The 72,089-nt window shown below is 40.6% G+C and overlaps 1 protein-coding gene across 4 annotated transcripts; it reads right to left on the minus strand.

Moving 5' to 3' along the window:
* Positions 1-18,956: 18,956 nt before the first annotated feature.
* LOC138852356 (uncharacterized) lies at positions 18,957-54,469 on the minus strand. 4 transcript variants are annotated; one of them, XM_070082418.1, is made up of 6 exons: positions 54,311-54,469; positions 33,179-33,300; positions 24,920-25,719; positions 24,036-24,820; positions 23,356-23,410; positions 18,957-21,602 (listed from the first exon to the last, which is right to left on the minus strand). In XM_070082418.1, the coding sequence occupies exons 1-6, from the start codon at positions 54,338-54,340 to the stop codon at positions 20,428-20,430; spliced, it is 2,967 nt and encodes a 988-aa protein (XP_069938519.1). In that variant the 5' UTR covers positions 54,341-54,469; the 3' UTR covers positions 18,957-20,427. The 4 variants fall into 4 exon arrangements, with proteins under 4 accessions (XP_069938519.1, XP_069938520.1, XP_069938521.1 ...); XM_070082419.1 differs by lacking the exon at positions 33,179-33,300 and having other exon boundaries at positions 18,958-21,602; positions 24,920-25,730; XM_070082420.1 differs by lacking the exon at positions 33,179-33,300 and having other exon boundaries at positions 18,958-21,602; positions 54,311-54,468.
* Positions 54,470-72,089: the final 17,620 nt, after the last annotated feature.

Below are 72,089 nucleotides of genomic sequence, written 5' to 3' on the forward strand. Positions count from 1 at the left end.
GACAGGTTGTTTCATGGAACAATGCTCTTCTCCAGACTGAGGGACTGACCACCTCAAAACTTTAAGGGTGATGGACTGATTACATCGTCTTCAAGTATCTTCTGCTTCTATCAACTTTTCTGTACTTGACTGAAAAGCCTACTGTGTAGGCGAAACGTTTCACAATAAAGATACCTAACTGTTGCATATGTGTCTTACCTAACAACCTGTCGGTATTTTATACCATTTTAATGTTCAATCTGTCAGACACTGCAACACAAGGGTATCTTGGTACAGACCTGCAATCAACTTCGACAACTTCCACTAGTGAGAGGGGCTGCATTTGAGAGGGACCTGACTTCTCAACATCTGAGTTCTTACCTCTCCTAGTGGCCTACGTCTCACCTCTTGGCGCTATAAAAAGCTCCATCCTGTCACTTCTTCTCCATATTGTTTCATACTATGGAACAATGCTCTTCTCCAGACTGAGGGACTGACCACCTCAAAACTTTAAGGGTGATGGACTGATTACATCGTCTTCAAGTATCTTCTGCTTCTATCAACTTTTCTGTACTTGACTGAAGAAGCCTACTGTGTAGGCGAAACGTTTCACAATAAAGATACCTAACTGTTGCATATGTGTCTTACCTAACAACCTGTCGGTATTTTATACCATTTTAATGTTCAACAGTTAGGTATCTTTATTTCGAAACGTTTCGCCTACACAGTAGGCTTCTTCAGTCGAGTACAGAAAAGTTGATAGAAGCAGAAGATACTTGAAGACGATGTAATCAGTCCATCACCCTTAAAGTTTTTGATTGGGGTTATCTAGCTAATTGATTGGGGTTATCTAGCTAATTGATTGGGGTTATCTAGCTAATTGATTGGGGTTATCTAGCTAATTGATTGGGGTTATCTAGCTTGTGATTGGGGTTATCTAGCTAATGATTTTATTGACGATAATCATACTTATGAATATGAAGGGATCTGCTTTTATGATTGTTTTCTTAATAATGTACACAGCGCCCAGAGTATATACATTCCCCAGAGAGAAATTAGGTCTAATAATAACGATCCCAAATGGGTTAACAGGAGGTTAAAGCATCTATTAGGGGAGAAAAGGGGAATTTATAGGCGCATCAGAAGAGGAGAAGTTAACCTTACTGACCAATATGTTCAGCTTAAAAGTGAAGTAAAAAAGGCGATTAGAAAGGCTAAACGTGACTATGAAATTAGAGTCGCTAATGAATCAAAGACTAATCCAAAGGGGTTCTTTCAAGTGTATAGGACGAAGGTGAAGGAAAAAGTAGGACCTCTGAAATCTGGGAATGGACAGCTGACGGATAATGAACTGGAAATGTGTTCCTTATTTAATGACTATTTTTTGTCAGTTTTTACACAGGAAGATGTAAATGAGATTCCAGTAATTAACAATTATTTAGTTCCTGATGCATTTAAGTTAACTAATATTACTGTCACGAGGGACATGGTTATTAAACAGATAGACAAACAAACAAAATAAGTCCCCGGGACCCGATGAGTTGTTTTCAAGGGTACTTAAGGAATGCAAGATGGAGCTTAGTCAGCCATTAACGAGTGTATTCAATGCGTCCATCCTTACCAGTGTTGTGCCAGAGATGTGGAAGATGGCTAATGTGGTTCCTATATTCAAATCAGGGGATAGGTCCACTCCTTCAAATTACCGTCCAATAAGCCTGACATCTATAGTGGACAAGTTATTACATAAGAACATAAGAAAGGAGGAACACTGCAGCAGGCCTGTTGGCCCATACTAGGCAGGTCCTTTACAATTCATCCCACTAACAAACATTTGACCAACCCAATTTTCAATGCTACCCAAGAAATAAGCTCTGATGTGCAAGTCCCACTCAAATCCAACCCCTCCCACTCATGTACTTATCCAACCTAAATTTGAAACTACCCAAAGTCCTAGCCTCAATAACCCAACTAGGTAGACTGTTCCACTCATCAACTACCCTATTTCCAAACCAATACTTTCCTATGTCCTTTCTAAATCTAAACTTATCTAATTTAAATCCATTACTGCGGGTTCTCTCTTGGAGAGATATCCTCAAGACCTTGTTAATATCCCCTTTATTAATACCTATCTTCCATTTGTACACTTCGATCAGGTCTCCCCTCATTCTTCGTCTAACAAGTGAATGTAACTTAAGAGTCTTCAATCTTTCTTCATAAGGAAGATTTCTAATGCTATGTCCCCTCATGGAAGGTTCCTTGATGTTGGTGAGGGGCTCTTGATTTAGGGAATTGGATCTGTGCTCCAGTTCCCCGAATTAAGCCTGAATGCCTTCCACATCCCCCCCCCTCAGCACGAACGAACGAACGAAAGTTCAGGTAAGATCCCAAATGGGATGAGCGGGGAAGACGGGACAGACGAAGAATAGTGCTGGAGAGGAGTGTTCTTAGTCGTAGAAATAGAGCCAGGGCTTAACCCAGCAGCAAAGGCGATCGTGGGACAGATATTGAAAAGAGAAATTCCGGTTCTTCTGTTGGGACTCCGGTGGGGTGAGCTGGGAGTAAGGGACTTGCGACCTTTAGAGCTAGAGAGGAGTGCAGAACTGAGTCATGTCTTAACCCAAAAAAGCTAAGGCGAACGTGGGTCAGAGAATGGTACCTGTCTTAGAAGGTACCTGTCAGCGGATCCAAGGTTATTTGTAAGTAGGGTTAGGAGCAGGATCATGCAAGGAGTAGAAAAGGTTGTGTTGGTTTGTGGGTCTGCGAATGTCTTCGTCAAGGAGAGAGGTCCAGTAGTCATGTCGTGTCTCAAGTTTGTCTATCTGTCTGTCACTGAGCCTCTTCCAGTACAGATTCAGCGCAGGGACGTCTAACTGGGCATGGAGAGACTCGCTTGTGGCGAAGTCCTCCCATCTGACATCAAGCACCCAGCGCAGCGCCTTGTTCTGGACACGCTGCAGTTTAAGTAAGTTTGTTTTTGCTGCAAGAGAGAGGGCTAGAGGAGAGTAAGTTATCAGAGGACGTATTAGGGATTTGTAGAGGTGTAGTTTGGTGCGTTGAGAGGCATGTTTCAGCTTGTAGAGGCCCGCAAGGGCCTTACTAGCTATTGCATGCCTTGAGTGAATGTGTCCGTGTAAACGAAGAAGGTAGTCAAGATTAACGCCAAGGACAGTGACAGATTGTGTGATAGGGAAGTAAGTGCGGGTGTCAGCTGTTCTGAGTTCGACAGGTAATGGAGGATCACGTTTCCTGTAGTTAAAATACGTAATGCTGGATTTTGCTGCATTGGTTTTGATCCTCCATTTTTGTTCCCAGATGGCTATCCTGTCAACCTCATTTTGTGTTTTGTGTGTGAGTGTATCTATATTGGCATGAGTGATAAGTTGTGTAATGTCGTCTGCATAGGCTAGTGTGATGGAGTTGTGGTGTATAGGTGTTGGAATGTCGTTAGTGTATAAAATGTAGAGGGTAGGGGAAAGGACAGATCCCTGGGGTACTCCAGCATTTAGTGTGAAGTAGTCAGAGTAACAGCCTTGGAATTTGATTCTCATGGTACGGCCGTCTAGGAAGTTGCAGAGGAGTTTACGAGTATTGAGAGGCAGGTTGAAGTTAGTGCAGAGTTTGTACTTGAGCCCCTCGTGCCACACAGTGTCAAAAGCTTTTTCAACGTCTTTTGCAACCAGGGCTGTCCTGTTTCTTTGTTTTGTGTTTATGTGGATGTAGTTGAGAATGATGTTAATGGCATCCTGTGTGGATCTGTGTGTTCTGAAGCCAAACTGGCCATCTGAAAGTAGAGAATTATGTTCCAGGTATCTGCGAAGGCGATGATTAATGAGTTTTTCAAAGAGTTTTCCTAAAGTTTCGAGGAGGCTGATAGGGCGATAGTTTCTAGGGTCAGAGTGGTCTTTATTGGGTTTAGGAAGGAGGATAGCAGTAGCAGCTTTGAAGAGGGAAGGGAAGTATCCAGAGGCAAGGGAGGCATTGAGGAGGTTTGTGTAGGCAGTAATGATAGAGTCAGGAAGGTGTTTCAGGATAATATGGTTTAGGCCAGAGGCACCAGGAGCCTTTGGAGGAAGGTGTCTGAGGAGAGTTTTAATGTCTGTGTTGGTGAAAGGAGTGTCGAGTTCTTGGGAGGAGGTAAGAGTGTCTAGATGTATGTGGCTGTCTGGTGTTGTTTCTTGTGTGTGTGCAGTGTTCCAGTGTTCTATGTTCTGAATGTGTTGAATAACGTTAGGGTGAGGTGGGTGAGCGTGGAAGATGTTCTCCCAGATGTGTTTGAAGATGTTGGTAGCAGCCTGTGGGTCTGAGATGTGTGTGTTGTTGTGGGTGATGTGTTTGAATTTGTTGGTGGGAGTAGTGCCTCTGATTTTTTTGATAAAGTTCCAGAAGGCTTTAGTGTTTTTAACACGCTGCCTGTCCGCTTGTTGTATTAGTCGTGACCAGTGATTGTTGTGGTCTTGGTCTAGGCTGTGTAAAATGTTGTTTCTAAGGTAAGTGAGATCTAATCGGACTTGATTAAATCTATGTGTGTTGTAGAGGAAGCGGTTGTGGTAGCAGATAATTAGTCTTCTTGTTCTGAGTGACGGTTTGAAGGAATAACGAGTGGTGTGAGTTTTCTTTGGTATTGCGATGTTGGCTGCTTGTGTAATGGTGTCCTGGATGAGATCAAGTTGAGTATCGATGTCAGAGATAGGTTTGTTGTTGTAGTCATAGGTGAGGTTAATATTGTCTATGTGTTGTTTGAAAGCATCCCAGTCAGCATTCTTGTAGGAGAATGAAGGTGTGGTTGGAATGAGGATAGGGTTGGAGGAGATGTGTAAGATGACTGGGATGTGATCAGAGCCTGTAATAGGGCCAGGTGAGATGTAATGTTGAAATAGAGAGCTGGCTCGGTTTGCCAGAATGATGTCTGGTTTGCCTTGGCCCGTGTGGTTGAAGAAGGTATTGAAGTCTGGGCCAAGATGAATTAGGTGTTTATGGTTTGTGAAGTTGAGTAATTGGTGACCAAGTTGGTTGTTACTGGTGTGATGAAAGGCAGTGTGTTTGGCATTCATGTCAGCTAGTAGGTAAGTTGGTGTGTTGGTGTAGTTGAAGACTAAGGAGAGGTCGTGTATGTTGAGAGTAGTGTTTGGGCGAGCATAGGTGGTGAAAAAGATAAAGGGGCCAAGGTGGGTGTGTATTCTGACCGCAAGACAGTGTTGGTGAATAAAAGGGATTGGGAGAAATTCATGTTTTATGTTGGAATTGACAAGGATGGCAACCCCATCGTGGGGATCATAGGGGGACTGTAGTGCAGTATAACCATAATGGCGGATACATTGAGGGGCTTTGAGGCAGGTACTGTTTAGCAAAACAATATCTGGCCTCTCTGCTTCAAGGAGCTCGGCCAGTAGGTGTCTAATTGTAAAGTAAGAACGTACGTTGAACTGAATCGCCTTAAACGTGATTTAATGGTTTCGTCTTAGCAAAGTTAATGTCGGGGGAGGAGTTTGGATTAAAGCCCGTGATAGTGGTGCCATCAGTGGATGTGTGTTTGTAGGTGCTACGGACCCGTTTCCTGGAGGGGGAGGAAGAGATGGATCTGTTTTTATGTTCTTTGGTCTGTCCGTTAGAAGTTGGGGTAGGTTTAGGTTTGAGTGGATTTTGTCTGGAGGAGGTGGAGTTGGACCTGGATGAGGTTTTGGTTGTGGTGGAGTGGGCGAAGGTGGATGCAGAGGAAGTGGAAGTTTTGGTAAGCTGTGAGGAAGTGGAAGCTTTGGAAGGGGATGAAGTGGGTAAGGAAGTGGGGGGAGGGGTGGTCGTAGCAGTAGCAGTAGGGGTGTTGGTGGGAGGTGTAGAAGTAGTGAAGAGAGGTAGTGGAGGAGGAGAGCTGGTGGGAGTAGGAAGTGGGGGGGTGGGAGAGAGGAAGGAGGGAGAGGTTGTAGGAGGCTTGGAAGAGAAGCAGGAAGGAGGGATAATTAAAGAGGGAAGATTGTTAGCAGACAAGATTAGGTTAAGGACATGTGAGTAGTCTGATTGGTAAGCTTGTGAGATTACCATCGCAGAGTGGGCAGCAGTGGCAAGTTGACAGTTAGTTTTGTAGTCTAGTGTGGGTGTAGAAGGAGAAGTGCTTGTAGTCTGTGTGTTGGTGTTTGATGTGTGTAGAGTAGAAGAGGTAGACCAAGTGCGTGGGGAGGCCCAGGCATTGGGGGTAGGGGAGGGAGGTGTGGAAGGGGAGGGAGGTAAGGAAGGGGAGGGAGGAGCAGGGAAGGGGTTGGGTAGGGAGGGAGGTTGGTTTGCTCTGAGGGAGGAGAGAATGTGCTTTCTAGAAGGGCAGGAATTTGCAACTGCAGTGTGTGACCCGCCGCAGTTAGAACATTTAAGGGGGAGGTTGCAAGTATTCCAGAAGTGGCCAGTTGCTGAACATCTGGAGCAGACTTGTGTAGATGTGCATGTGTTTTTGTCGTGGCCGAATTTGTAGCATTTAAGACATTGTGTGATTGGGTGGAAGTTCGGAGTGAAGAGAGCGTTTGGAGGAATGCGGATGGTCTTGGCAAAGATTCCTTGACTGAAGAGTGTAGAGGCGTCAGCAGGAGTAGAACAGCGTATTTTGAGAATGGTAGAGTTTTCTGGTCTGTAAATATCGTCAACAGAGACTTTGTTCTTAGTACTGATATCTTTTATTAAGTCTTCTTTGTCTGTGTCATAGGCTGTCAGGAGAGAGTAGTCTACGTGTTTAGCAATGACTGTGCTTTTGGCACGGTGCTCAGGAGTCCAAATAATGGTGAAGCCTGCGTTGAGAAGTTTTTGTCTGGTATCGCTTGAGGTGTACGCTTCGTAGGAATGTTTGTCAAGAAGGAGTTTGAAGCCTGAGTTGGTTTTGAAGACTTTAAGTTGAGGTGCACCAGTGATCTGATATAATAAATTTTCCGGACAGATAGTGGCATCAGGATTAGAAAATTTAAGGTTTAGCGAGAAGGAATTGGATTTAGTAGAAGCAGAGGCAGGTGTGGGAGGTTGGGGGAGAGTGGAAGGGGGGTGGGAGGTGGAAGGCAACGAAGGCATCGTCTAATTACGAAAAGATGTAATTGGAGGTGACAATCGGCCAAAAAGTGAGAGTACTCAGCTAGGCAAGTACGTGTAAGTAGACACACGTACTTGCCTGGCGCAGGACACTGAGGAGGTGAACTGTAGCTTGATGGAGCACTGTATATCCTGAGTGGTGGCGAGACTGGCTGTATGGCGTGCAGTCAACAGGCGAAGAGAATTCAGGCAGCAAGAGGCTTCCTGCCCTTCGGTCGGCAACCACCGACGCACCAATCCTGATGGTGGAGAGGAAGACGAAGGTCCAGCAAGCACTACTCAAAGCACTACTCAACACGGGGTAATTTCGAGAGAGGCGAGATCGTCGATGTGTTAGGTAAGCACACGTCACCACTCGAGCTAAGTCGCTTGATCGCTTCTCACTGTCGAAGTGTTCTCCACGTTCCCCACTCGGATTTAACCCCATTTATGGACACTCTTTGCTTCCTGTCTGTGAGCCATGATTCGATCCACGAGAGCACCCTTCCCCCAATGCCATGAGCTGCTACTTTCTTCAACAGTCTTTGGTGCGGAACTCTATCAAATGCCTTACTAAAATCTAAGTAAATAATATCAAATTCTTTATCGTGGTCAACAGCCTCAAAAGCTTTACTGAAGAAAGTTAATAAATTAGTTAGACAAGACCGGCCTCTTGTGAATCCATGCTGAGTATCATTAATCAAGCTATGCTTATCGAGATGGCTTCTTATAATCTCAGCTATAATTGACTCTAGTAATTTGCCTACAATTGAGGTCAGGCTTATTGGGCGGTAATTTGACGGTAACGACTTGTCCCCTGTTTTAAAAATAGGAATTACATTAGCCATCTTCCACATATCAGACACTGCACCTGTTTGAAGAGATAAATTAAAAATATTAGTTAATGGTTCACAGACTTCCATTTTGCATTCCTTTAGAACCCTTGAAAAAACCTCATCAGGACCCGGTGACTTATTTTGCTTCAGTCTGTCTATCTGCTTCACAACCATTTCGCTAGTGACTGTGATGTTACATAATTTATCTTCTTCTGATCCACTATAAAAATTAATTACCGGAATATTATTAGTGTCTTCCTGTGTAAAAACCGAGAGAAAATAATTATTTAAAATCGAGCACATTTCATTCTCTTTGTCAGTAAGATGCCCATAGTTATTTTTAAGGGGACCTATCTTATCTCTGACTTTTGTTCTATAGACCTGGAAAAAACTTTTTGGGTTAGTTTTAGAATCCCTAGCAACTTTAATTTCATAGTCCCTTTGAAATTAAAGTTGCTAGGGATTCTAAAACTAACCCAAAAAGTTTTTTCCAGGTCTATAGAACAAAAGTCAGAGATAAGATAGGTCCCCTTAAAAATAACTATGGGCATCTTACTGACAAAGAAAATGAAATGTGCTCGATTTTAAATAATTATTTTCTCTCGGTTTTTACTCAGGAAGACACTAATAATATTCCGGTAATTAATTTTTATAGTGGATCAGAAGAAGATAAATTATGTAACATCACAGTCACTAGTGAAATGGTTGTGAAGCAGATAGACAGACTGAAGCAAAATAAGTCACCGGGTCCTGATGAGGTTTTTTCAAGGGTTCTAAAGGAACGCTGAATGTTTTCTAACGAATTTATGTCCATTCTGTAATATGGAGACCAGAATTGAGCTGCATAATCTAGGTGAGGCCTTACTAATGATGTATAAAGCTGCAGTATGACCTCTGGACTTCTGTTGCTTACACTTCTTGATATAAATCCCAGTAATCTATTTGCCTTATTACGTACGCTTAGGCATTGCTGTCTTGGTTTAAGGTTGCTGCTTACCATAACCCCCAAGTCCTTTTCGCAATCTGTATGGTTAAGTTCTACATTATTTAACTTATAAGTGCTAGGGTTATGGACACTCCCGAGCTTCAGAACCTTGCATTTATCTACATTGAACTGCATCTGCCACTTTTCTGACCAAGAGTAGAGTTTGTCTACATCCTCCTGAAGTTCCCTAACATCTACGTTTGAATCAATTATCCTATCTATCTTCGTGTCATCGGCGAATTTGCTCATATCACTAGTAATTCCTTCATCAAGATCATTGATATATATTATAAACAACAACGGGCCCAAGACTGATCCCTGTGGAACGCCACTTGTTACTGATCCCCACTCGGATTTAACCCCATTTATGGACACTGCTTCCTGTCTGTGAGCCATGATTCGATCCACGAGAGCACTCTTCCCCCAATGCCATGAGCTGCTACTTTCTTCAACAGTCTTTGGTGCGGAACTCTATCAAATGCCTTACTAAAATCTAAGTAAATAATATCAAATTCTTTATCGTGGTCAACAGCCTCAAAAGCTTTACTGAAAAAAGTTAATAAATTAGTTAGACAAGACCGGCCTCTCGTGAATCCATGCTGAGTATCATTAATCAAGCTATGCTTATCGAGATGGCTTCTTATAATTTGAGCTATAATTGACTCTAGTAATTTGCCTACAATTGAGGTCAGGCTTATTGGGCGGTAATTTGACGGTAACGACTTGTCCCCTGTTTTAAAAATAGGAATTACTTTAGCCATCTTTTACAGCTCTATACATCACTAGTGAGGCCTCATTTAGATTATGCTGCTCAGTTTTGGTCCCCTTACTACAGGATGGACATAGACTCATTAGAGAACATACAGAGAAGAATGACTAAAATGATTTACTGTGTAAGGAACCTCCCGTATGAAGATAGACTTAAAGCCTTAATTAATCTCCACTCTCTGGAGAGGCGTAGAATGAGGGGAGATATCATTGAAGTGTATAAGTGGATGACGGGCATAAACAAGGGAGACATTAATAAAGTACTGAGGGTGTCGAACCAGGTAAGAACCAGGAATAATGGATTTAAGTTGGATAAATTTAGATTTAGAAAGGACATAGGTAAGTACTGGTTTTCTAACAGAGTTGTAGATGCGTGGAACAGTCTTCCCAGTGGGGTGATAGAGGCTAGGACCTTGGGTAGATTTAAGAAGAGACTGGACAAATATATGAGTGGGAGGGGCTGGGTTTGATTGGTGTTGGGGGGTGCGGGAGTTGTTTCTTGAGTAGCTTTAGGTAGATGTCGTTTTGATAAGGACCTGCCACGTATGGGCCAGTAGGCCTTCTGCAGTGTTCCTACATTCTTATGTTCTTATGTTCTTAAAGTTTTGAGGTGGTCAGTCCCTCAGTCTGGAGAAGAGCATTGTTCCATAGTATGAAACAATATAGAGATGAAGTGACAGGATGGAGCCTTATATAGCGCCAAGAGGTGAGACGTAGGTCACTAGAAGAGGTAAGAACTCAGATGTTGGGAGGTCAGGTCCCTCTCAAATCCAGCCGTTCTCACTAGTGGAGGTTGTCGAAGTTGATTGCAGGTCTGTACCAAGATACCCTTGTGTTGCAGTGTCTGACAGATTGAACATTAAAATGGTATAAAATACCGACAGGTTGTTAGGTAAGACACATATGCAACAGTTAGGTATCTTTATTTCGAAACGTTTCGCCTACACAGTAGGCTTCTTCAGTCGAGTACAGAAAAGTTGATAGAAGCAGAAGATACTTGAAGACGATGTAATCAGTCCATCACCCTTAAAGTTTTGAGGTGGTCAGTCCCTCAGTCTGGAGAAGAGCATTGTTCCATAGTATGAAACAATATAGAGATGAAGTGACAGGATGGAGCCTTATATAGCGCCAAGAGGTGAGACGTAGGTCACTAGAAGAGGTAAGAACTCAGATGTTGGGAGGTCAGGTCCCTCTCAAATCCAGCCGTTCTCACTAGTGGAGGTTGTCGAAGTTGATTGCAGGTCTGTACCAAGATACCCTTGTGTTGCAGTGTCTGACAGATTGAACATTAAAATGGTATAAAATACCGACAGGTTGTTAGGTAAGACACATATGTAATAAAGTTGGTAGAATTACCGACAATATGTAAAGTAAAAGGACACAAGTGCAACTAATGTGACATTTATTGTGGCAACGTTTCGCTCTCCAGGAGCTTTATCAAGCCATTACAAACAATACATGGACACACAGGGTATATAAAGGCTCAGAGTGAGGTGAATACTAGTGAGGTACCATTTCGATGTTCACTAGTGGTAGTAGTAGTAGTGGTAGTGACAAAAGTAATACAATATGGTAGAGCAATTAATTCGTACATGAGTAAAAGGATATAAAAGCTATTACTTGGGTAACATAAAAATAGGTTGGACAAATATAAACTGGAATGAGGCAGCTTGTTTCAGTGTTCACTCTCTGTGCTTTGTGTAGTATAACAGGAGAGACTATGTGATGGCAGGGTTTACTGTTTTCAGGAGGATTCTTGCTAAGACTTCGGAGATGGTGAAGCTGCCGTTGTTTTGTTTAATTGTATTCGAAACAGCGATCAGTGCTGATTCAAGGCACTTGCGTGCCTTGAATGACTAAAATGATTTACTGTGTAAGGAACCTCCCGTATGAAGATAGACTTAAAGCCTTAAATCTCCACTCTCTGGAGAGGCGTAGAATGACGGGAGATATCATTGAAGTGTATAAGTGGATGACGGGCATAAACAAGGGAGATATTGTGATGAATGGTTTGAAAAACCGACAAGTTGAAGAATTGAGACACTTATGCAACACATGGGAATCTTTATTGAAGAAACGTTTCGCCACACAGTGGCTTCATCAGTCCAATACAAAGTATTGGAGGTATGAGGTAATCAGTCCCTCAACCTGGATTCGATGTGTTCAGTCCATCACTCTTGTAGTAAGTGCAGCATAGGGCCAGAGAGGTGGCTTATATACTGCGGTGAGATGAGTTGAAGCAGGAGGAGGCGGGATCTTAGTGGGACCTGCCACTAATGTAAGTAGGTCATCGTCCAAAGGTTTGGGCAAGCATTGAGGTCTTTGTACCAAGATTCCATGATGTTGCAGTGTCTGACAGATGTGATGAATGGTTTTGAAAACCGACAAGTTGAAGAATTGAGACACTTATGCAACACATGGGAATCTTTACTGAAGAAACGTTTCGCCACACAGTGGCTTCATCAGTCCAATACAAAGTAGAAATGGGTAAGGAGAGTAGAAGTATGAGGTAATCAGTCCCTCAACCTGGATTCGATGTGTTCAGTCCATCACTCTTGTAGTAAGTGCAGCATAGGGCCAGAGAGGTGGCTTATATACTGCGGTCCCACTAAGATCCCGCCTCCTCCTGCTTCAACTCATCTCACCGCAGTATATAAGCCACCTCTCTGGCCCTATGCTGCACTTACTACAAGAGTGATGGACTGAACACATCGAATCCAGGTTGAGGGACTGATTACCTCATACTTCTACTCTCCTTACCCATTTCTACTTTGTATTGGACTGATGAAGCCACTGTGTGGCGAAACGTTTCTTCAATAAAGATTCCCATGTGTTGCATAAGTGTCTCAATTCTTCAAGGGAGATATTAATAAAGTACTGAGAGTGTCGAACCAGGTAAGAACCAGAAATAATGGATTTAAGTTGGATAAATTTAGATTTAGAAAGGACATAGGTAAGTACTGGTTTTCTAACAGAGTTGTAGATGCGTCAGACAGTCTTCCCAGTGGGGTGATAGAGGCTAGGACCTTGGGTAGCTTTAAGAAGAGACTGGGTTTGAATTGTCATTGGGTACGAGAGTTATTTCTTGAGTAGCTTTAGGTAGATGTCGTTTTGATAAGGACCTGCCTCGCATGGGCCAGTAGGCCTTCTGCAGTGTTCCTACATTCTTATGTTCTTATCCAATTTTGCTAAATAATTAAAACCTCCCCAGGTTTGAAGAGTGTTTAACATGTGCCTTGAACATCCTGAGAGTACTTTTGCTGGGAAGATGCAAGTCCCTTATACGGTGGGTGGGTGCGGGGGGTGTGAGTCCCAACCACCTGCCTCCTGAAAAGGATCCTGTGACAAGGCTTCATTTGCCCGAAGTGCTCTTCATAACAAGGGGCTTTCTACATAGTAATGTATCATTGATGTCAGCTAGATCTGTATACCTTGTACATGTACTTGTAGAAATAAAGATATTATTATTATTATTATTATTTTTAACACATCGGCCGTCTCCCACCAAGGCAGGGTGTTCCGAAAAAGAAAAACTTTCACCATCATTCACTCCATCACTGTCTTGCCAGAAGCGCGCTTACACTACAGTTACAAAATTGCAACATTAACATCCCTCCTTATTATTATAAAATATGGCCTTTAAATAAAATTTTATACATTAAAATCCCTTAAATTCAGGGAGGTCCCTTGATGCAGGTAAGGAACTCTTGATCCAGGGAATTGGAACAGGTCTTGCCTTTGACAGAATCCGCATGACTTCCATTTCCTCTTGGTGTTGTATGATCCCAACGGGTTTAGCAGTGAAAAAGAAATACTGCACAGAGTTCTCAGAATTTGTGATCAGCAGCACCAACGTCAGCACCACAGGATAACATTGTGATCAGCAACATCAGTTTCAGCACCACAGGATAACATTGTGGTCAGCAACACCTAAGTTTAACACGTAGGATAACATTGTGGTCAGCAACACCTAAGTTTAACACGTAGGATAACATTGTGGTCAGCAACACCTAAGTTTAACACGTAGGATAACATTGTGATCAGCAACACCTAAGTTTAACACGTAGGATAACATTGTGATCAGCAACATCAGTTTCAGCACCACAGGATAACATTGTGGTCAGCAACACCTAAGTTTAACACGTAGGATAACATTGTGATCAGCAACACCTAAGTTTAACACGTAGGATAACATTGTGATCAGCAACATCAGTTTCAGCACCACAGGATAACATTGTGATCAGCAACATCAGTTTCAGCACCACAGGATAACATTGTGATCAGCAACATCAGTTTCAGCACCACAGGATAACATTGTGATCAGCAACATCAGTTTCAGCACCACAGGATAACATTGTAATCAGCAACATCAGTTTCAGCACCAAAGGATAACATTGTGATCAGCAACATCAGTTTCAGCACCACAGGATAACATTGTGGTCAGCAACACCTAAGTTTAACACGTAGGATAACATTGTGATCAGCAACATCAGTTTCAGCACCACAGGATAACATTGTGGTCAGCAACACCTAAGTTTAACACGTAGGATAACATTGTGATCAGCAACATCAGTTTCAGCACCACAGGATAACATTGTGATCAGCAACATCAGTTTCAGCACCACAGGATAACATTGTAATCAGCAACATCAGTTTCAGCACCAAAGGATAACATTGTGATCAGCAACATCAGTTTCAGCACCACAGGATAACATTGTGGTCAGCAACACCTAAGTTTAACACGTAGGATAACATTGTGGTCAGCAACACCTAAGTTCAACACGTAGGATAACATTGTGATCAGCAACATCAGTTTCAGCACCACAGGATAACATTGTGGTCAGCAACACCTAAGTTTAACACGTAGGATAACATTGTGATCAGCAACATCAGTTTCAGCACCACAGGATAACATTGTGGTCAGCAACACCTAAGTTTAACACGTAGGATAACATTGTGGTCAGCAACACCTAAGTTTAACACGTAGGATAACATTGTGGTCAGCAACACCTAAGTTCAACACGTAGGATAACATTGTGATCAGCAACATCAGTTTCAGCACCACAGGATAACATTGTGGTCAGCAACACCTAAGTTTAACACGTAGGATAACATTGTGATCAGCAACATCAGTTTCAGCACCACAGGATAACATTGTGGTCAGCAACACCTAAGTTCAACACGTAGGATAACATTGTGATCAGCAACATCAGTTTCAGAACCACAGGATAACATTGTGGTCAGCAACACCTAAGTTTAACACGTAGGATAACATTGTGGTCAGCAACATCAGTTTCAGCACCACAGGATAACATTGTGGTCAGCAACACCTAAGTTCAACACGTAGGATAACATTGTGATCAGCAACATCAGTTTCAGAACCACAGGATAACATTGTGGTCAGCAACACCTAAGTTTAACACGTAGGATAACATTGTGATCAGCAACATCAGTTTCAGCACCACAGGATAACATTGTGATCAGCAACACCTAAGTTCAACACGTAGGATAACATTGTGATCAGCAACATCAGTTTCAGCACCACAGGATAACATTGTGATCAACATCAGTTTCAGCACCACAGGATAACATTGTGATCAGCAACATCAGTTTCAGCACCACAGGATAACATTGTGATCAGCAACATCAGTTTCAGCACCACAGGATAACATTGTAATCAGCAACATCAGTTTCAGCACCAAAGGATAACATTGTGATCAGCAACATCAGTTTCAGCACCACAGGATAACATTGTGGTCAGCAACACCTAAGTTTAACACGTAGGATAACATTGTGATCAGCAACATCAGTTTCAGCACCACAGGATAACATTGTGGTCAGCAACACCTAAGTTTAACACGTAGGATAACATTGTGATCAGCAACATTAGTTTCAGCACCACAGGATAACATTGTGGTCAGCAACATCAGTTTCAGCACCACAGGATAACATTGTGGTCAGCAACACCTTAGTTTAACACGTAGGATAACATTGTGATCAGCAACACCTAAGTTCAACACGTAGGATAACATTGTGATCAGCAACATCAGTTTCAGCACCACAGGATAACATTGTGGTCAGCAACACCTTAGTTTAACACGTAGGATAACATTGTGGTCAGCAACACCTAAGTTCAACACGTAGGATAACATTGTGATCAGCAACATCAGTTTCAGCACCACAGGATAACATTGTGGTCAGCAACACCTAAGTTTAACACGTAGGATAACATTGTGATCAGCAACATCAGTTTCAGCACCACAGGATAACATTGTGGTCAGCAACACCTAAGTTTAACACACAGGATAACACTGGCCAGCAACATCAGTGTCAGCAGCCAAGTTTAACACACGTCTGCCCCAAGAAGTTTGTGTAGATTTCATTTAAAACTGTCAGCTACACGAGCAGCAAAAAAAAATAAATGGTTATCATAACCAAGATTTTTAAAGGGGTTGAGGATTAAGCCTGTGGAAGGCCTCGGTCAGATAACCAAAAGCTCCAGAGACAGGTCATCACATGACTAAAACCCGCGTCAGGAAACGCTTGCCCTGTTTAAAAACCATACCACGGGCGGGGATAGAACCCGCGATCTTAACTAACTTTACATGTTTCTCACATAAAAGAAACTTTTGTGGCAGGAAAAAATCTTTGTTATACGACGTTTCACCTTCACATATATAAAAGCCTAACTTTGGGCGAGACGTATAATAATTTATTCCCATTAAAGGTGTCTGATATAGTTTACACCAGTCTGCTTAACATTGCATCTCAGGAGTCAAGGATATTTTAGTCCCTAAGTTGGGGATTACATTATACTCAGTGTATATAACCTGAGAGATAACCTCTAATTATGTTAAATAATATGCGGTTAATGGCATATTGTGCTGTATAGCCCTTGTGGCTTAACGCTTCTTTTTGATTATATAATAATGGCATATTGTTGGGTAGATGTTTCGCTCACCAAAGACTTTCACTTCTCGGTGAGAATTGATGAAATACATGACGACTGAAACATTGTCTCAATAAATTGCCTCAAACTAAATATTGCTTGTTAAACACACATCTCTGTATATTCTAACTTAAGTGTATATACTTCTTGGTGTTTATTACCTTGTGTTCCGAAAGGTATATATGTCTTAGTGTATATAGAGTATATTTATTACTATCATAGAGGTTAAAGTACACTAGGTGGATGGTACGTTAATAAATCGTGCAGTCGAATAGGCTTTAACGAATTTGTCCCCTCAAGGGAGGTTCCTTGATGCTGGTGAGGGGTTCTAGATCTAGGGAACTGGATCTGTGCTCCAGTTCCCAGAATTAAGCCTGAGTACCTTCCATCCCCCTCCCTACAAGTTTAACGCTTCCCCATTGATTATAATAATTTAAGGAAGTTATACTGAAAGTGCTTTCGTATAAAAAAAAAACACGAGTTACTGTATGAAAATAATCAGATTATTTTAATTTCATAGAAAAAGGAAATGATTTAGATCTATAATTTACTAACAAATTTGTTGTGGTAAATGTACACATAATTTTAGGACTTAAAATAAGGAAAGTCTGCCTTTTTTTATTGACGAAAAATTGATCTCCAAAGTTTAGGATGGAAATTATATTACGTTTATTTACATACTTTATTTTTATATATAAAGATGCATGCAGATTATGCGGCGCAGTTCTGGTCTCCTTATTACATAGTGGATAAAAATGCATTAGAGGAAGATGAGGATGACAAAATTAATCCATGAAATAAGATTTTTTTTATATGAAGTTGAGTAAGAGTCTTGAATCTACATTCTCTTAGAAAACTTGTGAGTGGAGATCTAGGTGAAGTTTGGATACCAAAGGAGATACAGATAGGCTGCTGAGGATATCTAGATAGAAATAGGCTGCTGAGGATATCTAGACAGAAATAGGGTGCTGAGGATATCTAACCAAGAAATAACTCGAATCACTGGATTTTAAGTTAGATAAATTCAAACTTAGAATGGATATGTGAAAATACTGGTTGAGACGAGTGGAAGAGTCTGTCAAATAGTGCTCGATTCTAGACTGGTACTATTAGGCTGGTTAAATATATGAGAGTTGAGTTTGAAAATAACCAGCATAGTATGGAAATAAGTCACTGTCTGACTTTTTTGGGTTATCCCAGGTTCTCTACACATATGCTGCTATGTATGATAATCTATGCAACTATATTTGTGTATACCTGAATAAACTTGCCTACTTAGGCCGACTGCAGCCCTTCAATCTTGTAAGCACATTTACCTTTCACCTTGATAATAGTGAAGAGTTATTAATCTCTTCTTCTCGGATCAAACCTAATTGCCTACCATTGCCCAGGCTCTGTTACGACCCTTATGGGTTTGGCACTTGTCCATGAATATAATTCTTAATGTATTTAAACCGAATTTTAAACACCAAAAACCACTAAATATACAACTTAGGAAAACTAAAGTTCATACCTAAATAATAAACTACTAAAGTAACACTTACTGTTATACAGTGGTCCCTCGCTTTTCGTAGTTCTCGGCAATCGTAAATTTCGCCAATCATAGGGGTATTTTCATATAAACATGGACTCGCTTTTCATAGGTTGACTCGCGAATAGTAGTTCGTCCAGGACGCTTACGCACGGTGTGAGCCGGGGAGGCCTCCCTACCCAGCCAGTCTGGCATTGTTTACCAGTGAGTGAAGGTCCCCTCAAGTGCTCCTACGAAATATTTCATAATATTCCACTCATTTTAGTGCTTACAAGTACTAAATAAGCTACCATGGCTCCAAAGAAAGCTCCTAGTGCCAAGCCTGTGGTAAAGGTGAGAAATATGTACAGTGACAAAGTCTTGTACCATTTTAGGGAAGTGTTAAAGAGACGCCAGAAACAGAGCTCTCTCCACAGTTACTTTGCGAGACAGGACTAGAGTGACTCTCAAGGTGGTCCTAGTGGCATTAAGAAACAGAGAAGAGAAGCAACCCCAGAGAAGCAATTGGTACCTGAGGTGTTGCTGGAAGGGGATTCCCCTTCCAAACTGTAACCAATCCAATCTCTCTTCTCCTCCAGTCTCCCATACACTAAGAAGAATCTCCAATAAAGGTAAGTGTTATGCTGTTAATGTTTCATTCATCATTTCCCATTGTATTGTTTATGTACTACATGTATATTTCATGTAATTTTTTTTTGTTTTAATACTTCTGAGTGTCAGAAACGGATTAATTTTATTTACATTATTTCTTATGGGGAAAATTGATTCGCAAATCGTAAATTTCGTTTATAGTAGCTCCTCCAGGAACGGATTAATTACGAAAAACGAGGGACCACTGTATATATATATATATATATATATATATATATATACAGTATATATATATATATATATATATATATATACATATATTGTCGTTAATTCTACCAACTTCATTACAATCCACAATCATCTCTTTCTTATCATTTGCACAACATCCAAGTACATTCAGACTTTCCACTTTGATAATTTTCTTCCTATTCTTTTTAGTAATTATTACAGGAAAAGGGGTTACTAGCCCATTGTTCCCTGTATTTTAGTTGACTTTTACAACACGCATGGCTTACGGAGGAAAGATTCTTATTCCACTTCCCCATGGATATAAAAGGAAAAGTAATAAGACCAAGAACTATTAAGATAAAATCAAAGAAAACTCAGACGAGTGTGTATAAATAAACATGTACATGTATGTGTAGTGTGAATTAAGTGTAAGTAGAAGTAGCAAGACGTACCTGAAATCCTGCATGTCTGAGACAGAAAAGACACCACCAATCCTACCATCATGTAAAACAACTACAGGTTTCCGTTTTACACTCACTTGCCAGGACGGTAGTACCTCCCTGGGCGGTTGCTGTCTACCAACCTGATTATCAGCCATTCCCCTAGTGCTCTATAACCCGTGCTAGTTTCGCGCTTCCCCTAACTGTAATCTGTCTTCATGTTAGGTTACTTGTTCGTATTATCTCCGGCCACCAGCATGAAGGGATAGTATTAAGAGTGAAATTTTAATGTGTGCGACTGGAGTGTTTGATTGGCTGGTACATTTGCTCAGTGTGTATGATAGATGGGAAGGTACCGAAGGATGGGCAGAGGGCTCGTGACGTCACTTTAAATAAAGGTGAAAATTGTGGGGGAAAAAATATAGGGCTGAAGTGTATAACATATTTGAAAGAGATTGAGAGGAAAAAGTTTAATTTTACTATGTGGTCAAAGATAAAATATGCCGAGGAAGCCATAATGTTGACTTTTAAATCTAAGTAGAACTTTGCAAGTTAACTGAAAAGGCTATTTAGAGAGAGAACCTCATTGACTACCCATACGAGTTTAGCTCATCCACCCAAATATAATAATTTACTTGCTGGGGGAAATGTGCAAAGGAAGGTTTTGAATTGCATAGTAGTCGTTATCGTTATAGCTGTGTTTGTTTACGTCTGCAACGAGTGACTGTAGAAAGACACAGTTGGTTTAGAGAGAGAGGAGGCAGTGTTACCACCGCCGCACAAGAGTGAACGGCATTTAGGTGGCACGCCTGGCGATACTCATTGTAAAATGCTTAGAGAAATACAGGAATAACGTTATTTTATTGAACAATCATTGTGGCACATCCCATCCTATAAAATTTGTATATATATATAATGCGCGAGCCCAAATTCGTTTTTTCATCATAGTTTTCTGCTTAAATATAACATTTAAATTTATAATTTCTGACTTGTAAATTTTTTTTTTACTAAAGTTTTAATTGAGCATATGCATATTTTTGTATGGTAATACATTAAAAGTATCCCTTGGCTTAGATGCATACTTACTTTCTCAGTACCTTTTTGATTTTGAAATATTTTATGATATCTTCACTGTTAACGAATTTTGTTCTGGCAGTTTTGTGTTTCTTAGTATTGAGGTGGAAGGTGATGTTATCGTAAGGATTATCGCCAGGCAGCAAACTGATTTGCGTTTTGTCACAACGGCACGCTGCAAACTTCCTCTTCAGGACGAATTCATTTTTGTACGTTGCGTCAATCCATTTGAAAACAGCTTCCACTTGATTCCCCTTGTCCATCGTCCTTAAGTGTGACGTGTGGGATTCATCTAGCAGGTGGCAACGTAGATCTGTAAACTGTTGCTCGGTGCTTCCCGGTTGCACGGCTTCGTTGCAAACACTACACTGCACTGTCAGTGGATTTCTTGAGGTAACGGTAAAGTTCACATGTATCCCAGTTTCCTTGTAATGTTTCTGCTGCAAGTTTCTTAAGAGTTTCTCTTCGAGGACTAATGTCAACAAACTGGGCTGTACTGGAGTTCGTAGGTCTGCAGGTGAAGAGTCTTCGGTTGCAGCGTCTGCGGCTGTAGCATCGGTAGCTGCAGCATCGTTAGCTGCAGCATCGGTAGCTGCAGCATCGGTAGCTGCAGCATCGCTAGCTGCAGCATCGCTAGCTGCAGCATCGTCAGCTGCAGCGTCGGCAAAAGCAGTTACAACGCCTGGTGCTGCAGAACAGTTTGGTGTAGCAAAATTATTCGTGCCAACTTGATAGTTCTGTGAGTGTTGAACGACACTTTCACCGGATTTGTGTGTTTGTTGGTAATTTTGACTGGATTCTGATTGGGCGCAGCCAACACCGGCCCGTTGTATATAGGCACGAAATTGACTGTATTGTGATCTTTGGGTATCATCGTGACTGATCTGTGACATGTCATGAACAAACTGACTGTACTCTGAGCCTTGGGAATTATTTTGACCGTTCTTTGACGTGAGGTTTCGAACCGACTGACTGAATTGTGAGTTTTGGCTTTCAAACTGGACTTGCTGGTCTGCTTTGGCACGAAATTTAAAGTACTTAGATCTTTGTGTTTGATTTTGACTGCACTGTAACTTTCGTTCACAATTTCGAGCAGTATGCTCGCGTGGGGTGGCGCCGGCCTTCTGGACGAAGAGGCTTTCTGAGCTTGATGTGTTGCCGAGGTTAGGGAAAGCCGGGGTATCTGAAAGAGAGATTAAAGTAAAGATGTAACGCATTTCTATTTTGAACCTGCAAGATTAATCTAAGAAAATAGTAAATTGGTTATTTTATAAATAGGATTTTTATTTATTTTTACTGCATAAAAATGTAAATGCCTTGCACAGAATTGTTGTAATTGTTTATCTTCTTGGATACAAGAGCAAAGAACGAGACATTACAGCTACGTTTGGTTCACTAAGAGATTTATTTTTTTAAAGTCAGTGCAAAACACTACAAGAACAGAGGATACAGAAGGCAAGAGAAGTAAAGTTAGGGAGGCGTGGTGTTATCATGAAGCTATGCTTCCTTAATTACTAGGTGGAGTCATTCCATTTCGTCGAGTGGTTGGCGGTGGTCCGGTATTATATACATGGTATAGCTCAGATTGTCGCATCAGCATGTGTATGTCGCAAGGTGTCTAGCTATTTCCCAGATGCATACCTTGGCACATCCTCCGCAAGGGAAAATGTCAGACCCTCCGTTGATAGGCTCATGGTTTATCACATTGGTTCTGATGAGGTCTGCGACAGATGTGCTGGTTGCTATGGTGATTCTGTTGCTTTGTAGGGATTCTGTTAACTTGTGGTGATTATGATGCTTTGTGAGAGTGCTTTGAATATTATCAGGGCAAAACTGGTCTTGATGAATAAGACACGCGTAGCACTAGTGTATTTTTATTTTCGAAACGGTTTCACCTGAAGAGCAAGTTTCTTAGGTCATATAAAGCTAGTATATGCTCTTGAGACAAGTATTAGCTTTGATGTGATAAATCGCTCAAGCTTGGTAGGTGGTGGCGAGTAACTCGGAGCCTAGTAGAGCAGAAGCATGCTGCAAGATACTGTATAGAAGCAGAAGCGAGTAGCAGCTGGAGGTGGCATCACAGGTGAGCATGGTTCCCTACTGGAAGTAGGTCATGCTAAACTGTTGCACCACTTGGGTATCTTTATTGTCAATCGTTTCGCCTAAGCCACAGGCTTTTTCAGTTGAATTCTGGCAAATACAACACTGGGGAGATTACAAGTAATAGTTTTGAGGAGATCAGTCCCTCAACCTTAGTAACCGGTCGTCAGTCGCTCAACCCTGCTCTTAGGAATGGTAACTACGTTAAAGATGGTGTAAGTGTGTGGAGGGGTGATGTTAAGAGCCCGTTTTTGATACAGCAATGGAAAAAAGTGTGACTAGGTGAAGGTTTAGTGTGTGTAGAAGCAGTTCTCTGGTCTTAGTGTAGTGGACGGAGCAGAAGTGTCTGATTTAATATTTGTTCGTAGATAAAATTCGTGTAAATTTATTTTTCCTTGGGAAGGGGACGAATCCGTTCCTAATTTGCCATGATTGTCATCTGTACTTTGACGTCTCTGATCTGGCATCTTCCTACTGATCGTAGGTATCGCTTCAGACACGTTAGTTGAACACCCTGAGTCGTAGTACCTTGGCGGCAACAATTCACAATTAACCCTCGATTTGTTCAAGAAAGTTTAGAATACAGAGACCATCTTGGATCATTATCAAGACTTAACAACGATCCAGGACTGACTGAAACTTGACCTAAAGTTTTCTCTCTCCAAATTGTAAGTTAGATGTGAAACAACTGAGTAGCAGATGAGTAGCAGCGTGTATCAGCTGCCCATCATGTGTAGTAGATAGACTTTAAACCCCATTAACCAACCAATCAGCCTTAAGGAGTATTAGTATACATGGCACTAGCACTCGATGTGCCACACTTGGGTTATACTCACTGGTTAAATTAACATTGTGGTGACCCTCCACTACGCTGCCTGGCTGATGCCACGTCTGAAAATATCAAATCTTATTCTAATTGAATGCCAACTGTGCTCAATTGTTTTATTAATTATGTAGATTAAGTTGTAAGTAATTATGTAGTTACAGGACTTGAAGTTCCTCTTATAACTCCCACTTTTTCTCCCTCTCACATACATGTATACATAATGTCTGTTTATTTATATTTCAACACATTGACCGTCTCCCACCGAGGAGGCTGACCCGAAAAAGAAACACTTGTAAGCATAAGAAAGATTACCGTCTTCATGTTGGTAACCATACCAAAGAGGAAGTATCTACATGTTTCCCTGGAACATGACAACTTGTTGGAATAAAAACTATTAAGAAAAAATATTGAAGGTTACGTGTATACTGAATGTAAATAGAAAGGTTCTAAGATTTGCCAATCTTATTACATCTTTGGGGGAGGGGGGTAAAAGAACTCCTTAAGGGAGATTTATTGATGCTTGAACCAAGGAATTGAACTTGACCTACATTTCTTCAGATCAGACCTGATTAGCTCCCGCTCTTCGGGCACAATAAGCCCTTCACAGACACTTTACATTGAGTATAGTAATAATAATAATAATAATTAATAATAATAATAATAATAATAATGTATGGATAAATACTGTACCTTTAACATCTCGGATGACTGCGTCAACATAGCCGATGGTGCTGAAGAGTTGGGAGTTAATAAAGCCGGCGTTGTTTCTTCCAAGGCTACTTTACCAAGGGATATATCCAGCAGTAAAGCTGTTGATTTTTCATACCATGGCTCCCTGATGGCCCATTCTGCAGCCTTTTTCTGCTCTCCTACTGTTCCCATCAGGAGAAGTTTGAGGTTTGTGCCAAAGATATCCAGCTGTGTATCTTCTTTTGCTCCCGTCAGCCATCTTACCCACCCGATGCAGGTATTTATTATTTGGTGATTACCCAGAGTCTCAAGGAGGTACAAGAGACTTGATCTGGTGGCGTAACACGACACGTTCTTCAGAATCAAGTAATATTTGTATTTTTGAGTCGAACTATTCTCTGTGATACCAAGCGTTATCTTAGGATTCCAGTTTTTTAGGTATTCTTTGTTCAGATCGACGTGTCGACTCCACTGCGTGAGTTCCTGTGTCATCCTCTGTATGTCGTGTATATTCATCTGCATAATATACCACCTGCCGTGAATTTCAACTCCAGTTACACTTACGGGAATTAATTTTTGTGTTGATACTGCCCACATGGTAGTAGGTGCGGCCTCTTCCTCAACAGTTTGGACCTTTAATGTGGAATGTTTGGTATCGGCCTGGTTTAAGAGTGAGCCGGTTGGGCAATGGTCCACGGAACCACCTACAGGTACATAGATATCGTCGACAGCAGCTCTGATGTGGCTGGTGACAAGCATCGAGTCTGCTTGGCTGGAACATCCTTCTGTTGTAAAGTAAAAACTATTATAATTATATTTTCAATATTTTTAGTAAAAATGGACAATTATAATTCAGAAAGTAAAATATTAATGTGTTTACTCACGTGTGTCATACTGATAGGAGAGACTGGCAGGTGTGATCAAGGCCTCTCCGTATTCTTGATCAACTTCACTTGGTTTAGTTTTCACTGATTTAATGGTGGTCGTCGGCACATTTCCACTATACATCTGATCAGGACAGTGAACTGCTTTAATATGTGTAATACAGTTGTGCAGGGAAACAGGTGATTCTGGCGTCGATGACAGTAATTCTTCTTCCTTTGTTAAGACTAAAGGAATCTCCAAAAGCAGTTTCTCTGGGCTCTCTTCCCAGGGTATCTTAGTCGGCTTTGTCGAGACCTTCATTTGGTCACTGAATGTTCCTAGTAGTATTATTCCTAAACCTGTCCGCCGGATATCGAACTGCATATCTTCATTCTCACCCGTCAGCCACCTTACCCAGCCGAAGTTCATTTCGATCTTGCAGTCCCTCTCCAAATTTTGAAGGAGTTTGAACAAAAGCATTTTAGGAGTTTTGTGTGACACGTTCTTCAGGGTAAGGTAATAGTAGTTACCCTTGTTCATGCTTTGTATCGTACTTCCCAGCGTTAAATTTGGGTTCCAGTCCTTTAAAAGTTCTTGACTGAGGTCAACATTATCACACCACTGGGTGAATTTTCTCTTGATATCTTTCAGGCATTCACCGAACCTCATTTCTATCACATACCACCTTGCATGAGTCTTGCAGCCATTCTCACTCAGCGGAACTGGCCTCTCTGACCACAACGACCACATACTTGTGGGTGTGATGCTCTTTGAAGATCTGGGCGTCGTGTATCGCAGCGGAGCACTGTCAACTGCATCCCTTAAATGAAACTGTTTCAGATTTTGCTCATTAAAGGCTTGTTATACCTGGTAAAATTAATGACAATGATGCAAGGCATAGTGCTGCAATACGTGGCAGTTTTTAGACTGTGAAAATACCTGACTATTTTTCATAATGACTGTAGGGGTTTAAAAAAACTCTCACACACACACACACACACACACACACACACACACACACACACACACACATAGAAGTGTCCCTGTTTGCGGATTATGTAAAGTTAATGAGAATTAAATCGGATAATTATCAGACTACAAAGGGACCTGGACAGGCTGCAAACCTGGTCCAAATACAAAGTCGTGAAGGGCAAAGAAGACTGCAGGCAGAGTACAGGATAGGGGGGGGAAGGCCAAAAACTGGAAACCTCACTTAAGAAAAAGGATTCTGGGGTGAATATAGTACTAATCACATCTGAGGCGCACATCAACCAGATAACTGAAAATTAGACACATGTGCAACATCTTGGTATCTTTATTGTAGACGTTTCGTCATCCAGTGACTATCAATACAGATTCTAGGCATAACATGAAGACAGAACTTTATACAAAAGATGAGGTAATCAGTCCTTCAGCCTTGGAGTTGGTGTGAAGAGCACCGTAGTTGTAGAGATTCTGGAGCACAGGCAAGGAGGCTGGCGTGCTCCAGGATCTCGACAACTACGGTGCTCTTCACACCAACTCCAAGGCTGAGGGATTGATTACCTCATCTTTTGTATATAGTTCTACTGTCTTCATGTTATGTCCTAGAATCTGTATTGATAGTCACTGGATGACGAAACGTCTACAATAAAGATACCCAGATGTTGCACGTGTCTAATTTTCATCTTGTCGGTATTGTATACCATTCTTGTACAATCGGATAACTGCTGCAGCATATGGGCACCTGGCAAACCTAAGAATAACGTTCCGATACCTCAGTAAGGAAAATGTAAATCCTCTGTACACCGTGTACATCAGACCAGTACTGGAGTATGCAGCACCAGTTTGGAACCCATACCTTGTCAAGCACGTCAAGAAATTTAGAGAAAGTGCAAAGGTTTGCAACAAGACTAGTCCTGGAGCTAAGGGGAATGTCCTACGAGGAGCAGTTAAGGGAAATGGAAAATGGGCCTTACGACACTGGAGGACAGGAGGGTCAGGGGAGACATGATAACGACATATAAAATACTGCGAGGAATTGACAAGGTGGACAGAGACAGGATGTTCCAGAGATGGGACACAGAAGCAAGGGGTCACAATTGGAAGTTGAAGACTCCTATGAGCCAAAGGGATGTTAGGAAGTATTTCTTCAGTCATAGAGTTGTTAGGAAGTGGAATACCCTGGACAGTGACATAGTGGAGGCAGGAATCATACATAGTTTTAAGACGAGGTTTGATAAAGCTCATGGAGCAAGGAAAGAGAGGATCTAGTAGCGATCAATGAAGAGGCGGGGCCAGGAACTATGAAGAGACCACTGCAACCACAATTAGGTGAATACACACACACATACAGTGAAAAAAAATATCCAAGCACTTTCATGATTTCTCACATTATCAATGAACAGCAAAAATATTAAAACAGAAAACTTGTAAAATCCAAATGTGACCTCACACGTGACCTTACTCAGTGTGGGAGATGCATTTCCATTGTTCTGAAGATTTTAGTAGGGATAGTAAGAGGAGGCAGGTGTTTTCCTGGGACTGGAGGATATTGTTAGCCATCTGAAAATCATGAGAGATAATGGGAACAATCCTATTATGTCTCAGTGATGGAGGCAACGATGTTGGCAGATGTAGGAGTGAGGACCTGATTAACAAGAATAGGTCAGTGATAGATATAATTAGAAAGAAGGGGTAACCCTGTGATATGTGGCATTTTGCAGAGGAGAGGAGTTGGAAATGAATAGTTGTCCAGGCAATTGGCTGGACAAACACTAAGGAAAATGTAACATTCATTGACAACTGGGACCTCTTCTCTGGCAGAAGTGACATGTATACCAGGGATGGGGTTCACTTATCTAAGTCTACCCCTCATGGAAGGTTCCTTGATGTTGGTGAGGGGCTCTTGATTTAGGGAATTGGATCTGTGCTCCAGTTCCCCAAATTAAGCCTGAGTGCCTTCCACATCCCCCCCCGGGCGCTGTATAATCCTACGGGTTTAGCGCTTCCCCCTTGATTATAATAATTATCTAAGTCTAGGGTGGGGGAGCTGGCCAACGCAGTGGAGGGAGCTATTAGGGCTTTAAACTAGAAAAAGTTGTATGGGTTTTGGGAGGAAAACAAAATCCCAGTGTAGTAATATTGTGAGTTGTAGGGAAACTAGTAATAGGCAGAATGAAGTGGATATTAGAAAGCCAGTGGCACTCGGTGACAAGGACAGTAATAGGTATAATTGAAAAACAGAAATGAGCAGGAAGGGAAAAAGAGAAAGGAGGGTTTCTAAGTTTTTATTATACTAATAATCGTAGTACTGGGAATAAGATGGATGAGTTGAGATTAGTTGCGAGTGCGGGTAACATTGATGTATTTGCCAAAACTGAGACGTAGTTTAATACGACAAATCGGGACATGTTTGCTGAATGTCACATACAGGGTTTTAAATTGTTCCAAGTAGACCGAAGTTAACAGGAAGTGGGGTGGCGTGGCACTGTATGTCCGAGATAGCTTGAACTGTTGCGTAAAAACGAGTATTAAGTCTGAAATAACACACAATCTGGGTAGAATTTTCAGAGGGGGAATGAAAAATTAAATTAATTTTAGGCATGATATACCGTCTCCCAAACTTGGATAGGGACGAAGGGAGACTACTTTGGGAGGAAATTAAGGCCACAAGGCACGATAACGTCATTCTAGGGGACTTGAACTTTAGTTACATTGATTGGGATTCCTTGACTGGGAATTTAGTCTGACTTCTTAGAGGTAGCTCAGGATTGTATTTTAAAGCAGTTTGTTACAGAACCTATAAGGGGAAATAACCTGCTTGACTTGGTTCTGGCAAACAAAGAAACCCTTGTTAATATTTTAGAAATTACAAAGGAACTTGGCACAAGCGACCACAAATCAATTACATTCAGCAATGACTGGAAATACGATAGTAAGGATAACTGAGTAACGGTCCCAGATTTTTGCTTAGCAGATTACGATGGGCTTAGAGAACATCTATCTGTGGACTTACCTTACCTGGAGGTTACCTGGAGGTTATTCCGGGGATCAACGCCCCCGCGGCCCGGTCCATGACCAGGCCTCCCGATGGATCAGGGCCTGATCAACTAGGCTGTTACTGCTGGCCGCACGCAGTCCAACGTACGAGCCACAGCCCGGTTGATCCGGCACTGACTTTAGGTATCTGTCCAGCTCTCCTGAAGGCAGCCAGGGGTTTATTGACAATTCCCCTAATGCTTGATGGGAGGCTGTTGAACAGTTTTGGGCCCCAGACACTTATGGTGTTTTCCCTTAGTGTACCATGGCGCCCCTACTTTTTATTGGGGGCATTTTGCATCGCCTGCCGTCTTTTACTTTCGTAGGGAGTGATTTCTGTGTGCAGATTTGGGACCATTCCTATCGTAGGGGTTCTTAAATGGAGATATCGAGGGTTGAAGGTAGACACACTTGTTGGATGGTAACATATATATATTGTCAGACTGTGATGATGAATGTGGAGCCCAGCCTCTGCCTGTCTTCGCCTGTAGGTCTACACCGACTGAGGGGGAGGCAGAGGTACGAGCCTACACATGCGCATCCCGTGACGTCACACAAAGTCACAGGCCTACAAGGGATCTCGTATCTAAAGCACATGGACGATACTAATATGCTATGCTATATAACACAGGGATCAGCAACTATGCTGACAGCTCGGTCATGTTACGTATGTCATCTCGACATACACTACTATCTATAGGCTGAACAAGCAGGCGGTTCTGGGCTGATTCTATACAATAACAAATTCATATATAACTTAGAACTAATAGATGGTATCAAAATGGATGTTACAACATGAGTTTTACATAATGGGTGTTAACGTAATGAGTTTTAACGTAATGCATTACAAACTATAAGAACAAATCATTGTTCAATATGGATGGAATTGATCGATCGATCTGTATTCATGCACTCTACGGATTCTGAAGAAGAATAAATATATATATACAAGGTGAAATTAACAGCGAAGGCATCTGGTGCGCACTCAGATCATTACTGTCAAATTCTCAGAATATGGAGGGAACGTGAACATGAAAATTTCTGACAAACTGATCAGCTAATGACAAAACACACAGTTGATAATTTCATTCATCTCGGACATCTAATTATACAGACTATGTACATTTAAACCCAATTCTGCGAGGGTGAGGTTTACATATGCAGAATGGTTATCATCTCTGGGAGGATCGAATTCCTCTACAATGGCTAACACATGCCTTGACTGAGAGAGATCTGAAGGAGTATCTACAAAAGATACTTGTGGGTTTCTCATTACTTGTCGAGTACGCAAGGAGTAACGACATTCAGGTTGGTTATCTGACCGAGTATCTGAGGTAGAGGGTACAGAGTCAAGAGGATTTTCAGCATCTGTCATATTAGTCTGGGTAGCAATATCGTCAACATCGCATACTAATTTCATATGATCTAAATGCGATTCTTTGTATTTGCCAGTACTAATTTCTCTAACCTTATACTTATTACCAGAGATATGTTCTACAACTCGATAAGGTCCGACAAACTTTTGATCGAGCTTAGGCATTTCGGATGTTTTGTTGAAATTTGTCAGCATTACTCTTGAACCTACTTTGACTTTTGACGGCTTAGCACGGCTATTAGTTACTCTAGTAAATTCTGCTGTTGATTTATGAAGTGTTTCACGGATTCTTCTAAAAACACTCTGAGCCATGCTGGTACGAGTTGCTACGAAATCATCAGGGTTGTAATTAGGTTTTGGAGTGGAATATAACAACTCATAGGGTAAACGCTTGTCTACACCATACAATGCATAATGTGGAGTATCACCTATGGAAACATTGTAAGCAGAATTCATGGCACACTGGACATCTGGTATAACTTCATCCCAAGTTTCACTATTGGGGTTGATAGTGGCTCGCAGGACATCAAGTACTTTCTTATTTGTTCTTTCTGCTAACCCATTGCTGGCAGGATGATGAGGAACAATGGTGGATTTAGAGATCTTGTATAAAGTACACAAATTTTCAAGAATCTCATTACAGAATTCACCTCCATTATCTGTTACTAAGGACTTTGGAGTGGTATGCCTGCAGATAATGCGTTCTTTAAACGCTCTAGCTACTGTCTCTGCAGTCTTACCTGCAATAGGAACTAACTCACAATATCTGGTGAAATGGTCTACCATAACACACAGATGTTTGTTGCCTTGGAGGGAACATTTAAAATTGGTTAACAAATCAAGGGCAACTCTTTCCCACGGTTCGCTAGTGGTTGGGTACACTTGGATTGGATTAGGACCATTGACATTTCCTTTATGCTGCATACAGACACTACATTTCTTAACATACTCGGAAATGTCAGTTGCCATACGTGGCCAAAAGTATTTCATTTTGGCTTGTTTCACAGAACGATCCATACCAGGGTGTGCAACACCTGGTGCATCATGAACTAGCTGTAGAGCTACGTTCACTAGTGACTGTGGAATTACTAACTGGTAAACTCTTCTGCTTGGAGTACCCAACTCGATTATTCGATACAGTAATTCTTGGCTCATTACAAAGTCACTAATGGGTGCTGGTGGCTTCACAGTAAGAATAAGATCTTCCTGGAGCAGGAATCGAATCACACCAGAACACAAGGGATCGGTTCTTTCTTACTGGAGGAATGAACAAACTTGGTGGAGTGGATGACTCCCCCCAGTTGAAAAAATTAACGCTATAACACGCAATATGAGCAAGGGAGAACGAATCTACTATCTCAAACTGCAAGCACAGGAGAAATAAATGAACACGGTCAACAATGCTGATATTCAATCTGAGTCGCACACAGTGACACGAGGTATCAGCTATAAAGAAACTACACTTACAAACGTTAGCAACACGTGAAAGTTACTCGAGAAATAACTTCTTACAATGCACTGATTACTGTCAACTAGGATGGGATCACCATCTGGAACATTAGGAACAACAACAGACACTCTAGTGAGAACACTAGCTGTAACAGAGACGTCTTTCTGCAGACAGCATGTCACATCAACAAGAGATGGCATTACTAGTTTCAAGTAATCTTTTTCTGACAAGGCATCCCCTGTGGAGAAACTACTACTCGAACTAGCAGTCATTGCAGGGATAGGCTGTACACTCAAGGCAGTCTGAGTGTCCCTGGACACTTGAGGCAACGGAACACTATCCTGCAAGTCTGAAGGTGTAGGTGGAGCACAGATGGGAGTGACAGAATTACTAGTGCCTGACCGCTCGGCTACGTTAATAAGTAATTCACGGATCTATAGGAACTTAATCTGAACTTCACATTTCGCAGCACTTTAACAAATCTCAGATACAAGCTGTGAGAACAAACACATTGCTCAAGGGCTAGGTATTGTCTTTCAGTCAGTAAGGAAATGTTGGTACTGTGGACTGATTCATATTGACTTTGACTGGCATGATACACTAAGTGAACGTTCAAAAGTGACTGGGACATCTCAGTGAACTTACTGAAGGACATAAAGACAAGAAAAATGGAGAGAACAAAAGAAAATGGTAACACAGTGAACTTAAATGGGAAGAAAAAAAAATTGCTTAACTATTCTGCATAAGTAATTAAAAATTGACAGGTTACACAGTAAGCAAAGAACTCACAAAAGAAAAATATTCAACTTAATGAACAACACTGAAAATCAAGAGAACTTGTACTTTACTCAAAACTGATTTGTTCAACTTTTACTTTAAATTGAATGAATGGCACAGTGAGTTGTCTTTACTTTCAATGCAATAGGGAAATACACAACAAAATGATAAATCAATCAAAAAGAAAAAGTATTAAAATGGACTCAATAAAACTTGTGCAAAAAATAAAACAGAGGCACAATTCACTGAAATAAAATAAAATGACACAGACAGAATAAAATATTATGCACAGAACAGAGCATATGAAATTGCACTGAAATAAACTGTAGCAATATTGCAAATAATTGCTAATCAAAAAAAAAACACTGCATAGAATCTCTGCAAGAAAAACTTTAATGGCAACACAATATTTGCACAAGAATTATTGCAAAATGAATCAATGTGCAATAATAAAAATTATTACACACACAAGAAAAGAAATATATCAAGGAATGAACACTTTAACTCTTAACTGCAGCTTAAACAACACTTAACAAGCAAAAGAACAATTTACTTTAAAAGAAGAACTTAAAAAAATTGCACTAAGAGTGAATTTGTTCAATAAAACATAAAAAATAATAGGTGCTAAAACACACAACAAAAAGTTTGAACACTTACAGTGATGCAGAACACAACACATCAACAAACACAATACTAGAATTTTCTTGCAATGAAACTTGATGTGTGAAAATTTTTGTAAGAAATGATTTCTTGCTTGCACAAAATAATGGCACTATTGTCTGTGGAAATAAGACAAATTAGACACTGGCTAAATGAAAGAATATGAACACAAGAATGTTCAACACACAGGGAACAAAAAAATACACAAAAGCTGGGAAGAAAAAAAAAATAGACAACACTGAGTTGTGATGCAGAATATGAGGTGAAAAATTTAGTGAAATACTTCACTGGAATACTGAGAACACAAGGTGATTCTGAAGTGTAAACACAAGTTCTATACTGCTCATATGTTGCACACACAACAAAGGAAAAACACTAAGGTACTTCCAGTGTATAAAAAGACATAAGATAATGCACGAAAATTAACACTGAATTAAGGAGATTAAAAGAAATTAATGCAATCAGTACATGATAAACACTGAGTCTGATCGAGAGTCACTGAATGTCACTAAGAAAAAAATCACTGGAAACACAAAAGAAATGTCTCAACACTCGCAAATGTCTATAAAAAAAATATTATCGCTGTAACAACTTGGTGAAAAATGAGGCTGATGATAGTGGAGAGTAGAGGAATGTTTATGTCGTCTTGCTGCTGTCCTCTGCACAGGTGATCGTAGAATTGCGCTTACATCGAAGAATGACACACACAGGAGGCTTTATAAAGGTGCCGTGAACACACACTAGCTCTTGACCCCCTATGTGGTCCTTAAAATATGGTGCTACAACCCTTAGCAGTGCACCAAAACACTGATGAAGTAGGTGAGTGGGTAATGACTGAGTGAGGCGTCTAAGATCGGCAATGGTGAGACACACGTGATCGTGAGTGGTTGGGTCTATGGGTTGAACGGCGTAAGCCTCACTGAGAACGACCACACTGCCGCGAAAATATTTCTAAGCCGACCGGCTTAAAAACAAACCCACGAAATACTACAACACCACAAGGATGAAAAAGAGCACTCGGAATGGCTTGGAGCTTGAATCACAAGCAATGAAGACTACTCACGTGGCTTGCTCGAGTACTGGGGTAAGACACCTGGGTTAGTTGCTAGCTGGCTTATCTTAACCCTTCACACAGAATGGCTTGACAACTTCACACGATGAGCACAACAGAGGTGGAAGCTGACTTGGCAGGCAAAAGAATTGGATGGGGTAGGCTAGGCTGGACTAGGACTCCGTTGTTCTGACTCCCCCACCACAGACTGGAAACTGGCTTATTTTGCAAACTCAGGTCAACCCCTCGGGAGTGATGCAAATAAGCAGATACACTAATACAAAGAGACTGACCAGTGAATAATGTAGAAGCTGGTAGGAGCTTGGGCGGGAGAACTGGCTTGAGGTAGCAAGCTGGCGTTAACCTCGGTAGGCCTACTGGTGACACGAAATGGCCGTCTTGCTGGTCGAAATTTATCTCCAGAAATCGCTGTAATCGTCAGAATTACAGGCCCTCCGATGCCACCATTTTATCGTAGGGGTTCTTAAATGGAGATATCGAGGGTTGAAGGTAGACACACTTGTTGGATGGTAACATATATATATTGTCAGACTGTGATGATGAATGTGGAGCCCAGCCTCTGCCTGTCTTCGCCTGTAGGTCTACGCCGACTGAGGGGAAGGCAGAGGTACAAGCCTACACATGCGCATCCCGTGACATCACACAAAGTCACAGGCCTACAAGGGATCTCGTATCTAAAGCACATGGACGATACTAATATGCTATGCTATATAACACAGGGATCAGCAACTATGCTGACATTCCTTCCAAGATTTTCCAAGTCTAGATTATGATATATCTCTCCCCCCTGCGTTCCAACGAGTACAAGTCAAGTGCTTCCAATCGTTCCCAGTAGTTAAGGTGCTTGACAGAACTTATACGTGCAGTAAAGGATCTCTGTACACTCTCTAGATCTGCAATTTCACCTGCTTTGAATGGAGATGTTAATGTACAGCAGTATTCTAGCCTAGAGAGAAGTGATTTGAAAAGGATCATCATGGGCTTGGCATCTCTCGTTTTGAAAGTTCTCATTATCCATCCTATCATTTTCTTTGCACGTGCGATCGTGGCAGTGTTGTGATCCTTGAAAGTGAGATCCTCAGACATTACTACTCCCAGGTCCCTTACATTATTTTTCTGCTCTATTGTATGGCCGGAGTCAGTAGTATACTCTGTTCTAGTTATTATCTCCTCCAGTTTTCCATAACGGAGTAGTTGGAATTTGTCCTCATTGAACATCATATTGTTTACCGTTGCCCACTGGAAAACTTTGTTTATATCTTCTTGGAGGTTAACCGCGTCCTCAGCAGATGACAGCCTTTTGCAGATCCTAGTATCATCCGCAAAGGATGATACGGTGCTGTGGTGTATATCTCTGTTTATGTCTGATATGAGGATAAGGAATAAGATGGGGGCGAGTACTGTGCCTTATGGAACAGAGCTCTTCACTATGGCAGCCTCCAATTTAACTCTGTTGACCACTACTCTTTGTGTTCGATTTGTTAGGAAGTTGAAGATCCATCTCCCCACTTTCCCAGTTATTCCTTTAGCACGTATTTTATGGGCTATTACGCCATGATCGCATTTGTCAAATGCTTTTGCAAAGTCTGTGTATATTACATCTGCATTCTGATTTTCTTCCAGTGCATCCAAGGCCATGTCATAGTGATCCAGTAGTTGTGAGAGGCAGGAGCGACCTGCCCTGAACCCATGTTGCCCTGGAGTGTGCAGATTTTGGGAATCCAGGTGATTTGCAATTCTGCTTCTTAGCACTCTTTCAAATATTTTTATGATGTGGGACGTCAGAGCTATTGGTCTATAGTTCTTAGCTAATGCTTTGCTGCCACCTTTATGGAGTGGGGCTATATCCATTGTTTTAAGTGACTGTGGAATTTCACCCATGTCCAAGCTCCTCCTCCATAGTGTACTTAGCGCACGCGAGAGGAGTTTCTTGCAGTTCTTAATGAAAACAGAGTTCCATGAGTCTGGGCCCGGGGCTGAGTGCATAGGCATGTTGTCAATGGCTTTTTCGAAATCTATCGGAGTTAGGGTAATGTCGGAAATCTGGCATACATTTATAGAGTTTTGAGGCTCATTCATGAAGAAATCATTTGGGTCGTCGATCCTCAGACCGATTAGTGGTTCACTAAACACAGAGTCGTACTGGGATTTCAATATTTCACTCATTTCCTTGTTGTCATCTGTGTAAGTCCCATCCTGTCTGAGTAAGGACCCGATACTAGATGTGGTATTTGCCTTGTTTTTGGCATATGAAAAGAAATATTTTGAATTTCTGTCAATTTCACTAATAGCTTTAAGCTCCTCCTGCCTCTCCTGGTTCCTGTAAGAGTCATTTAGCTTAAGTTCGATAGTTTCCACTTCCCTGGTCAGCGCCTCCTTTCGTGTATCAGATATTCTAGCACTCCTGAGGAGCTCAGTGACTCTTCATCGTCTTCTGTAGAGGGAGCGTCTTTTTCTCTCCAGTTTACTCCTGCTCTTCTTCTTTCTTAGGGGAATATGCCTAGAACATGCTTCGGCTACCAGGAAGTTGATCCTTTCAAGGCACTGGTTTGGATCCATGTCATTTAAGACATCTTCCCAACATGTTTCGTTTAGGACATGGTTTACCTGGTCCCAGTTGATGTTCTTGTTGTTGAAGTTGTATTTTGTGAAGACACCTTCACAGGTACATGCATTCTGCTGATCAGGACCCCTATGCATGTACGTCTGGACTTCGATTAGATTGTGATCGGAATTAGTTGTTTTTGATATTCTTATGTCTCTTATCAGGTCCTCATTATTTGTAAAGATAAGGTCAAGTGTGTTTTCTAGTCTTGTTGGCTCCACTATGTGCTCCACTATCTCCACTATCCACTGGGGTAACGAAGAGAACTATCAGTGTGGCAGTTTTCTAAACACTATACATGCTGCCCAAAGTAAATTTATTCCGTATAAAGAAATAAGATCGTTTAGAAATGGATGCATAATAGGCTCAAAAATCTTTTAAGGAAGAAGAAAGGAATTTATAGGCACATCAAGAGGTGAGGATCATCTTATGAATCGATATATTCACACAGAGGAAGGTTAAAAAGGGGACTAGAAAAGCTAAACCGGACTATGAAATTAAAGCTGTTAGGGATTTGAAAACTAACCCAAAATATTTTTTCAAGGTTTATAGAACATTACTGACAAGGAGAATGAAATGTGCTCTATTTTTAATAATTATTTTCCTTCGGTTTTCACACAGGAAGACACTAACAATATCACGGTAATTAAATTTTATAGTGGTCCTTAAGAAGATAAATTATGTAATATGTCACTAGCGATATGGTTATCAAACAGATAGACCGATTGAAGCAAAATAAATTCCCAGGCCCTGATGAGTTTTTTCAAGGGTTCTTAAGGAGTGCAAACTGGAACTTTGTGAACCATTGACTAATATTTTTAATATATCCCTTCAAACAGGTGTAGTGTCTGATATGTGGAAGATGGCCAATGTAATTCCTATTTTTAAAGCAGGGGACAAGTCATTACCATCAAATTACCTCCCAATAAGCTTGACCTCAAATGTAGGCAAATTACTAGTCAATTATAGCTGATAAGAAGCCATCTTGATAAGCATAATTTGATTAATGATACTCGGCATGGATCCACGAGGGGCCGTTCCTGCCTAATTTACTTCATTCAGTAAAGCTTCTGAGGCTGTTGATCACGATAAAGAATTCGATATTGTTTATTTGGATTTTAGTAAGGCTTTTGATAGAGTACCGCACCAGAGTCTGTTAAAGAGTGGCAGCTCATGGCATTGGGGAAAAAGTGCTGTCCTAATGGCTCACCATTAGGAAGCAGGGTGCGCATAAATGGAGTAAAATCTGAGTGGGGATCTGTAACAAGTGGTGTTCCTCATGGATCAGTTTTAGGCCCATTGATGTTTATAATATATATCAATGGCCTTGACGAGGGAATTACTAATGATATGAGCAAATTCGTTGATGACACGAAGATAGGTAGGATAATTGATTCAAACGTAGTTGTCACGGGACTTCAGGAGGATTTAGACAAAAAATCGTGGTCAGAAATGTGGCAGATGCAGTTCAATGTAGATAAATGCAAAGTTCTGAAGCTCGGGAATGTCCGTAACCCTAGCACTTGTAAGCTAAATAATGTTGAACTTAGCCGTACAGAATGTGAAAAGGACTTGGGAGTTATGGTAAGCAGCAACTTTACACAAAGACAGTAATGCCTAAGCGTGCGTAATAAGCCCAGTAGATTACTGGGATTTATATCAAGAAGTGTAATCAACAGAAGTCCAGAAGTTATGCTACAGCTTTATACATCATTAGTAAGGCTTCACCTAGATTACGCAGATAATTTCTGGTCTCCATATTACAGAATGGATATAAATTAGTTAGAAAACATTCAGCGAAGAATGACAAAATTAATACATTGCATTAGAAATCTTTCGTATGAAGAAAGATTGAAGTCCCTTAAATTGCATTTACTTGTACGACGAAGAATGAGGAGAAACATGATAGAAGTGTATAAGTGGAAGATGGGTATTAACAAAGGAGATATAAATAAGATCTTACCTGGAGACCTGGAGAGATCTTATTTATATCTCCTTTGTTAATACCCATCTTCCACTTATACACTTCTATCTTGAGGATAACTCTCCAAGAAAGAACCCGCAATAATGGATACAAGTTACATAAGAACTTAAAGGAGGAACACTGCAGTAGGCCTGTTGGTCCATACTGGGCCAACAGGCCTACTTACCTCATTTGTCTCATCTGCCATGACGACCCTCTCAGACCGAGGCTTCAAAGTCATATCCTCTCCAGCCTTACGGGCCAAGAGAACCGTCTTCCTGAAGAGACTCGACAAGCTGATTACCTCGCAACCTATTGATGACCTGAGGACCTCCATTGAAGAGCAAAATCCCTGGGCTACAGTTGACGGCACCACCAAGATTCCTACTGCCTCATCCATGTTGAAAATCACTTTCACGGATGTGACAATGGCTGCCTAAGCTATGGCTGAAGGTCTGGCCATAAACTATTACTTATTAACTCCAATCATATTGAAGTTGAACGATATCATTATATCACTCAGTGTTGGAGTTGCTATTCTTATTTATTTATTTATTTAGTAATTTAAGCATACATACAGAGGTACAAAAAATACAGGTAAGAGCAGCATGCCAAAGCCACTTATATGCATAGCATTACGGGCTGGCTTAAAATTAACTTAAGATTAACTAAGCAATGATGAAATCAGTGATAAAACATTATTGTAAACAGATAACTATAAAGCACAAATGAGTATTCTAAAGCTAAAAAAAATAGCACCTGAATTATTTAACAAATGTAAAAATAATGAGCTAAGGTAGTTTTTAAAGCTAAAATAAAGGAGACAATATAAAAGGGACTAAAATAATTTGTGGTGAACAAATAAAGTGATGATCAAATAATGGAGCTTGGGAATATGATAGTAGGTAGTACTTTAAAGGTAATTCTTTAAAGTTAGAATTATAATATAAAATTATAATATAAAAGGGACTAATATAAGTTGTGGTGAACAATAAAGTGGTAATCAAATAATTGCACTAAGGTCTAATATAATGACTTGTGGAGTCTGTTTTGAGCTAGAATGAGCTATAGTACAACTAGATTTAATCTAATAATATAACAATACAAATTAAAAATAGCACCAGTCTCTCACTAGTAATTGCAATATGGTCTAATATAATGAATTTGGTATTGACTATAGTACAACTGAGTTCAATCTAATAATATAAAAAGGCACAAGACTCTCAATTGTAATTGCACTAAGGTGTTATATAAGTTGTTTACAAGAATTAGAGTATAACTAGATTTAAATTGACAAGATAAAATATACAAGTTAAGGTAGCAAAAGAATAAAAAAGTAGAAAAAAAAAATATATGAGGAAGTTGGTACTAGTTAGCAAAAGATAGTTAAGGGCCTTGAACAATAATATAATTGAAATATACACTAATTGCACACACAATATAGTCACTAAGATATGAAAACAATCTTAGAGTAGGAATTATAATATAAACTTATAATATAAAAATACAAATTGAAATGGTACTTGCAATTGCACTAGAGTCTGGTATATGTTGTTGACAAGATCAGGAGTATAACTAGATTTAAATTGACAAAATATAATTCACAATTAAAGTACCAAAATAATAATAGTAAAAAATAACAAGGGTAATGTCTTGGTTATAATATGATAGTAAGATGGTGGACAGGTACACAGGTACACAGGTACAAAGGATAATATAAAGGTTGGAGTTGAATATACAAACTTGAAAATTTGGCAACAAAATGTTACGGGAAGTATAAAATAATGTTTAATGTACAAAAGTAAAATTGACTGGTAGTAAATATGGTGTTTAATAAAATTTTAGTAAGTAATAATGATTACAAAAAAGTGAAAAAGTAATGTTTATTTCATTCAATATTGCACTGGTAGTTATACTAGAGGTTATATGGCAGTACAAGGTAATTAAGAGTACTCTAAGATAGTAAATGTGGTATTAAAACAGGTAAAGGTAATTAGACAAGTAATGGTTATTAAATGTCAAAAATGTTAAGAGTAAATTGAAATTATAGTAAAAATGATAATTATTAATTTTAGTAAGTAATATCAATTGATAGTATTTAAAAAAAATATGAGGTAATGAAATGGACAGAGAAAGTATCAATTCAGCTAATGTTTAAGCAAACAATAGTAAATAAGAAAATTACATAAGGTGACTTATGCTTACTAGTAAAATCACAAAATGAGGTAGTTGATTATTTAATTACTAAGAGATTGTACAATGAAATTTGAACAATAATGGAGCAAAACATTCACTACACTACGTAGGCTTTTAGGTTGGACATTGTTTAGTTATTCTCTGTAAGATTAGTATCCCTGAGAAATCGTGATAGATCATTCTCGTTCGTTATTGTGTACAGTTGACCTACATTTGTTTTCCTAACAAGAATTTTCCCATCTCGTGTGAAGCATTGGTGTATTGTGTCATTATTCTCCCGCTTAAGTTTTCTGACTCTATAAAGGAGGTTCTGACGTTTTTTGGTAAGACACTCGTTTATGTATACCTCTTTCTTTACTTTAATAGATGCAATAATTAAGTCTTTTTTCCTGTCATGTGAGTGGAATCTAAGCATAACACTTTTTCTACCATGGGATCCTAGTAACCTGGCTTCTTTTATTTCTGACTCTGGTACAATAACACTTGTTTGGTCTTTTATGATCTGCAGAGTAATTTCTTTAATGTTTGTTTGGTTCATATCACTGGGAAAAAGTGGACTGTTAACTATTACTGCGTCAGATAGTTTATCTTGTTCAGTTTTATCTTCTTGGAGAGCAAAGTAGTCACTGAACTGGTTATCTAAGTTGTTCTTCCATTCTTTTACTGCTTCTTCAACCTTTGTATTAAGAGATATTATTTGTTGGGTATGGCTATCTATGACTGCTTGGATGGTCTTGTCACAGTTAGTCATTCCTGGTGTTGATAACTTTTGTTCAAGACTGAGGATTTTGTTCTCGAGTTGTGTCATCCTGGTGTCTTGTTTTGTTAGCGTCTCTCGAAGATTCATATTTTCAATAACTAAGTTGGAGATGCATGTTTTTAGGGTATCTGGACCGTTGGTCATACCTGAGAGACTACTTGGTAGGTTGAATCCGGGGAAGAGAGGGGAGGATGGGCTGGTGGCAGCCATGTTTGTTGTTATTGTTGTGGTGTCGCCTTGAGCGGTGGTGAGTGGGGTGGTTGCTGGGCCGGCGTCCTCCTGGCTACACTTGTTGAATAGTTGATTTTTCGGTGTTTTCTTGCTGGCCTTGGTGCTGTTTCCTCTTAGATTGCGACTCATAATACTACAGGAATTGTTGTAGTTAAGAAGAAGTTGTAGTTATACAAAGTTTAGGGTTACGTTGTTCGGCTGGCAGCGGGGTGTTGCTTTCGGTTTGTGGGCAGTCTTCCTTTGATCTCTATTATTTTCGATTTGTAGGTTTCACTGTTGGTAATCTTTGGTCATTCTGGATGCTACGTTGGGTAGTGCAGTTTTGCACTACCACTTTCCACTAAAGACTGCCCCATAAAAGACAAAGTTCTGCATTGCCTGTGAGTCTGAGGACCACGATTCCAACACATGCACTACTACTGCTCCACCAGTGTCTAAATTGCAAAAATAACCATCATACTCGTGCTGCAGTGCTCACGCGTCGTGAAATTCTGAAGAAAACCCAGGAAGCAGAACAGAAGTCACCATCAAGGTCGCCTTCTTATGCTGCCATCACCAAACTACAGGTAGACACCAAACTTCTCAAAGCTACTCAACGCTCCTCCACCACCACCACTCCACCAGCTTGTGAACCAGCAACAGTTCATTACTGTATGTTGTATGCACACATGCATAATATGGAGATATCGGGCTCCTTCAACACTGTTATCAATGAGCTCTTCCGAATGAACAACATGCCAAATTTCACTTTCCCAGACTCTCCACTATATACCGACATCAAGTTCACCAAAGATTTGGTCAGTGTCATAACACATGTAATTCCATCTTGAGATGCAGCACTACCTCCGTCAGCTATACCTACAGGAAGCAACCAGTCAGCGACCTCACGTGCTTTACCAGAGACTTCCAGCATCTAGTGACTGTGATATTACATAATTTATCTTCTTGAGGCCCACTATAAAAATTAATTAGTGGGATATTATTATCTTCCTCTGTGAAAACCGAGAGAAAATAATTATTTAAAATCGAGCACATTTCATTCTCCTTATCAGTAAGATGCCCCGAGTTATTTTTTAAGGGGACCTATCTTATCCCTAACTTTTGCTCTGTATACCTGGAAAAAACCTTTCGGATTAGTTTACGATTCCGTAGCAACTTTAATTTCATAGTCTTGTTTAGCTTTTATTATCCCCTTTTTAACCTCCCTCTTAATATAAGTATATTGATTTATAAGATGGACATCACCTCTTGATACGTCTATAAATTTATTTCTTCTGCCTAAAAGATGTTTGAGCCTATTATTCATCCATTTCGGGTCCTTTATATTAGATCCAATTTCTTTATACGGATAAATATTCTTTAGGCAGCATGTATATTGTATAGTGTTTAGAAAGCCGTCATATTGGTAGCTTTCTTCGTTACCCCAGTCCACAGACTATAGGTGTTTTCTAAGCCCATTGTAATCTGCTATGAAAAATCTGGGACTGTTACTGAATTATCCCTGAATGTCTAAGTTAATAACAAGGGTTTCCTTGTTTGCCAGTACCATGTCAAGCAGGTTATTTCCCCTTGTAGGTTCTGTAACAAACTGCTTTAAAAATCAATCCTGAACTCCCTCTAAGAAGTCGTTACTCTTAAACTCCCACTTAAGGAATTCCAATCAATCTGACTAAAGGTAGTCTCCTAGAATTACTACGTTATTGTGTCTTGTAGCCTTAACAGTTTCTTCCCACAGTAGTCTTCCTTGGTCCCTATCCAAGTATGGAGGACTGTATATCACGCCTAAAATTAATTTTTCATGCACCTCTGGAAATTCTACCCAGACACTGTGTTATTTCAGACTTTATACTAGTTTTTATGCCGCACTTCAAGTGATCTCGGACATACAGTGCCACTCCACCCCCATTTCCGATGTTTCTACCTACGTGGAACAATTTGAAACCCTGAATGTGACATTAAAATTAAATTATATTAAAATTAACATTCCTTATTTCTCTGTTGATAATACAATGTGGGGTTTACATATTAAAAAAAATATTACATATTATAAAATACTTATTACCAAGGCCACTAGTATGCTTAGGTTTGCCTAGGCATTTTGGGCAGACTAATACTAATTCTTACTCTATATTGACACAGGTTATGGATCATACTAATATTAAAGTTAGGTAGCTGTAGTGATTAACTAGATTTACAAAACATTTAAGAAATTAGCAATTAGTTGATCTATTAACGGGAATGGTCTCGTCTTGGCATGATACAGTTTCTGTTAAAGCTACTATATTGGAGTGTCTTAGGCAAACTTATGACTAGCTTAAGAATTATGAAGCAATAGCTATATTCAGAATTTTATGCTTAGTCATTTGTGTAAATTAGGGGAGTCACAGATACCAAACAAGTGTATTTTGTTTCGGATATGTGCAAGCTAAGATAGTGTCCATGTGGCTAGCTACCGGTGGGGTGTGTTAGATAAGATTTTTTTTAACGGTGCTTTTGAAACTGATGGTTGTGTCTGCAGTTATAGAGTTTTCAGGCAGGTAGTTCCAGATTTTAGTCCCTATTATGTACATTGAATTTTTGTATAGATTTAGCTGAACACGAGGAATGTCATAGAGATGTTTGTGTCTGGTATTATGCCTATGGGTCCTGTCACAGCTATCAAGAGTTTTAGTTCAGGGTTAATATTGGAATTTATGGTTTTGTAAATGTAGATCGTAGAGTAGTAAGTGTGAATGTTCTGAACAGTAAGTTTAGGTCTTTGAAGGATGGGCAGGCATGTCCCGATTTTTCGTATTAAACTACGTCTCGGTTACTGGAAATACTTCAGTGTTACTAGCAATTGCTACTACTCTCAACTCGTCCATTTTATTTCTAGCACTACGACTATTAGTATAATAGAAATTTAAAAACCCTTTCTTATCTTTTCTCTTCCTGTTCATTCTGTTCATCCACTATCCCTGTTACTGTCCTTGTCACATAGTGCCACTGGCTTACCAATATTCACCACTAACTCTACCTTATTCTGCCTATAAATGGTTTCCCTAAAACTCACAATATCACAACACTGAGACTTCATTGCTTCCCACAAAAAACCATACCACTGTCTAATCTCTAACAGCTCCTTACACTGCTTTGGCCAGTTCTTTATTCTTCCAGCCGCCTTCCATAGCTCTCCTCTCTTTTCGCTCACAACGTAAGAAACATGGTAAAATCCATTGACGTGTTTGGACAGAGTTTCTTGGAACGAACATGATTGCCTCTCATTTCCCCAAGTGCTGTATGACTCCTACGGATCTAGCCCTTCCCTTAAACGGTCCAAACATACATATACGTTCACGTGCGTAGCGCCCCAAACGTATATATATACGTTTTATTTTTCCTGCCTCCAAATTTGGCACGATTGGCCTGAGATGCCTGGTCAGCATAGAATTGATCTTAACACTCGGTGTGCACAGTATTAGAAAAATCTGGGACCACTTAGTACCTTGTGGGAGCACCAGTTAAATTGAGCACCAGCTAGAGCAAACAGTGCGGCAAACACCAAGGATTCATTGATGTAATGTCATATTAACACTTCTCTTTTAAGCGGAAAGTGATGTAAACCCCATTATTTAGGGTCTGTCGATCTATATATCTCTGTCTCTGTCTATCCGCCTCTGTCTATCTGTGTCTGGCACTGTGTGTCTTTGTCTCTATCTGTGTCTCTCTGGCTTTGTCTATCTGTCTCTGTCTTTGTCTATCTCTGTCTCACAGGTACACACAAATGCAAGTATACGTAGTATAAATTACCTAGGATAACCCAAAAATCCAGACAAAGTGCTATACTCTGCTTGAAGATGTGTAAAGGTGATGACGCAGTCTTGTGGCTCTCTGAGACAGAGAGCTAGATGGATAGACAGGGAGCTTGACAGACAGACAAATACAGACAGAAATGTTTGTGTACCAGCAAAAACAAAACAAAAAAAAGGGGGATGGTCATCTAATCTTTTCTTATCAGCTGCACCCTCCCCTACCCTCGTTTATGCTCATCAAACGTCACCTCTTATCAGATGTTATTTCCCATTATGTCACTATCATGGGTGGACTTTGTTTTTCATGCTTCAAGGGAACATATTACATATTATTATTACCTATTATTATTATTACCTATTATTATTACATTATTATTACCTATTATTATTATTACCTATTATTATTACCTATTATTATTACCTATTATTATTCTCTTCCTCCTCCTCCTCCTCCCTTTTCTTCTCCTCCTTCTCCTTCTCCTCCTCCTTCTCCTCCTCCTCCTCTTCCTCATTATTATTATATACTTCCACATATCCAAAACATTGCTGGGACCTATAAACACTTTGTTTATATTCCAAGATAATAGTAAATGACCAAGGCAGGTGTAAATGTCCACCTGTCAGTGTGTTTGTGACAATGTGAGTACAATTTCAGTACCTAATACTAGTGTCAGAACAAAGATTGGTTATAAAATGACAAGAACTACTATAAATTGTAATTATCAGAACATAAAAATTCCATAAAATATGAAAAATAAAGAACGTATATCGGCAACACGTCTGCCAGCGGCAGGACTCGATGTTGCTGTCACATGAGCATCCAGTGCCAACTTTTCGCCTCATATCTCCGTAAGTACTGACCCTAAAAAAAAAAAATTATTCTATAACACTTAGAAAAAGGTGCTCTTTTTTTTCTATATAAAAAAAACTATTTTTTTTTTCAAAATATTCGGGGCACTGCACAAGTGAGCTTATATATACGTTTGGACTGTTTAATAATAATAATTGTAGTTTTTATCTATCAGACGCTCTGTCTCTATCCGCCTTTGTTGTATATTCGAAAATATACATTAAGTCTACTGACTGAACATTTAAGGAACCAATAAGGTTTCCTATGTACCGTTAGGAAACGTTTGTTGTGCGCCTTATATGCCGGAAATTATGGTATCTCCTATTACCTGGAGTTTACCTGGAGAGAGTTCCGGGGGTCAACGCCCCCGCGGCCCGGTCTGTGACCAGGCGGCCTGGTGGATCAGAGCCTGATCAACCAGGCTGTTGCTGCTGGCTGCACGCAAACCAACGTACGAGCCACAGCCCGGCTGATCCGGAACTGACTTTAGGTGCTTGTCCAGTGCCAGCTTGAAGACTGCCAGGGGTCTGTTGGTAATCCCCCTTATGTATGCTGGGAGGCAGTTGAACAGTCTCGGGCCCCTGACACTTATTGTATGGTCTCTTAACGTGCTAGTGACACCCCTGCTTTTCATTAGGGGGATGGTGCATCGTCTGCCAAGTCTTTTGCTTTCGTAGTGAGTGATTTTCGTGTGCAAGTTCGGTACTAGTCCCTCTAGGATTTTCCAGGTGTATATAATCATGTATCTCTCCCTCCTGCGTTCCAGCGAATACAGGTTTAGGAACGTTCTTCTGGATAACAAATTGAAGGACTCGACAGAACCAATGGAAATAAGTAACTTTGCTTTTTTGGGTTATCTTAGGTAATTTACACATGTATGATAATTTGTACTTGTGTGTACCTGTACCTGAATAAACTTACATAACCAGAGTTACTGTTTCACAGACTTAATACAAAACTTACTCGAGATGTTGAGACTTTTTAGCTAAGGTCTTTCCAGTTTACTACCCTGTTAACTGTTCCTAGCTAAGATCTTCCTAGCTGGCTACCACCTAGCAAGCTTGTCTCAAAGCTGCGAGAGACTGGTAACCTGTTAATATAGGTTAACAGGACTGTAGCCTAAAACGAAAGGTAATATATAATTAGTTCTTATTTTATCTTAAGCTCAAAATGGTTAACTTTCGGCTTCAGCGATATGATCACACTATACTAAAAATAGTTATCTTATATGTAATATTTCAAGACCCCAGTGGAAATAATTCACTTTTATTTTTTTGGGTTATCCAAGGTAAACTACACCATGTATGATAATTGTACTTCTGTATACCTGGAAAGGGTTTCCGGGGGTCAACGCCCCCGCGGACCGGTCTATGACCAGGCGTCATGGTGGATCAGGGCTTGATCAATCAGGCTGTTACTTTTGGTCGCATGCAACCCGACGTACGAACCACAGCCCGGCTGGTCAGGTACTGACTTAAGGTGCCTGTTCAGCGCCTTCTTGAAGACAGCCAGGGGTCTATTGGTAATCCCCCTAATGCTTGCTGGGAGGCAGTTGATCAGTCTTGGGCCCCTCACACTTATTATGTTGTCTCTTATCGTGCTAGTGGCGCCCTTGCTTTTCATTGAGGGAATGTTGCAGCTCCTGCCGAGTCTTTTGCTTTCATAGGGAGTGATTTTCGTGTGCAAGTTTGGTACTAATCCCTCTAGGATTTTCCAGCTGTATATTATAATGTATCTCTCTCGCCTGCATTCCAGGGAATACAAATCAAGGGCCATCAACCGTTCCCAGTAATTTAGGTGCTTTATCCTACTTATTAATTCACTAATTCGTGGCCAGATAATGTTATAAAGCAGAATACCTTCATTTTAACTATTAATGAAGATACAGATAATATAACATTAAGTAAAAAAAAAAAATACCCATTTTATCGTACCTGTTGGTGTATAAACTAGGGGCATAACACACCATAACATTTATTATGGTATCTTATCTATATGGTACCTCTGTGATATGCACTATACCATTATGTATGACACTATTACCAGGGAGACTTTCTTTCCTCTGACAAATTTTTCCAATTTATTTTTTTTTGCACGGTACCCTAGGCCTCTAGTTCCCCTCTGGGAGTATGTCTCTGCCGTGTTATCTCACACTTTTATCCTTTTTTTTTGGCTCGGTGTATACTGATTTTTTGCTAGATTAGTTCCCAGCGCTGGAGGATGTAGCTTATAAGTTCACTGGCAGTTGGAAGTTTCTGGCATGTAAAAGAAGCCGTGATAATCCACGAGAACGACGGAGCACAGGGGAGCATGCGGGGCACGGTGAAGCACAGCGGAGCACAGCGGAGCACAGCGGAGCACGCGGGGTAAAACGGAAGGCACTTGGCAAAATGTATCTGTACCTAAATAAACTTATATTGCTCTAATAAGAACTCCTATCAGAGCCTTGCTAAATAATAATATTGTATGCAGTACGAAACAAAATTGATTATATCACGAGCCGTCCGACACAACAACACGCATTAATGATGTTTGTTGCTGAATTTATGTCAGAGACTAAGTCAGTTTATTCATGTATACACAAATACAGTTCTGGAGATAAATGGTTCAGAGAACCGACAAGTTGATAAATTACATATGTGCAACACTTGGGTATCTGTTAGGTAAGACACATGTGCAACAGTTAGGTATCTTTATTTCGAAACGTTTCGCCTACACAGTAGGCTTCTTCAGTCGAGTACAGAAAAGTTGATAGAAGAGACGTGAAGACGATGTAATCAGTCCATCATCCTTGAAGTTTTGAGGTGGTCAGTCCCTCAGTCTGGAGAAGAGTTGTTCCTGTCGGTATTTTATACTATTTTAATATCCACTTGGGTATCTTTAATGAGGAAACGTTTCGCCACACTGGCTTCATCAGTCCATACGAAGGAGAATGGTGAAGAACAGGAGGAGTTTGAGGTAATCAGTCCCTCGCCCTTGAGTCGATGTGATTAGTCCATCAGTTTTGAAAAGAATACAGCATATGTGTACCTCGCCTACCTACAGTATATAAGCCACTTCTTCACACATAACCTGTATTCTTTTCATTGAGGCTGATGGACTGATTACCTCAAACTCCTCCTGTTCACCATTCTCCTTTGTATGGACTGATGAAGCCACTGTGTGGCGAAACGTGTCCTCATTAACCCAAGTGTTGCACATGTCTAATTTATCAACAAATACAGTTACATAGATTATCATACATAGCATCATATGTGCTGAGAACCCAGGATAGCCCAAAATAATCAAAGTGACTTATTTCCATTATACTAACAAGGTGATATCTTATTATTATACTATAACTCTGGAACAACAAAGCAACACCCACACCCGGTCCCTAGACACCATCAACACTCTAAAAGATCAAGTCACCCTACTTACTACCAACATTGCAGAGGAAAGATCAAGAGTGGACCAACAACTTGCCAATGTCATAATCAACTTCCAAGACCATAATGACCAACAGCAGCTATCTGACGCTGTTGTAGTTAACAGCAAACATCTCCCAGCCACAGTCACCCAAGAAACCTGCATGGAGACCACCCTACAGCTTATCAAGGACCACCTTCGCCTTAACATACGTAGTGATGACCTAAAGGATTGCAAACTGATGGGCTACCAAGCAGGTAAAAAAACAGTGCTGTTAAAATTCCAAACTAGCCTACAAAGAAACAACCTACTAAAAACATCTATTTCTATGAAAACTGATGTTTACGTCAATGAGTGCCTTACCAAAACAAGACAAAACCTTCTTTATCGGCTAAGAAAATTACGCTATGCCCAAAAAATCCACCAGTGCTTTGTGAGGGATGGAAAAATCGCAGTTAGGAAACAGCCCACTGGGAAGAGATACTTCATCTCTACAGAACATGACCTTAAAACATTCCTAAGTGAGGCTGGACTAACAGAATCAGAGTAAAGTGCAGATAATACCCACAGTCCACCGTTAGTGTTATATTGTCATAAATTTGTGCCCCCCTAAAATTCTAATACCCCAACTACTTTTGATTGTCATTGTTGTATTCAACGACCATTCTACCTCATAGTCTTAATTTGTTTAATATCTACAGAATCTGTCTCCTTTATTACAACTTACCACATCACTGTTCTATCTTATTTTATTATAAACTAACCATAACTTGTCTTCAATAATTCTACCTCACTTTAAGAAATACTCAATTGCCCAATTTTATTCTAAAATCCCTATTATTGCCCAATTTTGCTTTAAACTATATTGATCAAACTTATTGTAAACTTCTTTTATTGACCATTTTTATTTTATACTTTTTTAAACTAGTATTTTCAACTACAACTTTTATATTATCCTGTCTACCATCTTACTAGCATATTATAACCAAGTCATTGCCATTTTTATTTTTATCATTTTTTTATTATTATTCTTTTGCTACCTTAACTTGTGTATTTTATCTTGTCAATTTAAATCTAGTTATACTCTAATTCTTGTAAACAATTACAATTGAGTCTTGTGCCATTTTCATATTAATAGATTAAACTCAGTTGCACTATAGCTCATTGTAGCTCATTATAGTCAATACCAAATTCATTATATTAGACCATAGTGTAATTACTAGTGAGAGACTGGTGCTATTTTTAATTTGTATTTTTATATTATTAGATTAAACCTGGTTGTACTATAGCTCATTCTAGCTCAAAACATAGACTCCACAAAAGTCATTATTAGACCTTAGTGCAATTACAAGTGGGAGTCTTGTTCTATTTTTAATTTGTATTTTTATATTACTAGTTTATACCTAGTTGTACTTTAGTTCATTCCAGCGCAACACATAGACAACATCAACTTCATTATGTGTAGCAGTGACTATACTCTATATGACCAAAATACTCTAGCTATATACTTGTCCAAACTTCCCACCACTACAGATATCAGTACTAGAACTCAACACACAACTCAGGATATAAATAACCATAATTTAAACCTAGAAGATGATTGATCACGTTGACCCTGATCTAAACCTCCATAATCTGACACCCAATCAAAACCTATTGGAAAGTAACTGCCTTTATTACACAGCATCACAAGCCAGCACTATCCTAAACAATGCTAAAAGTCTATCAGTACTTAACTACAACATCAGGTCCTTAAGCAAACACTATGATGACCTCCTGGCACTCCTTGAATCACTAAAGACTCCCTTCTCCTGCATTATTCTTACTGAGACCTGGCTTAAGCAGGACACAATAATATCTACCCTCTACCAGGATACACTGCAATTCACAACTGCAGACCAAACCAAGTTGGGGGTGGTATTGCAATCTATTACTCTAACCAATTAATTATCTTGTATTAGCACCACTTGTTTTAGTGATGAATATGGGGAATACATTTTTGCTAATTTTACTGTAAAAAACCTTAAGACACCTATAACAATCGGTGTCATTTACCGGATACCTCACACAAACATCCCAAATTTCAGTGAGAAATTAAAGTCACTAATAACAAACAGACAAATGAATAAGCACCACCTTCTCTTAGCTGGAGACTTCAATATCAACCTTGGCTTACTAGATGATCAGCCTGTAACTGATTTCATTAACAATATGAACAACACACTTCTCATACCAACAATAACTAAACCAACCAGGCTCACTGAGACAAGTGCAACCATAATTGACCACATATGGACCAATATACTAGCCCCCCCTCAAATCAGGGATAATCACAGATAGCACTACAGACCACTACCCTACCTTCCTCCTGACAAACATTAGTAAACCACCACTTGAATACAACAAAGTCTCATTTAGACTCCATGACGAGGCCTCAATAAGGAAGTTCACAGCTGACCTAGAGACTGTTGACTGGCCTACAGAATTCTCCAAGGCCAATGGTATTGATGACTGGACAGACATTTTTCTCAACAAATTACTTAGACTATACAACAAACATTGTCCTATAAAAACGAAACAGATCACAAACAAATGGCTTGGTTGCCCATGGCTAACCAGCACCATTCTGAAATCCATTGACAAGAAACACCAATATGAAAAGCAATATAGACAGGGCTTAATACACAAAGATATTCTTAAACACTATTCATCAGTTCTCACCAAAGTAATAAAGAAAGCCAAACAACTATACTACAGTAGATTCACAGACACTAGAGGAGATATAAAAAAGACCTGGAAAACACTCTCAGATTCTAGGGACCCACAAACTGAAAAAAAACAAGAATATTGTCCTAACTAAACCTAATGAAACACCACTACATCCCACTGACACAGCTAACAAGATAAATGACTTCTCAACCATAGGATCTTATCTCGCCAATAAAATCCCACATACCAATGCCCATGCTGGGGACTACCTAGATGGGAATTTCCCAAATTCCTTCTATCTTGCACCAACTGAGCCCACGGAAGTCACCGAGATTATAAAGTCACTTAAAAATAACTCAGGGAATCTGTCTCATGTCCCACCATTACTGTACAAGCGAGTGGCCCATGTCCTTTTGCATGCTATTTCATTACTCTTTAACAAGTCACTAGAAACTAGCACCTTCCCGAAACTACTCAAGATGGCAAGGGTTACACCAATACATAAAGGTGGTGACCCAACAGACTTAAACAACTATCGGCCAATATCAAACCATTGCTATCCAAAATCTTTGAGAAACTCGTGCACAGGAGACTATATTAATTTATAACAACACAAAACATACTCAACCCCTGCCAATTTGGATTCAGGAAAAATAAAAGCACTAATGATGCAATCATAAAAAATGCTAGATCTGCTTTACACAGCATTGGAAAATAAGGAATATCCACTAGGAATTTTTATTGACCTAAGAAAAGCTTTTGACACAGTAGACCACGACATCCTACTCCACAAACTTGACCATTACGGTATAAGAGGCCATGCGCTTGCTTATTTCAAATCTTACCTTACTAATAGGTATCAGTATGTCACCATTGAAGACACAGCATCAGCAACACGGCCACTTGATACTGGAGTTCCCCAGGGAAGTGTCCTTGGTCCCCTGCTCTTCCTCGTATACATCAATGATCTTCCAAACGTATCTCAACACCTGAAACCCATTCTCTTTGCTGACGACACGACTTACGTCATCTCTCACCCTAATCTTGCCACCCTCAACACCATTGTTAACGAGGAGCTGATCAAAATATCGACTTGGATGACAGCCAATACACTTACGCTTAACACTGACAAAACCTACTATATGTTTGGTAGCAGAGCAGAAGATGCACAAATTAACATTAAGATCGACAACACTCTAATTACCAGACATAATGAAGGTCGCCGGATGGAAGTAGAGTATAAAAATCTACACAATGGAATAATGAACACAAATGCAGTTTAAAGCGATTCTTTATTGGCAATAAAGAATCATATCATAGTGCATTTATTATTCCAAGGCTGCCGAACGCCTATAATATAGATGTCAGTCATTAAATATACATTAACATGTATATGGAGGTTAAGAAGTAACCTTCGTATTTGTACACTTTTAGACTGCACTGACATCCCTGGTGGGTGGGTGTGTGTTTGCAATGTTTTCTTAGTTATATCAAGCAGGGGGATCCTCACACCTGCGTTGCTACAGAACAGGAAAAGAACTTACTTGTGGTGGGTAGACTAATTTGCAAACCATGAATGATCTCGAAATGACTTGAAACGGGGCATTTGTGCTAATAACATCACAGCGTAGTATATTAGGTTAGAACTGAACCCAAACTTGTGTGTGGAGACTCTGGAGGCCGTCTACACTCTTGAGTGCAGCTTAGCAAGGAACACTCACGCGTACTTCATTCATTGAAAGTATCATTATAAAATACTGTTGATGTATTTTCCCCAGGACGTTACCCAATAGTGATTGTTTTAATTTATCTCGTGTTTCCTCCACGCTCTGTTAATGTAGATTATGTGAGATATTCGTTCACAAGTGCGTTGCTTGTAATGCACCCACCATGCTTGTCCTGCCAGACGCGCGATGTGTTGGCGGACATTCCTATTGTTAATTAATTTGTTGAAAATCCGCTGACTTGGGTGTTAATTTTAAGTAACTCGCTCAGTGGTTCATCAACACCGTCTTAAAATCTATCAGTGTTTAAACTAGGTATTATCATACTAAAAAGACTATCTACTACACGAGGGTCATTAAGACTATCTACAATACGAGGGTCATTAAGACTATCTACTACCCGAGGGTCATTACGACTATCTACAATACGAGGGTCATTACTAGGGATAAGGTAAAATTTACACGTATTTTAGCTAAAAAATAGAAAATCATTCCCCTCCCTTTCTGTTGCTTCATTCATCAGACACTTTTTGGCAGTCTTCTTGAACTGGTTCAAGCTATGACTGGCCTTGACATTTGTGGGTAGTCTGTTCCATTCCTTTATTGATGTACAATAAAAGGTGTTTGAAGCCTGGCCACTGACTGTGGGTACTACAAAGTTGTGCTCTCTCCCCCTAGTACTATGATTGCTGCGGTTCCCAACCTTGACAAAATTGACAGCAAGATATTCTGGACACTGTTTGTGAGCAATTTTATAAACATGATTTAGCTTCAGTTGTTTTACTCTGTCTTCAACATTCAGCATATCCAACTGCTGTAATTCATCCTGGCCTACATGTTCTCTTGGTCCCAGCCCCAGGATGAATCTTACGATTTTGTTCTGGGTGATTTGCAGTCTATCTTTCAGTTTTTTTTGTCAAGGCAGAGTACCAAGAAGAGCAAGCGTAATCCATATGGCATTGTATAAGGGCTAGACATAGGGTCCTGCGAGCCTCAGTAGGTAGACACTGTGCTTGTCTATACAGGAACTTCAGCCTGGCATTCGCTTTCTTTACTACACTGTTCCCTATCAATTCTCCTGACATGCATGGGTCAAAGGGGATTCCCAGATATTTAACTGATGAAACCAAAGTGATGGACTCCCCATTACACTGAACATTAAAATTATTTACCCTTCTCAGTTTATGTTTCGTTCCAAAGAGAATGGCTTCAGTTTTCCCTAGGTGTAATGATAGTTTGTTGTCTACTAACCATTTGCTGCAGGACTCCAGTTCCAGTGTTAAAACATTAGCAATATCTTGTGGGTCTTTACCTGTCACTAACAGAGCACTGTCATCTGCATACAGTAGGAGTTTGCACTTGACACTGATAGGCATATCATTGACATAACATAAGAATAGTAAGGGACCCAGAATACTACCTTGGGGAACTCCACATGTTATCGGCAGGGGTTCTGATTCCGTTTTGTTGATTTTGACTATTTGTCTCCTGTTGCTAAGGTAGGACTTAAACCAGTCTACAGAACCTATACCGATAGATTGAAGTTTATTACATAATATATTGTGGTTGACAGTATCGAAGGCCTTTTGCAGGTCTAAGGTTACCATACCTATGAGGTTCCCTTTTGACATTTCAGTTCTCAGGTAATCCATCAGATTAATAAGGGAGGTATCGGTTGAGTAGGATCTTCTAAAGCCCGATTGATAGCTATGGAGAATGCTGTTGTCATTAAGGTACTTAACTACTTGAGAATACACCGCCCTCTCCAGAATTTTAGATATTATACTGAGTATACTAACAGGTCTATAGTTGCTTACATCAGACCTATTATTTTTCTTGAAGATAGGAGTAACTCTGGCCTCCTTGAACCCCTCCGGTACGGTATTAGTGGTGATTGATAGATTTATTATGTGAGCAATAGGGATTGACAGTTCAAAAGCACCATCTTTTAGGAACTTAGATGGGATGTTATCAGGGCCTGTGCTCTTAGTTGGGTTTAACCTGCTTAGTTCTTTTTGAATGAAGTCATGAGATACACTTACTAGTTGACAACTGTTTGGGGTTACCCCTTTATTGGTATAGTATGTTTGAAACTTATCAGAGTCTGTGTTAAAGGTATTTGATGCAGCTGGTAGTTTACTTACTAGTGTTGATGCAACAGATGTGTAGTAGGAATTAAAGCAATTTGCCACCTTAGATGTTTCGTGGCATACCTCATTATCGATAGTGAGTACTATGTTAGACCTATCTACTGGCTTATGGCTATATCCCAACTGTTTTAGTTGTTGCCAGAGCTTTCTGGGGTTATGCTTATATTCTTCAATTTTTGAGCAATAGTGCTTTGCCTTTGCTCCTTTTATAAGCCTCTGTACTCTGTTCCTCACCCTTTGGAATTCATTTAGTGCTGCAATATCCTGTCTGTTTGCTTTAAATCTTTTTAGCAGCTGGTCTCTGAATTTCATATCTAATATCTCAGTAGTCATCCAGGGTTCAGTTCTTCGTTTAATCCTAACCTCTTTAACTGGTGCAATATTATTAAGAATGGTAGTGAACATTGTTTTGAATTTTTCCCAGGCATCGTTTACGTCCGTGCAACTTGTTATCTCTGTCCAGTCACAATTGTGTAGCCTATTTACCAGTGTTTCTTTACTGTAGTTTCTAGTTGACCTCATTTTTATTGTCCTGTGTAGGCCTATCCTATCCCTAGTGATTTTCCTGGTGCAGTAAATGATGAAATGATCACTAAGACCTGTGGTAATGACGCCTGACTGACTAATGTTCTCAGCGCGGTTGCAAAGTATGTGGTCAATTAGGGTGAAGTTGTGTGTCAGTCTCTATCAAGGAAGGTGTCTCATCCAAGGACGCGGGCCTATCCTTCAATTCCTTGGATCGAACCTGATTGCCTCCCATACCCCCTGATGTTGTATAATCCCTACGGGTTTATCAGTTACCCACATATCTAGTAATGCACGTATCCTGAAGGAAAAACATAGGTCCTAAATCCAAGGTCACAGTGTCCGTGGCAGATGTAGTAAGATATACAGTGTTTGTTCTGTGTTATTTTTAAGTTGTTAGTTACGTTATTTGTTGTATAAAAATGAATAATTCGTGTTATAGTTATTAGAGTATATATGTAACTTGTTTACCTGGAGTTTACCTGGAGAGAGTTCCGGGGGTCAACGCCCCCGCGGCCCGGTCTGTGACCAGGCCTCCTGGTGGATCAGAGCCTGATCAACCAGGCTGTTGCTGCTGGCTGCACGCAAACCAACGTACGAGCCACAGCCCGGCTGATCAGGAACTGACTTTAGGTGCTTGTCCAGTGCCAGCTTGAAGACTACCAGGGGTCTGTTTGTAATCCCCCTTATGTGTGCTGGGAGGCAGTTGAACAGTCTCGGGCCCCTGACACTTATTGTATGGTCTCTTAACGTGCTAGTGACACCCCTGCTTTTCATTGGGGGGATGGTGGCATAAGCTTTTAAATACTGGAATAAATTTTGCATTGATGTTCTCGTTATTTTCCATAATGAGAATGGGACACTTGAGCAACATTTAGGAACCTTTATTTTACAAACTTTTCCCCAGCCAGTGGCTTCATCGGTCCGATACGGAGAATGGTGGAAGATGAGTAGTAGTTTGAGGTAATCAGTCTCTCAGCCTGGAGTCTGTGTTCAGTAAATTAATCTTGGGAACAAATAGAAATCTCATGTGAGGTTAACTCCAGTCCTGCTGGTAGGACACTTCTGAAACTTGAACTGTCATAGCTCCTGAACCCGTAATAAAATACATGTCATTATAGCATCACTGAAATTATCCAGCTCGGATTGACGCGAGCTTGCACAAAAATGAACACTCCAGTAGGCCTGCTGGCCCATACTAGACAGGTCTAACACACACACTCCCATACCTACTCGCATGTACCCGTCCAACCTATATTTAAAACTACCCAATGTGCGTATGGAACCGTCTCGCGGGGTGGAGTATGGCTGGAAACCGTCTCGCGGGGTGGAGTATGGCTGGAAACCGTCTCGCGGGGTGGAGTATGGCTGGAAACCGTCTCGCGGGGTGGAGTATGGCTGGAAACCGTCTCGCGGGGTGGAGTATGGCTGGAAACCGTCTCGCGGGGTGGAGTATGGCTGGAAACCGTCTCGCGGGGTGGAGTATGGCTGGAAACCGTCTCGCGGGGTGGAGTATGGCTGGAAACCGTCTCGCGGGGTGGAGTATGGCTGGAAACCGTCTCGCGGGGTGGAGTATGGCTGGAAACCGTCTCACGGGGTGGAGTATGGCTGGAAACCGTCTCGCGGGGTGGAGTATGGCTGGAAACCGTCTCGCGGGGTAGAGTATGGCTGGAAACCGTCTCGCGGGGTGGAGTATGGCTGGAAACCGTCTCGCAGGGTGGAGTATGGCTGGAAATCGTCTCGCGGGGTGGAGTATGGCTGGAAACCGTCTCGCGGGGTGGAGTATGGCTGGAAACCGTCTCGCGGGGTGGAGTATGGCTGGAAACCGTCCTGGGTAATGGTTGTGCTAGGTAAGGGGACTTCCAGACACTTGATGCATTTAGATTTAACATCTTGTTATCTTAAAACCTTTTGAGATTTGATATAAAGTTATTTTGTTCTGAACTCTGGTCTCTTAAGTTTGGTTTCCAGAATAGCTCAGTAGTTGCAACCTACGTCATTTTGAGGTTAGGTTAGATTGTGTTAGGCCGAGAGTCTTGTCCTGGGTCATTTTGAGGTCAGGTCAAGAGGTTATTCTGAAATCAAAGAACATTAAATATTTCTATAAAACATAACTTGGGTAATATTAATACACGTCTTTTAAATTAATCAATTTTGCAATAAGGAAGAATACAATGATGGCATTCATGCAGGTTTCACTCTTCTGGTGAAAAACTGACCCTGACCTCTTGACATAATCATCAGAACACTAAGATTTCAGGGGTGTTAACCAACACAAAATTAACCTTCGTGTATTTGCAGCAGTTCGGTTACGTAAGATTTATCAGGAAACGGGACAAGTGTTTCCTAACGCTTGTCTTAAATATGACCCGCAGCAGCTTTTGGTCATCTGACGGAGGCCTTCCGCTGGCTTACCCCGCCACCCCTCTAAAAAATTAAGGTTATAATTATAACCATTTATTTAATTCTTTTTGCACCAGTGACCATCAGTAGTCAACCATCAAACTGATAGTCATTTTACCTGATTTCTTAACCATGACGGCTAATGATGGCTGTCTTGGTGAAAATGGTCACCGTAGAATTGTTTCACAAACTGTGCATGTTGGACCCTAATTAAGTCTAGACTTGAATTCAGTGTCCTAAAATTAGGCACTCATGTTTGAAAGCTTTTACCAGTGTCATTGTAACAGTGATCCGTCGTGATTGATGATGATGATACTAATATCAGTATTTCTACAAGTACATGAACAAGGTATACAGGTCTAGCTGACATCAATGACATACTACTATATAGAAAGCCGCTTGTTATGTTGAGCATTTCGTGCAAATTAGGTCTTGTCCCAGGATGTGACCCACACCAGTCGACTAACACCCAGGTACCTATTTTACTGATGGGTGAACATGATACATTATACTGTATAACATGATGCACAACCAGTTGTATTATGTTTTTACTTTTGTCATGATTAATATCAGTTGTTTAAGTACAAGACGGCTTATACATAAGCCTTAACGAGATTTAATGAGAACCACAAGAGAAGTAAGTGACACTTGAGTTAAATAGTGTATTTTAGGCTAACTCTACATAATATACTATTGTTGCCCAAAATATCTTTGTGCCCTATCACACACTGAACAGATTTACTCTGTAAAGTACCTGCAGATTTTTCTGGCTAAAGTTTAAAGATTATATTTTGGGACCCTGTGAGGTGATGTCTGTGTTTATACACCGAGAGTTAAATCCTCTTTTTTAGGTATTAGCGTATTTTTGACTTGGTGAATAGGTGACGTGCAACTTTAATAATCTTTGCGTAGTTGATAGGCATTAAACCCCATTAACTAACCTATTCGGATTATAAACCCGGAGAATCAGTAACCCAGGGTAACCCCCCCCCCCCCAAATTCCACTGAGGCTTGTTTCCATTAGGGCTGTTCATTATTTTCCTCACGATGATCTTCACAAGTCTTGATGACACTCGGGTACTTACTGCTAGGTTAACAGGGGCAGCAGTTATGCCAGGGTGTAGCCTGGGTCATTCAGATGTGTGCCGAAGAATCTATCATTTGATCCACTGGCTTCACAGTGGATCAGTTGTTGCTAAAGTTCAGTCTCTCGAGTTTTAGTGTGTGTGTATGAGTGTGTGTGTGTGTGTATGAGTGTGTGTGCGTGTGTGTGTATGAGTTTGTGTGTGTGTGTGTGTGTGTGTGTGTGTGTGTGTGTGTGTGTGTGTGTGTACTCACCTATTTGTGGTTGCAGGGGTCGAGTCCTAGCTGTGTGTGAGTCCTAGCTAGTGTGTGTGTGTGTGTGTTTGTGTGTGTGTATGAATTTGTATGCGTGTGTGTGTGTGTGTGTGTGTGTGTGTGTGTGTGTGTGAGAGAGAGACTCAGCAATCAACATTTGCACCAATAACTCACTACAGTTGTGACCGGGTGTGGAAGTGTGAATTGCTCATTACTCTAAAATTTGTTCATGATTGCAGCCATGTATAAACGTAAGTAACCATTCTTACAGTATTCATTACCTTTGTAACTTGTGAGTTCATTACCTTTGTAACTTGTGAGTTCATTACCTTGTACCTAGTTCAGCCATCAAAACTTTGGAGCCCGGTCCCTGGACCCATTGTTTACCTCTGTAATCTGTAAATACCTTTGTAACTTGTCATGATTGTGACTAGACCTACCTGGAGTTCATTACCTTTGTAAATTGTGAGTTCATTACCTTTGTAAATTGTGAATTCATTACCTCTGTAACTTGCTCAGCTATCAAAACTTTGAGGCCCAGTCCCTGGACCCATTATGTACCTCTGTAATCTTTTGACTACCGCCCACAGGATGGGTATGGGGTGCATAATAAACATATTAAACTAACTAACTAGGCACCTGGGTATTAGTCGATTGTTGTGGGGTGCATCCTAGGGGTGGAGGGGAGTTGGGAAGAATTAAGACAGCAATGGGCATATAACAGCCACCGATAACGCACTAACTTGATTAGTTACCCTGGGTTACTAACTCTCCGGGCTAAAAATCCGAACAAAATCTTGTATAACAAAAGTCGACCCTGCTGGATTTGATTGCTAGGTCAACCCTATTGGCCCTGTTCACCTAGCAATAAGTAGGTACATGGATGTTAGGAGACTGTTATGGGTGGTATCCTGGGGGACAAGATTAACCTAAGTATAGTATGTCAATAATGCCAGCTAGATCTGTATCAGTTGTATCACGTACTTTGTGGAAATAAATATTAATATAAATATTATTTCGGTTAACAACACTGAGTGTCCGGGGATCAATCCCCGGCACGGGTAGAAACGTTAAGCAAGTTTGTTACTCATGTCACCGTTCACCTACCAGTAAGTAGGTGCCTGGGTGTTAGTAGACTGGTGTGGGTCGCATCTTGGGGGGACAGCACTAGAGGACCACAATGGAAATAAGACACAGTCCTGGATGACTTATTGATTTTATTTGGTTATCCTGGGTGGCTAACCCTCCCCGGGTTAAAAATCCCAACAAATTTAATCATGCTAGTCTACCCTACTGGGTTAGCTGGTTAGAAATTCGTTTTCTATGGAAGGCGCTTGACAACGTTATTTATCATGGCAAACTGAATTATTTCTGGAATGTGCACGTTAAATTATTTTACATTAAGAAGTAATTAAGACTTTCGGTATGTAACTTAGTTTTTTTTTTTTACCGTGGTCTTGAGGGCACACACATGTGATAAGCTACAAATCACGCAGAACAAAATGGTGAGATTCATCCTGTAAATGGTTCAAGTCGGACCGAAACGTCGTTGTAAGCTCTCTTCTATGTGCGGGATATTTGTGTATCGTTCCAGTCACGGTATTGTGCCCCTTTTTGTTATTTATAACTGGATGTGCTGAATGTTGAAGACACAGTAAAAAAAAAGTTAAATCACGTTTATAAAATTGCTCACAGACAGTGTCCAGAATATCTGGCTGCCATTTTTTTAAGGCCGGAAACCAAAGCAATTATAGTTAAGGGAGAACAACTTTGCAGTACCCACAGTCAGTGGTCAGGCTTCAAGCACATTTTATTGTTCAGCAGTAAAGGAATGGAATAATTTCCTGCACATGTCAAAGCCAGTCATAGCATGAGCCAGTTCAAGGACAGAGCCAAAATGTACCTCATGAATATGGCTACAGAAAGAGAGTGATTTCTTGTATATCTGACATACTTGTACAATGATTTGATACTGTATTTAATGTCAGTGTAATTAACTGATTTTACCTTACCCCTGGTATGTCTCCTTTCAGTCTAACTATTTTTCACATAGGATACTTACCTGCTTTTATCTTTAAGTATAAATAATACTTATCACAAGGACTCCAATGGAAATAAGTCACTTTGTTTGACTTTTTTGGATTAGGTAATCTACACATAAGCTGCAATGTATGATAATGTATGGAACTGTATATGTACCCGTACCTGAATAAAAACTTACTTAATACCTTATTTTTTAAACATTAAAAGGAGATATACTGGGAATAGGGTTTAGTAAGTGTAATTTTTTACAGTGGTGTTGTATAGTCAGTTGATAGAAATTATCCAAGAATGACACAATGAAATCAAGTAACGTGATTTATTTGTATTGAGGTACCTTCAGTCTTGTCCCTCAGGATGCCACCCACAACTCTCAGTAGTATCAGTTCCCAGTGAACGCCGCTCACCCCTAGGGCCCAATTCGTGAGTCAGTCTTAAGATAGAGAGCAGAGAGGTAGGGCGGGCCTGGTGCTTCCCATATATTCCGTATAATTATACTAGAACATCCAACGTGAGTGTTATTACCCAATCCACGTTATCGAACCCCCCACACATGACAATTTGCTATACTCCATTATTGTCTATGTGACTTTCCTTTACCCAATCCATGTAATCGAAACCCACTATGGAAAATTTTATAGGAGTGATTACTTGTACATACCTCAACATTACATGCATACAAGTAATCTCCTTGGGAGACAACAACGATATTGTTTACCATAGTCACCCATGTAGACATGTGAGAAAACTTAACCACCTCTGGTCACTGCAGGTGGCCCCTCGACCCTCACAATCTTATCCATATCTATCCGAGACCAGTATAAATTGGGTAGCACCCTCAAGTACGGCACTACTAATTAATTGTGGACTGTATAGATACTCATTTGTATTTTATAGTTATCTGTTTACAATAATGTCTTATCACTGATTTCATCATTGCTTAGTTAATCTTAAGTTAATTTTAAGCCAGCCCGTAATGCTATGCATATAAGTGGCTTTGGCATGCTGCTCTTACCTGTATTTTTTGTACCTCTGTTTGTATGCTAAAATTTCTAAATAAATAAATAAATAAATAAACTGAATGAAGGGGGGGGGGTTAGGTTACACATGGATATACCCATCAAGGAAAAAACACTTGTACATAATCCCACCACTTACCAGATATTCTCTGGTGGTCACTTGATGTGGCTGGATCACCCATAACCTATCCAATTAAAACATACCTAACTGGCCAGTATCAGTCTGCTATAACTAGAAAGGTTACTTAACTGTGGGTGATTGATGCTCCTTATTTCCTCCATTCACCATCTCTTTTCGATGTCCTGCTACACCGACACGGTTCTTATTCCATCAGGACGAGGTATCCATCGGTTTGTCCCAGTTTAGAAGTCGTGACTCCATGAACTTCACTTTCCTCGTGACGGGAACAACGTGGTCTAACGTGTTCACTCGGAGCAAGGAGACTTATTTCACTTCACGCATTCTCTTAACTTAGCGTTATTATCATTAATTACATTACAATTTACAAGACGATTTAATGTCTCATAATTATTATACACATTGGAGGCCACTCCATTAAGATCTGAGACCGATGAGTGATGATTAAATCATGGGTATTTTTCCCTGGGACACACTCTGTGGCGACGCGCCAGTCACCACCGGTCCTACCATTATTCACTAATTTTACCACTTTATTACGGTGGTCCCGTAAATCACGTTCCCTCACTCTTCACTAGGAGCAGTTACAACACTTCCTATTATGAAGTGAGGCCTATATTAATCCTTAGGCCACTGTGAACGCCAATTTCCTGGTCCCATGTTTTCACAGCCTCCTCACAACATTCAAAACACTCCCGCCACCCGTGCCCCAGTCGACCTGTCCCCCCCCCCCCCGCACATCTGCGCAGGTGCAGCGGGAACCCAGTTGGTTCTATTCAAAATACAAATACATTTTGACCCAAATCAACACATTAAACACTTATTAGGCACTATAGCTTCGGAAATTAAATAATTTCCACACTGCGGCCGGGCGGAAGTCGTTGTTAGACGACTTAAATTGCGTCTTCCTCCAGGAGACGATTCCAGCCCTCTCTAGATTGCGCTGCTGTTTTCCTAGTGGGTCTTACTACAATTTCTTCTTGCATTACTCGGTCAGTGTCTTCAATATCACTCGTGTCACTTTCCCTTAGATTTCCATCTGCACTGGATTGAACACCATTTAATTCTAAGGGAATTAATTTATTAATGGTACGCAAACTTTCCTGACCACGACACAACACTTTGACGTTTCTGACAACACCTTGTGCATCTGGGTATAATGTAACTACCTTGCCCAGAGGCCACAATGTTCGATGTTGTTCAGTATCAATTAACACAATGTCACCTGGTTGAATGTTCTGTCGGTTTACTGCCTCTGGCGCACCATAAAAGTGTTCACGTAGTGTAAGAAGATATTCTTTACGCCACACATCGGACCAATGAGTAATTACCTTATTTAACATCTTGAACTTATCACTCAACACGGTCACGTTATTGTAATCCTCATCACTTCCCTCGGGATTATCTCTATAGATAGGTGCAGCTTCTAACCTTCGTCCGCATATTAGGTGAGAGGGAGTCAGGATCTCCGCGTCAGGAGTGTCGCTCATGTATGACAGAGGGCGATTGTTTACCCGATTCTCTGCCTCCACCAACACTGCACGGAATTCCTCCAAATTAATTCTCTTCCTGTGTAGCACCTTACGAAGACATCTTTTCACTGTACCTATCATTCTTTCGTACAGTCCTCCCTGCCAAGGGGCTCTGGGAGTAATAAATTTCCAGACACACCCTCGCTGGGTCAACAAAGACTGTACATCATCACTCTTATTTAATTCCATCAAGTGTTGAGCACCCGCTACAAAATTGGTGGCATTATCTGAGATCATCAATCTTGGACAGGATCTCCTAGCTGCAAATTTCCGGAACAGCTGTATGAACTGTTCTGCAGACAAGTCCTGAGCCACTTCTAGATGAACAGCCCTAGTAGCTGTACAAGTAAATAGACATACATACACCTTCAAGGGAACACCATCTGAAGTACCTGTTAAAATGATTGGCCCACTATAGTCCACTCCGGTCACATCAAATGGTTTTACCAACTGCACGCGTTCCTTGGGCAATGGTGGAGGACCTGGGTACATGTAGGTTCTGGCATCCACCCGGCGACATATTACACACGACTTGATAACCCTTTTTACACTTTGCCGTCCTTGTGGAATCCAGAAGGTTTCCCGAATACAGTTTAAGGTATCCTGTACCCCACCGTGCATCACGTTATTATGGGCATTAAAGACAATCAAGGTTGTCAGGTGATGAGTTTTGGGCAGCAAGATAGGGTGCTTAGCATATTCCCCCAATTCAGCATTTTGTAACCTGCCTCTGCACCTAATTACATCATCCTCTAAATACAGCCCCAGCTTTTCTATTATTGAGCCTTTCACAATTTTTCCTTCCATCATTAATTTAATCTCATCCCTGTAGGTTTCTTCTTGTACCCTCTGTAGCCAGTATTTCAGGGGATGGGGAAAATTATATGAGATATTCATCTTACTTATAAATTTAAACACTAACCTTGTCACGCTAATCAGCTTGGGTAAGGAAGAATACCTATTCATGTCAATGGCTAAGGAGGGACTACTGACTGGAGCGGTGCTCACCGTAATTTCGACAGGAGCAATATGTGCCTTTTGCACCGGCCAGTTAATTTTGTCCACCAGCCAACTTGGCCCTTTAAACCACGATAAAGCACTCACAAATTTTTCATAAGTCAAGCCTCGAGACAAGAAGTCAGCCGGATTCTCGTCACCAGGAATGTGATTAAAGGTTAACATATGCTGACCCAAACTGTTATATTTCTCCTGCATTTGATTGATTTCAGCGACTCTGTTTTGTACATACACAATCTTACTGTTACCATTACGAATCCATTGTAAGGATACCTCGTTATCAGACCAAATTACGGTGTCGCTGATATTTATCTCTCGCAATTTATTTCTTATATAATTGGCTAATTTGACACCTACATAAATGGCCGTTAATTCCAACTGAGGTAAGGTACGTGATTTGATTGGAGCCACCTTAGCCTTAGACATAACAAGAGAAATGGCACTATTACATTGAAGGTAAGCGACTGCTCCATATGCTAATTTCGAAGCATCGCAAAAAATGTGGAGTACATTTTCTCCATCTTGACTGGCCACATTACGTGGGAACTCCAACATTGGTAATTTTACATATTCACCTATTAGTTCTTCCCACCTTTCAACAAATTCCTCAGGTAGGGTTTCATCCCAAGCACACTTAAGCTTCCATGCTTCTTGTATCAACAATTTTCCTCTTATGGTAAGTGGGGACACTAAGCCTAGTGGATCGAAGCATTTTGAAACTTCCGCAAGTAAGACTCTCTTGGTTAATTTATTGGGCATGCTGTAGTTATTAGACTTTAACGATAACAAGTCTCTCTCTGTGTCCCAAGTCAGTCCCAGCACATTACTATATTTAGACACTTCAACTCCAGGGTTGTCTTTATTTATTTGAGCCCTTAAACTGGACGAATTACTGTTCCATTCCCTCAGGGGCATATTTGCACCTTGCATTATTTCATTAGCCCCTTCATATATGCTCATTAGTTCCTCTTCAGTAGACGTCACCCCCAGGAAATTGTCCACATAAAATTGTTTACCCATTACTCCACTCAGTGGACCACCCGTACGCTTAAGGTGTGCATTTATCGTTGCCTGGAGTAGGAACGGACTGGAGGTAGCACCAAACAATACACTCCTGAAGCGAAAAGTCTTCAGGGGACTAAGTGGGTCACTAGGATTCTCGGGCCATAAGAACCTAGTGCAATCCCGGTCAGCCTCCTGCAGACCCACTCTCAGGAAAGCTTTACTTATGTCCGCCGTAAAGGCATAATTCTTAACCCTGAAGTTTAATAATATGTCTCCCAGTTTTTCCGTCAACGACGGACCTGTCATCAAACAGTCATTCAAACTAGGTACATTTTTGTTACTCCTGGCACTACAATTAAACACAATCCTCAGAGGAGTGGTCTTAGAATCCTTCTTCACTCCGTGATGTGGCAAATAGTGACCATAAATCTGGGCTTGCTCGGGAGGTACCTCCTCTATGAATTTATTATTTAACTGCTCATTAATTATATCATCGTAAGCAGTCAACAGTTCTGGTGTCTTGCTCAGTTCGTGGAGCTGAGCCTTTAATTGTCCATACGCCATCCGGTAATTAGTTGGTAGGTCTGGATGGTTCAGCTTCCACGGAAGTCTCACCCAGTATTGTCCAGATTCAAATTTAACATCCTTCTGGTATTGTTCTTGAGTAAAGGAATCATCTGGACTTTCTTCATTTACATTGATCCCTATGCTGTCCAATTCCCATAATTTATACACAGGTTCAACTTCATCCTCTATTGAAGTATATTTATACTGGGGTGATATTTCATGAGTAAGACACACCGTAACTGTATTTATGGCTTCCTCCAGTCATTCATTATCAGTACGAGGAAGCCTGCCATACATCACGTGACCTCCTGCGGTCCTTAGAAGGGTGACTCCGCATTTCTTTGTCATACCCTTTACAAAGGTGGCATAATGGTCACTACCTATCAAAATATCTATTGGCCCCACAGAATCATTATTTACACCAGAAGGTGCCAAATTTACCTTACTTGAAAGCCTTTCAGTAGCGTTACCAAGCCCTATTGTAGATATTTTCTCTGGGAGCCTATCCACAATTACGGCATTAATACGTTTTCTCTCATTGCCCAGCCTGACAGTTACATAAACAGTGTCGTATGACTGGGCCTTCTTATTCGAGAGAAAGCCAGATAACTTGAGTATAGCAGGATCTCCCATTTGTACCTTCATCCCATTAAGGCAATTACGTTTTATGAAGGTACGTTGTGATCCCTGATCCAGTAATGCTGTTACAGTTTTGGATTTACGCCGTTTATCATTAATCACCACATCCAACACAGGTAAAGCTACCTCAGCTAGGCCATCATTACCGACATTAGCTGCAATCTTTACGTTGGCTACTGTTGTGTCCGGGTTATTATCACTATCAGTACTATTGTTACCATCATTACGATTAGATCCGCCCTTACACATAGCTATGTGGTGTCTTCCCTTGTTACACTGATAACAATGGTGCAAGTTAGCACGGCAATCCCTTACATTATGATTTCCTAGACACCTGATACATCTAGCAAGCTCTTCCAATCTTTCCACTTTAACATCCCATGAATTATAGGCATTACAGTTCTTAGAGAAATGAGTACCGTTGCAGAAGATACAATCTCTCCTTTCTTTGCCTGACCTCTTATCAACTGGGCTACCCTTATTGTGGTACTTCCTCCTCTTGCTTTGATGTGGAGAACCACTATTACTGGCCCCTGTCACTTGATATGTGCCTACGTAACCCCGTTTAGTAGGTGACTTATGATTATTGATATTGGGATAAAGTTTCCTTTTGTGGAACTTGACAGGTGCACTGGGGTCTGTAGACGTGGTATTCCTAGAGGTAATGGGTTGGCTGGTCTGCAGTTGGACAATTAGCTCCTGCAGGCCCACTCTTATTTCTTCCAACCCGAAGTAACCCTTGTGATATCTGTTAGATAGCCACTCTACTGTCTTGTGGTTCAATTTATTCTGAATCAAGGCACTCAACAACCACTCTGCTCCCTCCAGATCATATTTATTACTCAAGGTCTTAAGAGTGCTTTCTAGTTTGATCCTAAATTGCTGTAAGCTGTTGCGGTTGTGATCTGGAGTCTTCAAACTAGCCAAATTAGCTACTAGATCCAGCCTACTTTGCTCCAAGTTACCGTAAGTGACCTCCAACAAGTCAACTGCCTCACTATAGGAGTCATCTACATTTGGGAATGCTTGTATGAGAACATGCGCATCTCCCCTTACTTGTCCCTTTAAATAGCATAATTTGGTAACACTTGCAAGATCACTCCTATCATGTACGACTGCTTTAAAGATAGACCAAAACTCCTCCCAGTTTTCTCCCGGATTAAACACAGGCATGCATAATTCTGGGAGTTTTGGTAGACACCTCTGATTTTCCTTACTAGGTTGACCAACAACATTGTTTACACCCTTTACCTTCTCTAAAGCCTTAGTTTTGCAGGACACAATGTTGTCCTCCACTTCATAATATTGATCCAGCAGCCGCTCCCTTTCAGCATCATCTGCACAATTCACCAGAAGATCGCTCTCACAGTCCTTATACCACAATTTATATGACTCATATCTACTTTCTAAGGCATCTAGGTGTAGCTTTAATTCATCAGGGTTTACCGTTTCTTGTCTCATTAACTCCATACACTTGTATGATTTAGTAACATGACCCTTCCGAGCTTGTAGTGATGCTTTCTTTGCTTTGGCATCCATGGACTTGCCAGCCGCACTAACTTCCTCAGACCCAGCCATGGTTAGGGAATTAATAATCACCAATTATACGACTTAAGTAGACACTTTGTGTGAGTAATTCTTGCACTTGTATAAATCCTAGCCACCCATGTGCTAGTAATTAATTGGGCTAATTATCATCCACCACACGACCGATTAAATTTGTGTACCCTATACCCACTTTCTTCAATCAGTCACTTAATTATTAAGTAATTAATTCAATTAATTTTTCACTGATTGCATCCGGTTCAGGAAGGACCAGCGGGCAGATATGGAAAATTTTATAGGAGTGATTACTTGTACATACCTCAACATTACATGCATACGAGTAATCTCCTTGGGAGACAACAACGATATTGTTTACCATAGTCACCCATGTAGACATGTGAGAAAACTTAACCACCTCTGGTCACTGCAGGTGGCCCCTCGACCCTCACAATCTTATCCATATCTATCCGAGACCAGTATAAATTGGGTAGCACCCTCAAGTACGGCGCTACTAATTAATTGTGGACTGTATAGATTATATTAGTTTAACTGAATGAAGGGGGGGGGGGGTAGGTTACACATGGATATACCCATCAAGGAAAAAACACTTGTACATAATCCCACCACTTACCAGATATTCTCTGGTGGTCACTTGATGTGGCTGGATCACCCATAACCTATCCAATTAAAACATACCTAACTGGCCAGTATCAGTCTGCTATAACTAGAAAGGTTACTTAACTGTGGGTGATTGATGCTCCTTATTTCCTCCATTCACCATCTCTTTTCGATATCCTGCTACACCGACACGGTTCTTATTCCAGCAGGACGAGGTATCCGTTGGTTTGTCCCAGTTTAGAAGTCGTGATTCCATGAACTTCACTTTCCTCGTGACGGGAACAACGTGGTCTAGCGTGTTCACTCGGAGCAAGGCGACTTATTTCACTTCACGCATTCTCTTAACTTAGTGTTATTATCATTAATTACATTGCAATTTACAAGACGATTTAATGTCTCATAATTATTATACACATTAGAGATCACTCCATTAAGATCTGAGACCGATGAGTGATGATTAAACCAAGGGTAATTTTCCCCGGGACACAGTCCATGTCGACGCGCCAGTCACCCGATCCTACCCTTATTCACTCATTTTACCACTTTATTACGGTGGTTCCATAAATCACGTTCCCTCACTCTCCACCAGGAACAGTTACGTCACTTTCTATTATGAAATGAGGCCTATATTAATCCTTAGGCCGCCGTGAACGCCAATTTCCTGATCCCATGTTTCACAGCTTCCTCACTACATTCAAAACACTCCCGCCTCTCGTGCCCCAGCTCGACCTATACCCCCGCACATCTGCGCAGGCACAGCGGGAACCCAGTTGGTTCCATTCAAAATACAAATACATTTTGACCCAAATCAACACATTAAACACTTATTAGGCACTATAGCTTCGGAAATTAAATAATTTCCACACTGCGGCCGGGCGGAAGTCGTTGTTAGACGACTTAAATTGCGTCTTCCTCCAGGAGACGATTCCAGCCCTCTCTAGATTGCGCTGCTGTTTTCCTAGTGGGTCTTACTACAATTTCTTCTTGCATTACTCGGTCAGTGTCTTCAATATCACTCGTGTCACTTTCCCTTAGATTTCCATCTGCACTGGATTGAACACC

This window comes from Cherax quadricarinatus, chromosome 7 (assembly GCF_038502225.1).
Source record: "Cherax quadricarinatus isolate ZL_2023a chromosome 7, ASM3850222v1, whole genome shotgun sequence".
Taxonomy (NCBI): domain Eukaryota; kingdom Metazoa; phylum Arthropoda; class Malacostraca; order Decapoda; family Parastacidae; genus Cherax; species Cherax quadricarinatus.

Excerpts from the sequence above, each read along its gene's own strand:
- LOC138852356 (XM_070082418.1), bottom strand. The coding sequence starts at position 54,340 with ATGGTTTGCAAATTAGTCTACCCACCACAA. Across the intron at positions 33,301-54,310 it reads AATTAGTCTACCCACCACAA|ACAATAGTGCCATTATTTTG; the intron begins GTAAGTTCTTTT and ends TTATTTCCACAG. Across the intron at positions 25,720-33,178 it reads GTGTTGTGTTCTGCATCACT|GGATGCAGTTGACAGTGCTC; the intron begins GTAAGTGTTCAA and ends GTTTCATTTAAG.